This window comes from Hermetia illucens, chromosome 6 (assembly GCF_905115235.1).
Source record: "Hermetia illucens chromosome 6, iHerIll2.2.curated.20191125, whole genome shotgun sequence".
Classification (NCBI taxonomy): domain Eukaryota; kingdom Metazoa; phylum Arthropoda; class Insecta; order Diptera; family Stratiomyidae; genus Hermetia; species Hermetia illucens.
Genome location: NC_051854.1, coordinates 73,177,162 through 73,249,250, shown reverse-complemented (window position 1 = coordinate 73,249,250; position 72,089 = coordinate 73,177,162).

The following is a 72,089-nucleotide window of genomic DNA, read 5'->3' as shown; positions in this document are numbered from 1 at the left end:
CAATGGTCCAAACGGACTGGCATAAATAAATTTCGAATGTTGCTAACCCTTCTACGTCACAGTATATCCATACGAAATCTAAGCCTCAAAATGCATCCTATTCCGAGATTTGCTTAAATAAACTAATAATAGTATATTATCATATTTTAAAATATTACTCGAAAACCCCGAACCGAACCGAACCGAACCGAAAGTTTATCTTAGAAATACAAAGTACGGTTATAAGTTATAACATAATGCATAATGCATTTTGCGAAGTTATTGAAGGTCAAAACTATGGATTTCACATTAATTTATTGCATGCTAAGCCATATATCGTATGACGTCATTATCATATGAAGTGAACTCATATGAACGGCGGAGTTGGAATTTGGAAAAACATATGAACGTATGTCAAGGAATATTTTGAATTGGAAGAATGTATCAATGGGAAAAGGTGAACAGGAAATTTCTCGCAAAAGATGAACACAAAACCTTTATACATAAAGCGTCCAGCTTCCCGTAGTCCGACTTGTTTATGGGGGCGGAAAGCATGGGAAGTCGGATTGTCGAACTTTATCCTGCTGAAACCATACCTGACCACTCAGTATTCACGCGAAGGCGTCACCAGAAACTACTGCACAGGACACACAAGATATTAAAAAGTCAACTTCCCTAAAAATTGCACCCGCCAACATTAAGCATCACTTTCTGGTGTAACTGAGAACGCCTTAAACTTCACTCCTCTTGTGAGATATCCCTAAAGCTGTCTGGCGTCCTGACCCCCTGATATCCCTAAAAGCTCACTTCATTGTGAATGCAGCTGATGACTTTATCCACTTCATCCAAAACTCCCTCCGGCTCTAGTGTTTTCAGGATTGGTACTTCTACCATCAATGCAACGATCAGTGCCGATCGCGTGATTTTTCAACTGTAAACCTTAGGTAATCAAACGAATTGCGTTCTGGTTCTCTGGAAGCATCCGCGTACGCTGCGCAACAAAGTCTGTGTGACGTTAGAATTTTAAGGAAAAAAATACATACTATATATTATATTATTTCCGAGTTGCCACAATCTTGGCACATGCCGGATTTTACCTAATACTAGCACGAAGTGCCAAGCATTTGGGCTCGGACGATCCTACCTACTTAAAAACTAAAGGGGCGCTGATGGTGATGACCGATGGTAGGTTAATGGGAGAATCCGTCGAGAGCTCCCCGCAATATGGAGCACGTATGCAGAATCGTGTACTTCTGCATGGCCCTGGACATCAAGGGAAGCCGTGAGGGATGTAGGTACAATACCTGTAGCTGACAATATTATGGGAACTACAACCACCCGTTCGACACGCCAAATTTCTTTGATTTCTCGAGCCAGTGGCTAATAGTTCACCTTCGTCTCCACGTATTTCCGTTCGATGTTGCTGTTATGGGGGATAGCCACATCAATAATATACGAGGGGCGACCCGTCTTGTCAACTAACAGTACATCAGGCTTGTCATGTGGAATATGGCGAACAGTCAGAACTTGCCGGTCCCAATACATACTGTAAGCAGAACTATCAAGTACTGCTTGCAGCTCATATCGGTAAACCGGACATGTTCCCGCAATCAACCCATGCTTGTATGTAAGGTTTTGATGGATAACATCCCATACAGCATTATACCTGGTGATGTATTGGACCGGTGCCATACCAGTACAACCGGAAATGAGATGGTCCAACGTCTCTAGCGCCGAACTACACATTCTACGCTGGTCGTCCTCCACTCGTACTTTTATAGTGAGCTTTGTATAAGCTCCGATGGCGACCACGCCGTCCTGAAAGCACACATGAACCCCTCCATCTCAGCAAAGAGCTCCCCACCACACAGTCATCTGTTCGACAAATGCAAATCGGCAAATGGCTGTCAAAGATAACTCACGTGTTCACCTTTCATTGCCTTCGACTTCCATTCACCGATCCACTCCTGGTCCGACTTCACCCCACTCAGAGGAGTCAGCCCACAGTCTGCCTTATAGACAGCCGCTTTATACGTCACAGGAATTCGGACAGCACAGCATCCTTCAGATCACCAACTCCAGCATGGGTTCCTTGCAGAATTCCTAGGTACTTGTAGAAGTCTGTCTCGGTCATAGCTTGAATGTGGAGGTCACCGAAGCTATGTGCGGCATGCGGCTCGTGATCACTTTTGCGATTCGACACTTGTCTAATTCAAACTCCATCCGAAGATCACGGCTGAACATGTCTATTATTCGTAGCAGACTTCTAAGGTACTCGTCAGTACCAACATACAGCTTGATATCATCTGAATACATCAAGTGTGACAGTTCGCACTTAGCACTGGAAGATGCCCCTCTGTATACGGATGGAATCTGAGGTAGGATGGGTAGAGGGTAGATGTATGTACCCTTCCATGACTGTCGCTAAAACCTTTATTAGTTTCGGATCAATTCGATACAGATTCAGGACATCGATTAGCTAGGTATGCGGGAGGCTATCGAAAGCTTTGGTATAATCGATATAAGAGCTAAAAAGGTTTCTTTGGCCTCTGGTTTTATGTCCTACAACTACCGAGTTGATAATGAGTTACTCTTAGCAACCGACCGAATGTTGTTGGTCTCGAGATGCGCATTGACCCTTCCACTAATGATGGACGTTATGAATTTGTATCGGGTTGATAAGCAAGTAATCGGTCTTGTGTCTGCCGGGTCTTGCAGCATGTCCTTCTTAGGAATAAGGTAGGTAATTCCCGTAATGGTGGAAATTTCTCCGGCCGATTCATGACCTGATTTATACTGTGTGCCAACCGACTGTGTACGATGTAAATTTCTTATACCAGAAATTCTGCACCTGATCCAGACCTGGGCCCCTCCAGTTCTTCGAGCTGGTTATTGCTCGTCGAACTTCCTCTTCGGTAACATCCGCAAAACTCATGCCAGGCGTACTGGCATAGCGGGTGCCTTCGACGGTGATCTGCATGCTGAGTTCTCACCCCCAAGTCCAGCCCAATACTCTTTCCCTACCACCAACGAAAACCGTACTGTCTGGACGCTCTGTTGGGATTCGTTGAGTGATCTGAAAAAAACTCCGCTGATTCCGCGCGTATGTTGCATTTTAGACACGTCTAGAGTGACTTTCGCCATACCGTCGTGACCGACTGCATGTGAAAGAAGGTTTCTGCTTGAGTGTGTCCAGAATTTCAACTACGGGTGTCTCACTAGGGATGCATAGTTTCCGTAAACTCTCTGCACTTTATTTCTCACCCGTCTGCTCACATTGCCAGTGCTGATTTGGATCAGTCGAGCAATGCCCAACCTTAATGAGTCCCGCCGACGTTTCAGGCAAATTTTCCGTGGATCTCTTCGGTCACTCAAACCATTAACATGAATGGAATATTTCTGACATGTTGCACCATGCAATGCTCCTGGTCGTTGTGGGGCCTAGACGCCGAAACGCCCCACGACTGGTGGTTTCGACGCCGTGCTGTCAATTACGGGAGTTCGAGTCAGTAACTAAGTCAGATAACCCCCGCCGGTTATCCGTACCGGATTTAAAATTTCTCCTTCTTCTCACTAAATGGACTACCAGGTATGGGGATGGCTTCCTCACCAATCAATCAATCTGCGAGACTGCAAAGTTCCGGAGTTTTCCTCACCTACCCCTTGGGACGCTGCTGTGGAGTACAGCCATTCAGACTGAAGTTACCCATCTCTCCCCCCTTTCACAACCGGGCTTGGGACCGGCTACGGTGAAATAATAAAGTTCCATTATATTTATTATTTTATTATAATTCTTGGTCGACTTCCTTTGGTGGCGTCGATGAGTGCGGACGCGTTTGAGGTTGCTCGTGCCTCGTTTTGTGTAAAACAAAACTATCCGTCCGTCTTTTTTCCTTTGTAAGGAGGTTTAAATGGGGGATTTTTCCCGCTATAACCACCCCAGACTACCCTCCTGCCCCGTGCAACCATGCTCTTCACACTCACCTGAAGAACCTTATCATAAATACGGCCACAAACATATTTGGCCCCAGCCGCAAAAAGAGTCGGAATGGCTGGTTCGACGATGAATGTAAGCTAGCAACGGTACGGAAAAATGGTGCATACCGGGTAATGCTGAATTCTCAAAGGACGCAGGCACGCGCGGAGACTTATCACGAACTCCGGCGTGCCGAGAAGTGACTTCACAGGCGGAAAAAGGAAGCCTGGGAGAACCAAAAAGTCTGTGAACTCGGAAAGAACGTAAAGCAACCGCACCAGGCACAGAAGGCGGAAGTTCTACCAACAAGTCAGCAGGATGAAGCCTCACACACCTCGATGTTCATCCTGCCGAGATAAAGAGGGAAATTTGATTTCCGACAGAACGGGCATACTGAATTGCTGAGTTGAGTACTTTGATGAGCTACTGAACAACCAGAACATCGGCGAGTTGGAAGTCCCGCCAACTGAAGACGATGGAAAAATACTGCCACCACCATGTATAGAAGAACCAATCTGTGCAATTTATCAGCTTAAAAATCATAAGTCGCCAGGAGCCGAAGGAATTACAGCCGAATTGGTTAAATATGGAGGCGACTAATTACACCAAGTGGTTCATCAACTTGTGCTCAAGATATGGGACAGCGAATCAATGCCTGACGATTGGCAACGAGGCATTATCTGTCTCATACATAAAAAGGGAGATATCACCCAGTGCAACAAGGTAGAGGTATCACGTTGCTGAGTACCAACTGTAAGATATTCTCCTCTATCTTGCCAGGCCGGATAGACCGATATCCCCAGAACATCATTGGCCCATACCAAAGAAGCTTGACTCCAGGCAAGTCAGCAATAGATAAGATTTCCTCCCTGCAGCAAGCGATGGAAACACTGTTGGAATATGGACATGAGTCGCACCATCTTTAATCGACTTTAAGGCTGCCTATGATAGCATAGCCGGGGTGAATCTGTACACTGCCATGTGGGGATTCAGAACTTTGTTGAAATCGATAAGACTGACTAGGTTGACCCTGACCAATGTGCGAGGCCAGATAAAACCAGCAGGATCACTCTCTAGATCATTCGACATCAACAACGGTCTAAGACAAGGGGATGCTCTATCATGCGTCCTCTTTAACCTGGCCCTCGAGAAAGTGATCCGTGATGCTGAGGTAAATGCAAGGAGTACGATCCTCTTTAGGTCTTCCCAACTACTGGCCTATGCTGACGATATCGACATCGTGGGAAGAACGGCCCGAGACGTACAAACTGCCTTCATCCTGATCGAGCAGGCGGCCATTAAAGCCATTAAGTATTAGGTGGCAACGTCAGCACCAAAAAAGCTGACCAACCAGCAACATCAAACCGCACTGGTCAACGGGAAGAATAGAGATAGGAGATAATTTCTCCTATCTAGGGTGGAAAATTACAACCGATAACAGCTACGATGATGAAATCCGCGCACGGTTGTTAGCAGCCAACAGAGCCTATTTCAGCTTACAAAAACTGTTTCGCTCGAAACGTCTCACCATAGGGTCGAAGCTCTTACTGTACCAGACAATGATCTTGCCAGTCCTCAAGTATTCCTCGGAGACTTGGGTTCTTAGCAAGAAAAATTGAGAACACTTGGCCGCGTTCGAGAGAAGAATCCTCTGAAGAATGTTTTGCCTCCGACATGAGGATGGACGATTCCGTAGCCTACATAACGACGAAATCTATGAGCGATACCATAACCGTTCGGTTGTGGATAAAATCCGGCTCAATAGGTTATGGTGGGCGGGTCACTTAATCTCTATGGATGAGGATGATCCAGGTCGGGAAGTCCATAAGGGCAATATCTATAAAACACGAGGCAGACCCTACCTGAGATGTAGCGATGGTGTAGGTCAGGACGCCAGACAATTTTTAGGGATATCGAATTGGTGGACCTCGGCCCAAAACCGGGATGTCTGGAGTTCCTTATTAAGGCGGGCCTAGAGCGGATACCAGTTGTTGATGATGATATGTACATATATCAAGGAATATTTTGAATTGGAGGTGTGTTCAAAGGGGAAGATGTGAATACGAAATTTCTCACAGATGATGAACACAAAACCTTTATACCCGCAGCTTCCGGTATTCCGACATGTTTCAGCTTCAGCTCATCTTGATCGGTTGCGCAATTTTGTTAAGCTGAATTACAAATATGGGCATCCATAATAAAGAGGGAACGTTTGGCAGAGGAGTCACATCTTACTTCGATTTCCCGTTTCCTAACTACCAGATCACAGAAACCACAGGGGAAATCTCAGAATCGTCTACTGCGAATTAGATATTTTTAATAAAATATTTCGTGCTGACACCTCCTTAATACACTCCCTCCATTCATAAAAACGTGTGAATGGATAACAAACTTATTCTGCTCTGCCAGCGAATTTGAATGGTCACATTCATGTGTTCCTATTGTCATCTTAATATTTCCCAACAATGACGACGCCAACAGCCATAACCCAGATGTAACTTGGGGAGTATAGCTGCAGATTCTATTATAATGAGAAAACAACGTTATCCTTGATGCTTCGACGGTAATATGCAGGTCGGGGAGAGGATCTTCTATTGAGAAAAGACTTGTCGCCTTCCCAGACTGTTGTGTGAATTTCATTTGCCAACAGATTATTACTTGTATAAGTTTTCTCCGAGTCTCGTGTATCTTTAGTGCAATATCTGTGGATATTAGCCTGTTGTCCAAGTTATTAAATTTTTTATGAGCAGTTGGGGAGCAAAACGGCAAGATTTCGTTTGGAAAAATAAGATTTTTTAGAGTTTTCATGCATTTGAAAAGAGACGTAATGAGTCAATATTGTTGATGGCATATTTATTTGATTTTTCTTTTTTCAAGAAATAATTTACCAACTATTTATAGCGAAATCCAAATTTTAGATACATAAAGGAGAAATAATGGCATTGCTTGACTACTTTAAAGGTGCCTTTTCCCTCAACTATAAATTTTAACTTTTTCAACATCTGCGACCAGGGGAATGTGTATTTGATCCTGAACCTGAAAACATATCTATCTGAATTAGACACTACCCGACAAATTCATTAGCACGCATATACTATATATCTATATAGTAATTGTTATTCATATACAAATGACTAAAAAACTAAAACAAAATAATTCTTTCCGAACCCATTCATAACAACTCATTTTGTTGTGGTATTGATGAATTGATATGTGATGATGACGTCATACAGGTTGTGGAATGCACGAAATTCACAAAAGAAGGCAAAGTTTCACCCCCTCTAACTTTGTTGGATTTTTTTCAAACCTAAACAAATTGTGCAATATGTCCTTCATTACACCCACCCCAAATTATACTTCTGGGATGAACATAAGGGGGTTGCCGGGTAAATTTTTAAAATATGGAAACATACTATTATTAACTTTATTTGTGCAGATATCGGAACCGGATGTATTTTGAGGCCTAGATTTCGTAGAGATGCACTACTGTGATTTTTTTCAGATGTTTCGGTTTGACTGATTCTGAGAACGCAACCCGTTACACTTTTTGCGGGTCATATTTTGCGCCCTCACTCCCCTATGTGTCATCCAATATCAAATATGGAACCAGTTTTGAAAAGTACTAATTGAGACCTTTCATTCGATACCTCACATGGCCGCATTTTATGAAAAAAAAATCTTACTCCCTCCATTCAGATGGATGGGGAACCCCCCCTTAAACTTAGTACAAAATTGCGCCACATGTTGCATGTAAAGGGACCAGCAGATCGCACACTCTTGCCAATGTTCGCGACAATCGGTCAAGCCGTTTCCAAATAAATTAGGTGTGACAGACAGACAGACAGGCAGAAGAAATCAATCTGAATTCGTTGAGCTACACATGCAATACAAAAACGCGGGGATCCATAGGGTGGCGCCTACAGTTTGTAATGTCATCTCTGAAAGGTAAGCGCTCCCCACTGATTACCTATCCTAAATTACTACAAAACATAGGGGACACTCTCTTCCCAGAGGATGTGAACTACACAAATCTGCCTAAAGTCCATGTAAACCCCGACGAAACTCCTGTAGTGGTAGAAGAGGAAATATTTGATGCAGCAAGGAAATTCGCTGAAAATAAGACCCCAGGGCCAGATGTAATCCTAAATATCGCCCTGAAAGTGATAGCCAGGACAACACCAGGTATGTTTGCCAAAGTTTTTACGGCATGCTTTAGAGAAGGAGAATTCCCCGAGCAATGGTAGCTGCAAAAGTTGATACTTATTCCAAAGCCAGGTAAACCATTGGGTGACCCCTTCTCATATCGACCGATCTGTTTGGTCAATACCATTGGTAAACTATTTGAACGAGTATTATACAACAGGCTGCTCGATGTTGCGGAAAAGGACAAGCAAATCGGGTTTCGTAAGGGGAGATCAACCGTCGATGCAATCAACATAGTGACTGGCCGGGCTCGCGCTGAAATACAAGATGACAAATGCTGCGCAGTGGTGACACTCGATGTAAAAAATGCATTCAACACTGCAAAGTGGACGAAAATCGTAGAGGCTCTAACCAAACTATAGGCTCCGAAGTACATTGTACGAATCGTTGTTGCATTTCTTCTTGGAAGAAGATTATATTGCGACTCGGACAATGGACAGAAATTTTTCCCAATGACGTGCGGTGTACCACAAGGGTCTGACTCAGGTCCCTTATTGTGGTTAATTATGTACAATGGAGTGCTGACGCTGCGCCTTCCTAATCGCGTGACAACCATTGGCTTTGCGGAAGATATCGGGGTAACAGTAGTTGCAAAACGCTTAGACGAGATCGAAATCTACACAAATGAAGCGATGTGGGAAATCAATTCCTGGTTGGAAAAGTCCGGTTTATCACTTGCTCAACATAAAACGGAACTAGTACTACTCAGCAAAAAAGGAAGGAAGGAAGGAAGAAGGAAGACGAAAGACACGACCGTGAAAATTAAAGTTGGTGAACAAACAATTTACTCCTATCGCTTAAATATTTGGGAGTAATGATTCGCAATAAATATTAATAAAATATTTGGGAGTAATGATTAACAAAAGGCTCAACTTTAAAAAACACATTGAGTGCGTTGCAACTAAGCGTCTTCCATCGCTGTAACGATCTCGAGGATACTACCGAACATTGGTGGACCAAGACAAAGTCGACGTCGTCTTATTTCAGGAGTAGTTAGTTCCGTGCTACTCTACGCAGCTCCAGTTTGGGCAACCGTTCTGGAAAACAAATCAAACTGTGGAAGGACGTATCGACTAAGTGAGTCCGGGTATGCAGTGTTTATCGAACAACATCAGGAGGCAGGGACAATCCCATAGACATCTGGACGGATGAAGGTCGGCGTCTCTATGACAAAATGTATGCAATCCGGGAGTCTGTTGTACTTCGACGACAACTAACACGGCGGGAATCCATCGCACAATGGCAAAAGAGATGGAACGAAGTGCAAACTGGCTGGATGGAAGAAAGCAAGAAAGGGAGCGAACAACAATAAGCCGCAGTTAAGAACTGATCGAGCCCCGCGATGCAATGCCAATAGTAGTCCCGTGTGGAGATTTGAAGAAGAAGGTGGTTTTAGTGAGTAGGAGTCTCACATAACTGCATGACGGCAGCCAGCGGTAGATTTTGAACCTTTCCACCTTCCAGCAATGAAAAAAAAGACAGACGGACAAACAGACAGACAAACACCGACTCTAATAAGGCTTTGTTTCACACAAAACCTTAAAAATAATTGTTAAATGTATGGTATAATTGCGACTTTTCCAAAGGATATCTGCATCAACGGTTCATTTTTGTCAATTCGTGTGGCACTAAAGTGGGAAGAATCTTCCATTTCCTCAGAGGTCACGGACTTCGGATGGTGATAATTTCATCTATTTTTTGCGATGATACCCATAATATGGTAACCTTGCAATCTTCAATATCATTATTTGGGTGGCATAATTTGCTTGCATCCCCACGCAAGACGAAACAACAGACTTCTAGATTTGAAAGGCGACGTGTTTGTTAGGCCACATAAGAAATATCCATTGTAGCGATGTTGCTTTCAGTACTTTTATATCCGGAATACGATAACTGCATGCTCCTTCCGAGTTGCGATCTGGTATAAAACTGATGTTGGAAGCACGAACTCGTCTCTACCTCAAAGTCGATACCTCTCAATCATTGTCCGCTAACGCCGAAGCGGAGTGGATACGAAGGTATTGTCATTCTCTGCTCTCATTTCGAAACTACGCAAGCGTCCGGAAAAGGGAATTTCCTGTTAAAAACTGCTATAATATCAACCCCTTCTTTTTTCCAGTATTCTGAAAATGGGGTCTGCTTGTCTCTCGCTGGAACTGTATAGGATATGTCAGCAAATTATCATAGTTCATTCAATTTGGGACAGTTCATCTCAGTAAGTTTCGAAATTCGCGGAACGTGCCAAATTTCCATTGGAAAGAAATATCTAGGGTAATTCCGTAATTGCAGAAAAGCAAGCTACGCTCCGAGATGTTTTGTACTATATTCTCTTTGTTTACTAGATAACGCTCTCATATGAAAGCAAAAATGCCTCCCAGCGATCTACTTTTGTGGGGATACACACGCCATATATATGCATGTACATTCATATTTACCAACAACACACAACAATTGTGCTGTGTCTACTCGTTTTATAACTTCTCCCTTGGGTGGGAAACTTTATTCGCCCCATGTACATACATATTCACTTGGAACTCTTGCGGTTGCACTCGATTTTTGCCAAATACCGGATGGTTTTGGGCGTACATACATATTTGAGGGAATTTTTGCAATAATTGGGGTTCTTAGAATACTGAACGTAGGAAAGAATTTGTAATACATAAAAATGTCAGATATATTAATCTAATGAAGTGTACATTTACACATATATCTTCACACCCCCAAATATCCGTTTAGTGGATACAGGGATCACAAACTATGCTCTGCTATCGTTATCTAATAATATGGGATGTGACACTTTTATGTATCTAAAAACTAACACCTAAGAGATGAAAATCGACTTTTAAGTCATTTCAAGAGAAGAGCCTTCGTCCTCTATTTTAGGATTTTAGAAGAAGCGACATCTTCTTAGACCGAATTTCTATTGCCGTGATTTTTAGCAAAACAAAACCTTATTAAAATCTGTTCAATGTCTGTTTGTCGGTTTTTTTTTTCTTGAGGAGGTGGGAATCTTCAAAAGACACTGGCCTGGACACGCCAGCGCGTGGGATTCCTACCCACTGAAACCAACCCCCACCCCCCCAAGCCCCGTGCAACCTCGGTATGGTATTACATCACGGCCCTTCTCCGAGCGTTCCCATCGCTCTTGCCATCTATTTATGGATTTCTCCCTCTTAGACTTCTTCACCCGCGATGAGGGAGAGATTGGCTTCGCATTGTGTATGTTCGCCATCTCATCTGCCAAGATGTCAATCGGTATAATTCCATAGATGACGAATGCTGCATCATCTGAGGCAGCCCCGAAGGCAGAACATACATTCAGGGCTGCCCTCCTGTAGACGGAACTGAGTTTGGTAGCGTTCCCTGACATCCGCAATGCCTCCCTCCAAACTGGAGTTGCATAGAGCATGATGGAGGTCACCACCCTGCCTATAAGCAACCTAGAGGTATGCCGTGGCCCTCCCACGTTCGGCATCATACTTGCTAGGGCCGTACTTGCAGCTAATGATTTGCCGCAAACACACTGCACATGTTGCTTATAGCTGAGCTTCCTGTCTATCACCACCCCCAAGTATTTGATGGTCGGCTTGGAAGTGATGATATGATTCCCGATTCTAACACAGGCGTAATTTCTCTTCCGGCGCTTAGTGATGAGAACCGCTCCTGTTTTTTCCTCTGCAAGTGCTAGACCAGAGCCATTTAGCCAACTTTTAACAGCACCGATTGCCTCGCTTAAATATAACTCAGCTATGTCGTCAGCGAAAACCGCCACTGTGGCTTCCTCCGGAAGGGGAAAATTAAGTACATCGTTTTACATGATGTTCGACAGTAGTGGGCCCAATACGGAGACCTGCGGGACACCCGCGGAAACAACGTCCTGGGGTCCGTCATCAGTGTCATACCAGAGCCTCCTTTCAGTTAAATAACTGTCGATGATAGCAGCGAAATAGGCAGGAATACCAACCTTCGCTAGAGATTTCCGTATTAGATTCCAATTGGCCGAATTAAATGCATTTTTCACATCCAGGGTTACTACCACGCAATGTTCGCTGGCACTACCCTTTTGCATGAATTGCATCAATGGTTGACCTGGTTTACGCAACCCATACTGCCGATCTGAAAGGCCGCCTTGACTCTCAACAACAGCGAGTAATCTATTATATATTACCCGCTCTAACATTTTCCGCACAGTGTTCAAAAGACATGTGGGTCGGTATAAGGATGATTCACCAGGAGGTTTACCAAACTTAGGCAGAAGTACCAACTTCTGCCGCTTCCATGCCGCTGGCAATACCCCCTCGGACATGCACGCTTCAAACAATTCAGCGGTCTGGATTTCACGGCAAGCTTAAGGGCCTTATTCGATACATCGTCCAGTCCCGGCGCTTTATTGTCTCCTATTCTACCGCAGATATCCAACAGCTCGTCTCTGGTGATTGGAGAATTGCCATCACATTCAGAGGTGGTTGGAATGTGTCGGTGCTCTTGCTGGGGGAATAACCCGTGGACGATTTTCAGCAAGCGGGTAGGACACGTGATCTGCGGAGATGAACGGCCTCTAAATCGTCCCATCACGATTCTATTGGCACTCCCTCACGCGTTTACGTCCGCTTCTGAGCAGAGCTCCTTAAAGCATTTCCTCTTGCTTCGCTGGATGGCGATGGCTTGAAGGTTTTGCGGGCTGCCTTATAGGCGCGCAACCTACCGCCTTCTGAGCCGCTCTTCTGACTCGGTGGCAGGCTGATCGAAAACCAGCCAGTTCACCATTGCACCAGTAGTTTAGTCTCCTAATGGGGAATGAGCACCTATAAGGCATGGACGCGTCACATGCTTTGGCGATGCATTGGGCCACATGGACGGCGCTTTCCGTGGAGGCACCTGCTTTATCAGGTTGATCTAACCTCTGTGAAGGTCTGTTGATCCAAAGTTTTTGTAGATCAGCCTGAAATTTTTTTCGGTTTCGGGCATAATGTATCTTTGCCCTGTGGCTGGATACATATCTCACAGAAGATCGCCTGGTGATCGCTATGGGTGTAGCGTTCGCTGACGCACCAGGACATACCACGCGCCAGCACAGAGCTGATAAAGGTCAGGTCAGGAACCTCACCCCCTTTCAGAAAGGTGTTTACAGCACCTTCGTTAGCCAAAACTATGTCCACCTGCGCAAAAAAAATTTAAAAAACTGCGCCCCCTGGCATTTGATTCTCCGCTACCCCACTCAAGGGTCCAATCATTGAAATCACCACCAATCACCTTTGGACTTCGTCCCCTTGCGTTGAGAACAAGATTATCAAGCATTTCCTCGAATTTAGGCTGCGTCAGACTTGGTGAGACGTAGCAGCTGTGTACATACACACCACTTATTTCTGCCCACACAAAGCCACTGGCTGCCTGACTTGCAGAACATTGTATGACCTGTCCACCGGAAGTCCATATCGCCGCTCCACCAGCCGAATCTGTGACCCATACGCCACCGTGACGGTTTCTGTACGGCTCACTTATGATGGCGATTTCCATCTCAGTTTCGAACGTGGTCTGTTCAAGTAAATCCTGAACGACCCTGCAATGACTGAGGTATTTTTGAATAAACCTCATTTTCTTATTGCAGTGAGCGCCTTCCTGAATTCGGGACATTTACTACTTCCGGTAATATGTTATATGAAGACATTTGCACTCTCTGGCAATATGGCAATATGGCACTTCTGCATCGATCGAATCGATCAATGCTTCTGGTGCATACCTTCGCGAATTGCCCAAACATGAGGCATTTAAAGCACCTCTTAAGTGAAGTCTGTTCTCTTAAACGGCAGACAACCCATCCAACCCGAACTTATCCGGCCGCCAACAACTTCTGCGCTGCCTCCGCTGGTACTCGTATTGTGGCCGTTTGAGTACCACCAAACGCTTTTCCTAAATTCATAACAGACTCCTCGGTAAGTTCTTCCAACTTGAATTGCCCCTTCTGCTTTCGATGCTACTTCATCAAGATCCTTACATTGTATGTAGATCTCATGTTTTCGGGCACGCACTGCGGCATTCTCCTCAACCGAGTTTTTCACTTGAGTGCGAAAGTCATCAGTTTTGTCCACCCTGGATCTTTTCAGCTCGAATATGAGATCCCCTTTCTGGGTTCTTCGGATTCAGTGCACATTTCCGCTCAGATCTCTTAGGTCGGAATCAGCTTTGACCTTTCTGGGTATCTCCGCGTAGGACAGATTGCCCTTACTGAAGATAACATCTGGACAGGTTCGTATTTTTGCTTTTCCTTTCGCTCTTTTGCTCGTTAGTCCATCCATCGTTTCCGTTCATCCTGAGCTTCGCAACGCTGGTCGACTTTCCTACATTGGCTGTACGCTTTCCTCCTTCAGAGCTATTAGTGCTGGTTTTCAGAGTTTCCTGCCCGCCTTTTTTATCTCTTAGGCACCTGCTGATTATTTAAAGGATCCCCCTCTCGTACTCGTTTATTTCGCCGTGATTCGATGGTAGTACGGTTAGGTGTCACTTGGGGGCACTGTTGGTGCAGCAGGGTTCGGCGTATCCTTAGTGTTCTTTTCCTTCATCCGCGATCTACTATAGAGGACTCTAATAGCCCTCTTTATGGCTTGGTGCACGTTGTGCTTGTTTTTGATGAACACTTCAGTTCAACTATTTTTGTCCCCAAGCTGGATAAAGGGTAATTACTCCGGATCGGGACTCCGCTCCCTATAAGCCCCGACAGCTTTACTCCTTTTATACGCTACTTCACTTTTGGCGGTTATTGATCTTGCCTGTACTTTATCCTTCACCGTCTTTAGCGTTGGTGGAGATCTCAAAGTTGATGAGCTTCTTTTAAATGGATCCCTTTCTTGTTCTTGGAGCATCTCCTGCTGTCACGCATCTTGAACATATGCGGTGGGTGTTATCATGGTTTTTGTCGTCCAACGATCTGTCTTCAGTTCATCCTTGTTTGGTCTTATTACGGGGGTTCTCGTTAAGGTCGTACTTCGCTTGAACACTTCCTTCTCCAGATTCAAATCACTTGTAACACTATATGCCAAGGTGGCCAAGTTGTCCACGACCGGGAGCCCGCTTGCTTACTCCCAAAAGCCGCCGGTACTGGGATTCTGAGTCCCTGCCCCGTAAGTTTCCTCCTGCTCTTGTCTTCCATGGTGGTTTTATGCTCTAGGTATCCAAGTGCATGAACACATATTTACACATCAACAGATATGCTCCAATCCGCCAGCTGGGGTCACGCCCACCACTTATTTTTGCCCGCACAAAGCCATTGGCTGCCTGACTTGCAGAACATTGCATGACCTGTTGACCGCAAGTCCATATCGCCACGCCACCACTTGAATCTGTGACTCATACACCACCGTGACGGTTTCTGTACGGCTCACTTATGATAGCAATTTCCATCTCAGATTCGAACGTGGTCTGCTCAAGTAAATCCTGAGCGACCCTGCAACGGTTCAGGTTTATTTGAATAAACCTCATTTTCTCCTAAATTCCGGACATTTACCACTTCCGGCAATATGCCGGTTATCCTGTCCCTGTTTTACTTCGCACAGTAGGTCTGTCTGCCACACGCACTTTTCTCAAAAGCAGCTGTACCGATTGACACGAAATTTGGTGAGAAGGTGCGAACGGTGAACGCCCAGACATGCAGTCAGTGAAATCCCTCTACATTGAGATTTAAGGGGCTCATGTAAAAGGGGGTGTAAACATTTCACATATTATCATGTTGGGTATCAAATGAAAGGTATCAGTCAGTACTTTTCGAAGCCGGTCTTAGTTTTGACATTTGTTAGAAAGGTGGGGAGTGGGATGGCTGGAAAGTGATGATTTTTTTAACGGACCGATTCTCAGAAATAACACAACCGAAAAATCTGAAAAATTCATGAAGCTGCCTCTATATGGTACCCAGGCTTCAAAATACTCTCCATATCGATATCCGTTCAAATTAAGGTTATAATAGTATATTACCGTATTTTTTGGGAAATTGAGTAAAACCACCCTTAAGTTTATCCCAGAGTTATGAAGAGAGTTTGTAGTAGTATCAAATATAATGTCCGCAAGTTTGATCAAAATCATACTATTGGTAACAAAGTTATAGTAGCTCAAAGTTGACTTTACCGTGTAAATTTACTGCAACTAAATATCAATATCACATTGAAGTGGGTAGTTCTACACTCAAATATACCCACAGAAGCAGCAAACAAAACCTTTCATACCTGAAGTGCCGGCTTCCGGTGTCCCGCCTTGTTTACAAATGTGAATAGACAAGGGTGTCCAAGGAGGGGAGATTTTCCTAAATATTTATGGCTATTCTCAGCAGGATGAAGCCTTGTACACCTCGATGCTCATCCTGCCGAGACAAAGAGGAAAATTTGATTTCCGACAGAATGGGCATATTGGAGCGATGGGTTGAGTGCTTTGATGAGCTACTGAACAACCAGAACACCGGGGAGTTGGAGGTCCCGCCGACTAAAAACGACGGGCAAATACTACCACCAAGACGTTTAGGAGAAACAGTCCGTGCAATTCATCGGCTTGAAAATGATAAGTCGCCAGGAGCCGATGGAATTACAGCCGAATTGGTTAAATATGGAGGCGACCAATTACACCAAGGGTTCATCAACTTGTGCTCAAGGTATGGGACAGCGAATCAATGCCTGACGATTGGCAACGAGGCATTATCTGTCTCATACATAAAAAGGGAGATATTACACAGTGCAGCAATTATAGAGGTACCATCTATAAGATATTCTCCGCTTTCTTACTAGGCCGGATAGCCCCATACGCCCAGAACATCATTGGCCCATACCAAAGAGCCTTCACTTCAGGCAAATCAGCAACAGATCAGATTTTCTCTCTGCGTCAAGCGATGGAAAAACTGTTGGAGAATGGGTAACAGTTGCACCATCTTTTCATCGACTTTAAAGCATGATAGCATAGCCTGGGTAAAAGTGTACACGGCCATGGGAGAATTCGGTACCCCGACGAAATTGATAAAACTGACTAGGCTGACCCTGACCAATGTACGAAGCCAGATAAAAGCAGCAGGATCACTCCCAAGACCATTCGACATGAATAACGGTCTAAGACAAGGGGATGCCCTATCATGCGTCCTCTTTAACTTGGCCCTGAAAAAAGTGATCCGTGATGCTGAGATAAATGCAAGGGGTACGATCCTCTTTAAGTTCACCCAACTACTGGCCTATGCTGACGATATCGACATCATGGGAAGAACCACCCGAGACGTACAAACTGCCTTCATCCAGATCGAGCAGGCGGCGCAAGATCTTGGGCTGCACATCAATGAAAGCAAGACAAAATATATGGTGGCAACGTTAGCACCAAAAAAGCCAACCAACCAACAACATCAAACCGCACTGGTCAAACGGGAAGAATAGAGATAGGAGATAATTGCTCCTATCTAGGGTCGAAAATCACAACCGATAACAGCTACGATTATGAAATCCGTGCACGGTTGTTGTCAGCCAACAGAGCCTATTTAAGCTTACCAAGGCTGTTTCGCTCGAAACGTCTCACTATAGGGTCAAAGCTCTTACTGTACAAGACAATGATCTTGCCGGTCCTCATGTATTCCTCGGAAACTTGGGTTCTTAGCAAGAAAACTTGCGAAGTCTTGGCCGCGTTCGAGAGAAGAATCCTCCGAAGAATTTTTGGCCCCTACATGAGGATGGACGATTCCGTAGCCTACATAACGACGAAATCTATGAGCGATACCATGACCGTCCGGTTGTGGATAAAATCCGGCTCAATAGGTTACGGTGGGTGGATCACTTAATCCGTATGGATGAGGATGATCCCACCCGGAACGTCTATCAGGGCAATATCTATGGTAGAAAATGAAGACGGGGCAGACCCTGCCTAAGATGGAGCGATGGCGAAGGCCACAACGCCAGACAGCTTTTAGGGATATCGAACTGGTGGACCTCGGCGCAAAACCGGGATGTCTGGAGTTCCTTATTAAGCCAGGCCTAGATCGGATACCGGTTGTTGCGCCGTTGATGATGATGATTCTCAAAATATCCTGCCTACCTCCTATGTGTGTAGTTGAAAAAGCTAATTTATATTTAAATCTTTAGAACGTGAAATTGTTCAAACTTCGAAAATGGTTAACGTTCTGTAAGCACCAATTGGAGAGGTGTGGATGCGCTGTTGGCAATCGTGAACATAAAAGCTAAAGTTATACGCTTAAATCTGAGGGAGCAAAGGCTTAGAACACAAAGTGAGCATTCTCATTAGCCGACTGCACCTACGTAGGACTTACTACCCTTCTAATACGTTACTTCATCTCAGGTTAAAGTCAAAGAATACGTTATTGGCATATTGTGGAGAATATATCATCCCTGTGTGTGACTTGTTTCATACGGTGTGAGGAGTTAATCAACACGTGCATTTTCCCTGAAGGAATTGGTTAATTAAAAAAAGGAATATAAGCTCTAAGCATAATTCTGGGAAATATTCGTATGTTTTTGTCTGTTCTTTGATAATACAAAGTTTTCCTCGAAATTGAAGCTCGATGGGGAGAGACAAGTACAAAGGAATGATTATTTTGAATTAGCAACAGAATATGAAATTTCAAAGAGATAATTAGATAAATTGTTTACCAATTTCGGCATTCACTGCTTTGAATTCTGATAAAAGGATTATTGATATGCTTTGGAATGTTTTTGAAGTTTGCAGGAAAGTAGCTTCCCATGGTGAATTCAGATAATTTATTTTGATTGGGATTTTTCGATGAAATTGGCTGGAAATTGGGCAAAAAAAAGCGTTTCCCCTTCATGACTTTTCCGATTACCGTCAGAACTTTCAACAGGAATGGGTACATAAAATATTAGAATCAGTAGTTGAAAGGACTCAAATCAATTCGTTACACTTTAACTAATCACGTGAATGTGCATCTTTCAACTTTTGTTCATTATAACCGAACATACTCTTCAAGTAAAAGGAGCACAATATTCAGGAAAGTTAAATGGGAAGAGGAAGTGGAGGTGCAGAGAAAACATGCAGAGTGGATAACGAGGTGGAATCTCTTTTTGAGGAAAACTAGGATGTGCTTTCGCTTGCGGAGCAGTTTGAGCGCATGTTATGATCACTTTTTGGTCATACACCAACAACGAGAAAGGACTTGTCAATGACGCCTACAATCATTATCATCAACGGCGCAACAACCGGTATCCGGTCTAGGCCTGCCTTAATAAGGAACTCCAAGCATCCCGGTTTTGCGCCGAGGTCCACCAATTCGATATCCCTAAAAGCTGTCTGGCGTCTTGACCTACGCCATCGCTCCATCGTAGGCGGGGTCTGCCTCGTCTTCTTTTTCTACCATAGATATTGCCCTTATAGATTTTCGGGCTGGATTATCCTCATCCATACGGATTAAGTGACCCGCCCACCGTAACCTATTGAGCCGGATTTTATGCACAACCTGATGGTCATGTTATCGTTTACAGATTTTGTCGGTACTTAGCGAATAGGCGATCTTCGGGAATAGTACTATGGGTCTAACAAAGCTCTGAGCGCTTGAAGCTGCCGCACCCGTCAATAAACTAAACTAACTAATTAAAGGCTTTTCTGTTCCATTTAATTTTAAACACTCTTCAAAATAAATTATGAAAACGACGGGTAAATCCGGTTTAAAATTTCCAAATAGCGAAACTGCTTATTCTATGAATTCTAGCCGACTAGATTTATCTTCACCTCATAAAGTTCACACCAGTCACATTCAGTTCCGAATCGATTAATTGTTATGAGTGATTATGATATCTCGAATGTGAAATTAACGAAACAAACGAGGAGGTATTTCGTACTGGTTCCCAAAAACGCTGCTGTTGAAGTGCAAATAATCATTACAAATCCCTAATTAAATATACATATGTACATATATTTAGCTTCCTCTTTCGTTGATGAGTGTGTGTCATATCCATACCACTGACAATCAACTTCATTTATATGTAAAATTTATGTCAAAACTCGACACCCGGGGAAAATAATGACGAACGTATGGCTATCACTTCAAGGGTGGTATGTTCATTTCTCCGATATCCTCTAATTCCGCGGAGAAAGTTCAATGTTGCTAATGAGATATCGCTATCAGTCTGTCAGTCTTGAATTCCTGGTGCTGAAACTGCATCTCTCTGGGAAAAATAAAATAAGTGTGTTGAATGTATTCGCTATCCCTTCACTGGATTATGCATTCGGAATATTGCCATGGCCGAAGACCGATCTCGAAAACGTCCAGCGGCGAATACGGACAACTATGTCCAAATTCCAAATGCATCATCCAAAGTCTGCCGTGGAGCGGATGAACCTGCCTCGTGATATCGGAGGTAGGGGCATGGTTGACGTGGCGGTAAAACATCATCGCCAAGTCGACTCGCTGCGCACTTATTTTTATAGCAAAGAGCAGGCAAGTCCCTTGTGAATTGCCTTTGGCAGCCATTTGTCGATTTGCATTTGTCGAACAGATGGCTGTGTGCTGGCGAACTCTTTGCTGAAACGGAGGGGTTCATGTTTGTTATTCCGGACGGCGTGGCCACCACCCGAGCTTATAAAAAGCTCATCATGAAAGAACAGGTGGAGAACGGCCAGTACATAATGTGTGGTTTGGCGTTAGAGACGTTGGACCATCTCATTTCTGGCTGTACTGTTATGGTACCGGTGCAATAAATCACCAGGCTTAATGCTGTATGTAAGGTTATCCATCAAAACCTTGCATACAAGCATGGGCTGATCATGGGAACATGTCCGGTTCACCGATATGAGCCGGAAGTAGTACTTGATAGTTCTGCTTACAGTAGGTATTGGGACCGACAAGTTCTGACTGATCGCCATACTCTACATAACAAGCCTTATGTACTGTTTAATTGACAGGGCGAGTCGCTCCGCGTATATTATTGATGTGGCTATCCCCCATAACAGCAACATCGAACGGAAATACGTGGAGAAGAAGGTGAACTATGAACCATTGGCTCGAGAAATCAAAGAAATTTGGTGTCTCGAGCGGGTGGTTGTAGTTCCCGTAATATTGTCAGCTACAGGTATTGTATCTAAATCCTTCACGACTTGATGTCCTGGGAATTTTGCACATTCTGGTTAAAACTATGCAGAAGTACACCATTCTGCATATGTGCTTGATGTTGATGATTCTCCCATTAACCTACCACACGTCCTTCAGCTTTTAAGTAGGTAGGAACATCCGAGCCTAAATGCTGGACACTTAGTGCTAGTATTAGGTAAAATCCGGCATCTGCCGAGATTGTGACAACTCGAAAAAAATAATTAATTTGACCGAATAAACTATGTTACAAGTGTATTTGTTCATGTAAGAAAATTTGACCTACGGTTGGGCTTTTTTTATAGTAGGATATGATGGTATGTTTAAGGCCCTCCTTAATTACTGGTATGCACCACTTCCGTCAATATGTCGGTTAACTCATCCCTATGTTCCTTCCCATAACATGCTTTTGAGTGTCCTTAGCAAATATGTCCTTTCGCTCGACACTTTCTACGTGCGGAGCGAGTGCGACCGAGACAACCTATCTGCTTTCTGGTCACTGCCTTGTAGAGAACAGTTTTTTCAATTTTTAATTTCTGCCAGAATATGTTTCACTTTCCTTATTATTACTCTTAAGGTGTGTCAGTAATAAGCCTAAAACAGCGTTACAACACAAAATGGAACATAAGCATTCATGACAAACTGGAATTCGAACCCGGGGTAACGGGATCGAGAGGCGGCTGCTCAATCAACTCAGCGATCGCCGAGGAGACGTAGAACGTTTCTCAACTAAGTTGTAGGTAAACGCAGAGAAAACCCTACTGAGGATTGAAATGTGGGTGAAGTTTCATTCCTGATGCAGTGCGAATGCTCAGCCTTGCGCTTGAATGTTAGTAGATAGTTTGACAGATTGAGCACTAATAAGACCTACAGATTGAGCACTAATAAGACCTACTCCGCTAAATCTAAGTCAATAAGGAAAAGCAGGTGAGTGCCGAAATTTGCAGGTGGCTCGCCTGAATTTCTCTCTATTTCAGTTGGTTTGGATACATTCACTGCCTTAATCTCACAAAATAGGAAAATTATTGTCTTAATCAGGAAATTGCTGCCACTAACTTCTTCTCCCTGGACAATCCCTGACGCGTTTGGAAATGTCTAAACAATTATTTCTGTAGTGGTTTTCAGCTTTTCTTTGTTTAAATAGGCTTAAAGATAGTCTTGCGTTGCTGAATTACAAACATCTTCCTGTACCTTTCTTATCCCCGATTTCCAAGGAACTGTCATACAGGAAATTAACAGGCGAGACTTTACTCCATGACAATGATATGAACCACCCATAATTGCCATTGTTTCTCATTTCCGCAACGGTAACAGTGTCGACGGCAGCCACCTAACAATCGGCATAGCGTCTAAAAATTAACTATATTTGACTTCCAACCTACGTGAAACTTCAGCATCATTAGTTAACCTTGACGTCGTTGACGAGCGGCAAAGTGAACCCACAGCTCCAAGGTGATTTTCGGTCATTAATTGTATCCTGTATTTCACCTAAGGAAATCCCCTACTGGTACCATTACAGCAATACTAAGATGAATGAGTACCAATAAATTTTGTCGAGGGGTAGAAAGCGCAAAACGCTTTTTTTTCTTCATCCCCTCACATTTTTGGGTGGGTTTGAAATTTCGTCCTGAATACCATAAGATGAAATGGGAATGACGTCAGGTTTGAGGGGTGGTGATTATTTGGTTTAGCATGATGTCAAATTACACCAATTACCCTGGGTATATTTCAGGATAAATCCTAGAGTTGTATTGAGATTGAATGGGGAGGAACAATCGAAACAGGATGTGTGCATCCATGAATGTAATCATAAAAGTAGAATCTGTTTACAAAGGACCTCGATCTTAGAATGTAGACGGCGGGTGTTGAGAGTTAATTATGAAAACTGATATACTGAGTTGTGAACATATTCTACCCCTACTATTTCTACTACCGAGAAGAGTACGCTTCCAACCATTTTTCGACATTTTACACATAAAAGCTCAAGCGTTGTGCCACAGAAATTCAACAAGTCAAAATTTCAAAAATTGTCAACTAACTTCGAAATTATTTCAATTTGGTCCAGATAATAATGCACAACTCAGTTTTCTAGTTTTGGAATGGGATGAAAACTATGTTCAAGCAGAGGTAATTAGTGAACTTTCCAGTTGTGACATGGTATTGCAGTACTAATTCCTCAAAAGTTCATGACATGGTATTCTGGTCACAATTCAACTGTTGTCATCTATCAAGTTACAATAATGGGAAGCCAGTTGTCGATAAAAGACAAGATAACTTCTCAGAGTCCGTTTAATTAGCAACTTCGGCAGTATTTGCAAGTTTTCTGGCCAGGGAGTGAATGAATGTACTCAAACTGAAAGAAGTCATAAACTCCTGTGAATCGAGGAATACATGTGTTGGGGAACCATTTAGATAGAAAATAGTTTTTCATTTTGTTTTCGAAAACAAAATTCAATAGGAAGTTTTTTTTCAAACAATCTTCAGTAGAAGGAAAGTCCTATAAAAGTTAGTAAGCTTATGTGGTCCAGGAAGGGATGTTTATGGCCTTAGAGTAATTGTTATCACTACTAATTTCTACTAGCAGCTGCAGGTTTTCATTAAAAATTATCAGCAACTTGAATACCAAGCAATATTTTCAGATATTATTCTTTATTGAAGTCTATCCGGTCCTTTTGCAGTGTTATTACTTTCAATTATTTCAACTTTCCGGCAATCGCCCAGGAGTAGGACGATGGAGTTCTTCAGAGAATAAGGACCAACTCCAAATACACATTTAGGGAGTTTCCTAGCTTCGGCTCAAAATCCAATATATACTGCGAGACCTTAGACAAGGGACCAAGGCCATTTATTCGGGCTACTTTCCGAAAGAAAGTATTTCATACCGTTAACGATCTGGTACACCCAGGCATTCGGACAGCAAATCGGTTAGTCATTGCAAAATATTTCTAGCCGTCCATGAACAAGGACATTCATTTTTGGGCCGGGCAGTGCATCGCATTCCAGAAGTGCAAAACTACAAATATGTGAGGAAAGAGGTAGGAGTGTTCCTTCGGTCCACCAAGCGTTTCCACACAATCCACACCTCGTCATCTCGTTTACGAGACTCGCACGGTTTCACAATCAACGAGAGGTTCACTCGATAGCTTGAGGCAATACCTCCTGCAGACATTCCTGCACAATCTTATTTCATTTTATTATCATCGAACAAGGAATGCAGTTTGAGTCCTCCTTTTTCTGAGAGTTGGACCAACTCCTCGGTTTTAAATGCTACCGGACAACCTTTTACCATCCACAGTCCAATACTCGACCGGTGGCACAGGACGCTGAAAGCCGCTTTAATGGTTCAAGACGACCCTTCTTAGTGACAGGTAACCGCTAATCGCGAAGAATTGGCTGCAAGTTCCGCGGAGCTGGTATACAGGAAGAATCTGAGAGTCTTCAGCGACCCTGTTCGCGGCATCAGTTCAAGGCTCAACGCTACCGGTCTGTAGGGTCGGCTCAAGGACGCAATGTCAAAACTGAAGCCGCCACCGCGCTAACCCAGCATAAACCGTGACTGACGTGTCCAAAGAATTCGAATCTTGTATGCACGTCCTAATCAGGACGGACGCTCCTCGCTACAGTCATCTTATGAGGGCCCCTTCAAAGTCTTCGAACGAGGTCCACATCATTATAGCCTCAACTGTGAGGCACGGTCAAACAAATTTCCTTGGCTCAAATAAGGCCCTTCGTCCAACAAGGAAACGCGGCCAGGGCGAGAGGCGCGTGACGCCTTCGTTTTGACTTGCAGCAGCTGGGTTGAGGGAGCCGTGCATCTGGTTCCTCGATGAAACCCTCCATTGGTTTCAGCTGTGGGTGGAGTATTGAGGCGGAACGAATAGCTTGCGTGCCGCACGCAAGTGCGAATTGCGTTAGCCATCACCGGTCTATACAAGATCAAAATCCTCCTTGGCTTGTATGTGCAGCGGATGTCAGCGACAGTTAAGGAACTGTCACGAGCCCCGCATGGACAGTCCGTTCACCAGCTCATTTTTTTCTATGTTCCTATCACCGAGTACCTACCACTGCATCCCTGCACCACCCTACCCACCAGGAGAATGTCGCCAATGAGTGAATCCTCGTTTAACAGACGTTTGCCTCTCGCTGAAAATTACTATGTTACGCTTGGGGTTCGATCATGTCAAGTCATTGACAGGTTTTCAGAATTTTCCATTATCAGTACATATTCATTGTTTAATTGAAATTCCTTTTTAAGGTTTTATGTGAAACAAAAACCTTATTAAAACCTGATGCATTCATAGGCGGGTCAATCACATAGAAAATATTACGTGAATTAAGCTCCCTTATTAGAGGTTGGAACCATATCATCTTGGAGCATTTCTATTCTGAACATATGCCTAGCTAGTGAATTATAGCCAGTCAGAATACCCGTAATACTTCTGCAGGTCGTCCTTGCTGCTTTTCGACAGGATAAACTTTGCATCACGTTTGTTTGGTTTTGACTGGCAAAGTTTGGTGTGTTTAGTATCATTAGCCAACGCTACTGACACTCCAATTACTGGTTCCGGTCCGGGCGTGGGGAGAATTTAACCCTCTTTCGCTAAACCATCCGAAATTACATCCCCGTATCCGCATAAACTTGAATGTGTATTGGCAGATTTTGCAGTGCGCATAGTAGTAGTAATAGCATGTCACCTTGAAGACAGCCGTTCGTCGCTTGCGTTGGTAGGTAGCGATCAAAACCCATTTTAGCACGCAGAAGTCTCGGCGTTAGCATAGCGTAGATCCACTTAATGAAAGTTCCGTCAACACCATGCTTTCTGGTGGGATCACAGAGCTTTTGAAAGGGCGCACAGTCGAATGAAAGATTGAATGACCTACGGAACTTCCCATGTTGGAAAGCATATTGCTTTTCATTTAGTGGTTGCGACCTTAGAGCGTCCTTGTGAATGTGACGCTCAACCAGTCTCTACTCTGCCCAGTGATGATTCGATTTTCTTATGGAGATCGTGTGTCTGACTCCCCCAGGCCTAAGCTCATGGAGTAAATCGTATTTCTGCATTTGTCTTATCCTGTTCACAAAATTCCAGGAGAGAGCTGTACCTGTCTTAACCTTCCGAAAGATTTCTGCGTATGTCAGCTGGCTTGTTCTTTCTATAATCAGCGCATCTGGCCGCAATCTCTTTTGCGGTCTTCCTTTTTCCTCTACTTTAGTTCTAGTATACTTTCACTAGGTAAGATTGCTGACTGTGCCGGTAATTTTTTCCACTGCGATGTGGAGTTTGCTCTGGAGATTCTCTATTTGTATCCCTATGTCGTTTGCGGGGCTCTGGTGTTTCTTTTTCGTCCCAAAGGCAACGCACTGCTGAGTTACTACCTCTAATCTGGGTTCCTATCGGTGATATTGACTTTGAGAACGTTTGTAATGCTACTTCTGCTATTGCGTTCATTTTCTTGTAGCAGTGTAGGTCATTTCGTGTTTTTTGACATACTTACATTTTGTGTACGACGATCTCAATATTCTAGCGCGCCTCATAAAAGGATCGTTTACGTTTTTAAACGAAACGTCTTTAGTACGTTCGCTGCTAGATTTCCCGTCTACTACCGCGATACCATTCAATAAGACCTTAAGCGTAGCGGGCGAAAGTGAATACTCTGACATAATATGTGCAATTCACTACGTACTAAGTACCAATGGGCAGACTGTCCACTCAAATATTTTGATATAAACTGGTTATAATACTTAAATTTCATTCATTTATTAAATTAGACAAAATATTATAATAAAAATAATTCCTGTTAGAATGACAGGTGAAATGTCAACTTCTTTTATTCACGTTAATCAGTAATTCAACATGTTTTGAATCTCAATGTCACGTTCAACCATTATCTGGAATCGAACCTCGTAACGCCACAGCACTCCGTCCCCTGGTAATGGGATTCAGCAGCGGAGGCTGAATGATAGACATCAAAACAGATGGAGCGCTTACTCTCCCCCCCAGTGAGTTTTCCGTTGGAATAAAAGCTTCAGCTTGTCTAAGGAGACCGTCTTGGGCTTGCCCCCAACGTCCAGTCTGAACGAGCGCTCTCCACGCTTGATCCCTTTATAGGGACCCTTATATACTCGCTGCAGCCGCTACTAGATCAGCAAGGCAGTAATTTCCGTGGGTCCAGCATCCCATTGGACTGCGTATGACTGCTGGCGTTGGAAACCGAGAAGTTTTCCGAGCTCCCAAGAGCAGATTCAGGCTGCTTTCCCTGGCCGATAATAATAACGACCGGGACAATAAAAAGTGGAATCCATCTTCGACAGAGGATCTCAGCAAATGACTGCTGTAATATCCTCCAGAGGTATTGCTTCAAGCAGTTCGTCAACGGATCAATAATCGTGAGGAATAATTGTAGCTATACGAGTCTTGCAAAGAGCCTACATTGTCCAGACATTTAGGGAATACATCTACTTCTTTCTTAGTATGTTTAATGAGCTTACCATTAACGACCTTATTCATAAATGGCCAGAAATATTTGTTAGCAACTAATCGGTTCGCTATCCGAATACCGAGGTACACAAGATATAGCACTGAGCAAAATACTTCGCTAAGGAAAACTGTTTCGGGGGAAAACTCAACGGCTTCCAAGTTTGGTTTACCTTCATGTAAAGAATAGCCCCTACCGCGATTTCTGATATATTGGTGAACACGACTAGGAGGGCATCCTGTAGAGGAAATGCCAAAAGTGTTGCTGCTTGGTGGTCTCAAACGTGAATGCACTTACAAACAGAGTGTTGAGCTTCCGCAATAATACGGTGTCGGATTACCAACTTCTCACCACCCTAGCCCCAATCCCTTTGACACATTACTCCGGGCTAGCCCTCCTGGCTTCGGGAGCCCTTAAGCCCGCGAATTCCTTTCACCAACGGGAGGTGAGAGCAAGAAGGCAGCTGTTTATTCAGGGAACGTCTTGCCATCCAGTCTCTCCATCGGTTGAGGTCAATCTTCTTCGCCATAAGAGGAGTCCAAACATAATGCGCAAGACGACTCTATCAGTCAGCGCTCCCCAGCATCTCTCTCACAATGTTGCAATGTTATCTGTAGAGAGCTCCTCTGTGTATAAAACTGCAGGCGAAAGCCGTTCGACTTGTCACAAGAGAAAACGTTGTGTTCGTCGTCCTCTGCCACTCCATTGCAGAGCAAACAATCACGAGATCGTGTTTTCCCAATCTTGTACAGGTAAGAATGAAACCTCCATGCCCAGTTGGAATTTGGGTAAGAAAATAATCAATCCACCATGCGGTCAGTTCGGCCACGAGTCTAAATTGTCGATGAGCTGCGCAGTCCACCTGCCTCTTGGCTCATTTGGCCAAGAGAGTTGTCACTCGGTAAGTATGTGTTGACGCCCTTCATGGGCAGCCACCTCTCTTAAATCTTCACCATTGCCGCTGGATATAGCTGTACGTTCCTTAGCGAAAAGTTTACCAGGGATCCTTCCCGTTATCATCATGACGGCCGCTTGTGAGACAGTGTGATAAGCAGATGCCACTCGCAAACCTTGCGATCTCTGTACTTGAGCAAGGCGCTAAAGATGCATTTCCCCTGGCATCAAACCATACTTTGGCACTGTAGAGCAGAAAAGATGGCGCTGCTCCCATAAGAAGACGTCTCCTGGAAGATACAGAGCCCACACGTTCGCCATTAGCCGATTCAAGGCCGAGGCTGCAACTGCAGCCCTGTCCGTTGTTACTTTCATTTGTTCGAAAAATCTCATCTTCGAATCGAGTATTAAATCAAGGTGCAGGGTACAGGGTTAACGCTAGTTTTGACTCTACAGTCAACTCGCCAATCGATATGGAACGCAGCATCGGGTTTCTCTTTCTGATCAAGATGACTACTTCAGTTTTTTTCCAGCGCAAGCTTGAAACCAAGAGCAGTTCTTCATCCGCTTAACCGTCGCGTCAATATGCCTATTTCGCTTTGGGCTTGTTCAACAGTATGTCCGGCAATCAGTGGCGCAACGTCGTCTGCATAAGTTACGAGGCGCGACTCTTGTAGCAAGTCGAGTGTTAGCAGACTAGATGTCCGAACTTAAGATGGATCCCTATACCACTCCTGATATGATCTCCATCCTCCACTGGCCCTCTAGTGTCTCATAGAGCAGGGAGCGGATTTTCAGATAGTCCCTCAATATTCATCTTAAGAAATTGAAAAGTATTTTGACGTCAAGCGTTACGAGGATCATCACCCCTCAAGCTCGGCGGCTTTTGCCTCCACTTGATGGCCCCCTGCACTGAACCTGAACTGCCTTGGGGATAAGTCCGCGGCAGCGAGGATCGCTTCAGTGAGTCTACTCCTGATGAGATTTTTGAGCACTTTGTCGGCAGCATATAGTACACAGCGGTTTTTGCGCAGACGGCAACCCAGCATGCCTTTTACTTTGCTGATTAGCGCGAATCTCGTCTCCTTCTATTGATGGTACTCCAGTTTACCACCAGGGGAATGCCATTCTGAACGCGATGTAGTTTCATCACTTTCCGAGAAGTCTTCTAGAGTCCCCACTTGTCCACCGGCGCTGCCAGTGATTCCGACGCAAAAGTTCTGTCAAGGATGCTTCCTTGGCGTTGTCGTGTATCCGATGTTTACAACTGCGAGCCAGGTTCTCACCGCCATATCCAGGATCTGTTTACCTACGAAATCTAGCTAAGGCATTCCCCATTCAACGATCCTAACATTAAAGTTTCCGAAACGGCGTTCTCTAGAGCATCAAGCCGGCGGTGAAAGTCCAGCATCGCCTTATTCGGCCTAAGGTAAACGATAAGAAACGGTATCGTTAAACGCTGAATCTAGACAAAGCTATTCCCTCAGGGTTGGAGAAGAATGCGAAGTTGAACGCCGTCCTGAACCCAGATAGCAGCGGGACCCGATAAATCGGGATGCCATGAAACCGAATCCCCATTGCTCGCTGATTAACACTAGATCAACTTTTACCTCCGCAGCGAACTGCACTAGCACTGGTGAGTGGTTTCACTGCGGCGCATGTTAATTTGTAGGACACGTATTATGCTAGTTGTTTTCTAGTTGGGTTCTTCTTCCAATTTTGATTTTTCCGCTGTTAAGGAGTATCCTTGCATTTTGCTCGGGGACTTCCTCCACAATGAGTCGTTGGAATCGAGTATTCACAGAAGCGATACCTCTCCGGGTTTGGGTTACCTCTGGACTTTCACGCTTTAAGGCCTTGCTAGTCATCTTTGGGCCTAGTTCGACGAAGATTCCACCAACCTTCCTTTTCTATATAGAAGACACTTCTGCCCTCCCTCCTTCCTTGGTTCCATTATTGGAGCCTTATGTTCACACTGAGCCTTCTTAGGGACCTTTCTCGGTACTAGGGCTCCCTGGTTCCTACTTTCGTCGTACCATCGTTCTCCTAAGCACGGCAAGGTCAACCTCACTTACGAAGAGGATCAGACATCAGTGAGACTCCATTCGAATATAGTTAGTTACTGCGACTGCAAACTATACAATGGGATCAATTCGTATAACACTCTGAATTCGGGGGAGGATCTCCAGTCTAGATCCGTATCATTTTGCTAATAGGTAGTTCGTCTTGTACAGGAGGTGACTATCACCACTCACTATCGGTCCTGATAGATGAGAAGCTTCGCTCCAGCAGAGACAGTTAGGTTAGCTCCCAAAGAACTGTATGCCGCATTAATCTATCCTCAAGTCCACTCCTTGACCCCTTCCCTGATTTTAGCTTTTTATTTCATTGGTCTTTAATTGAGAATAGTACGCAACATTATATTGGCGGTAATCATAATGGAGAGACTGTCTGCAAAAAGCTTAATATGGGTAATATAAAAACAAAGATAACTGAAACTTCCAAACTAAAAATCACAAACTCTTGGCATTACATATATTTTGGGAACCTTCTGGGGGAATTGCAAATAATTTGAAAGCGACCTAAGCAATCAATCTAACAAATCGCGTTGATTTGTTCAGTCAATTATTCACACTTTGTATTTAATCTTAATAAACTGGGATGAAAAAGCTATAATCCAAACGGAAAGCTATTTGCAAATCCCATATCTTATACTATATCTGAATATAAAAAAAATCGAAGGAAACCTCCGAGGTCTGTGTTTGATTCTAGACGCAGCCAAGCGGCAGATTTTATGCCAACGTATCCTATCTCTAGCAGCTCAGATATGCACACAAACATAAAGCATGAAATATTTCCTTTTCCAGATACATATGTATAATTAAAAGACCATCTTGAGTCAGATCAAAAAACCACTAAAGAAGATTATGCAAAGTATCCTCCAAGCTGAGATACCAGTTTAGGTTATAAGACATCATATAAGAAAATTCCAAGCCATTTAAGACGTTCAACGAAACGTTAAGAACGTACTATGGAAGCATTAAAGTCCGTCGAAAGCAGCATCCGTTGAAGTGGAGTCGTAAAGAGACGAAATATAAATACGAAATATAAGCAACGCTATATATTAGGTCCTTTTGTCGTGGGAATAAATATGGCGGCGGCATTTCATCTCTGCATGGCTCCTTCCAGGGAGTCAACATGTCGGCGACTTTTTCATATGGCATACACTTATGACGAGAGGTACTTTCGTGAAGATGAACACATCCTGCTGGTGAGTTAGGTGCGAATCACCTCACATGAACCTCTTCGTATATATTTGCATGAGGTTTATAACTTTTATTTACGTTTAAAAACGGCGCACTTTAATATTAAAGGTAGTTTCTGGCGGTTTCTGACTAGGATTCAAAATAAAGTGGAAAAATAGCTTCAAGGATGTGCTACTTAGTAGCACATGATTCAAATTGGTATTGTGTAAGCTGGCTGAAAAGCAGATTGTCAAGGCAATCTCATTCCAACAGTTTTCTAGAGGGACAAATATATATTACTGGGTTATCTATATCCCTGACACAAATCAGCAGATTTAAAGCTGCATATAAATAGTTGGGTCACGTGGCCATAAAATAGAATTTGCTAGTCCGTAAATAATGATTATTATTATTCTGTTAAGGGAAAGTCACCCCGCATCCTTGAAGAACTATTGTGCCCCTTTTACAGGTTGTAGTGTACCTATTGATCATAGTATCTCAAGCAGGCCTATAACCAGCTTAGAGTTCACCTGGTTGGACCTAAGTGCCTTGATCGCTGTTTGGCTATCGGTGAAAATAGCTATGTTCTGTTCCCTATAGTTCCTTTGCAGATTAAAGGAGGCACATTTGCCTATGGCGTATATTTCCGCCTGGAATATGCTAGTGTACCTGCCCATTGGCTCTAAGTACATTTTCCTTGGACCAATGACACCGGCACTCGCTCCCTCTGCTGTGAGGGATCTGTCAGTGTACAAAGTAATCAGTTGCTGGTTTAAGACGTATGTCGCAGCCACGCTCTCCCAGTTTGCCTTGTTACTCCAAAGTGTTTCAAACTTCTTATCGAAGTGAAACTTCGTTGTCATGTTATCCCTTGGTATCAGTAATTCGGAATACCACCTAGAAAGAATATCGATCTTCCTTCGATTTAGGCAGCTCCCCGCCTCACTCATACTACCAGCCATCCTGAATATTGCCCTCTTTGCCTGCATCTGTACGTGCAGATGGAGAGGGGCTAATCCCAGAAGGACCTCCAGGGATGCCGTTAGGCATGTCCTCATTGCCCCACTGATACACACGCAAGCCAGCCTTTGGAGCTTATGTAATTCCGTGGCTTGTGTGCTGAGTTCCGTTCTTTCTGCCCAGATTACCGCTCCATAGGTAATCATTGGCCATTGGCAGTATATATCCAAAGTAGTATCTTCGAGCTGCAACCCCATTTTTTTCCTGCTATGGATCTGCAAGTCATCAGAGCCCTCGTGGCTTTCCTTCAAATGTTTCCGACATGTGTCTTCCAGACTAATTTTTGGTGTAGCGTAATTCCCAAATATTTGACCTCTGTTTCTCGTTTCACCTCCATATCATGTAATGTTATGGCTCTCAAGTGATCAAGCTTATGCCTCCTAGTGAATGGTACTATTGTGGTTTTGGTTGGGTTGATACCCAGTCCCACCTTCCTGCACCAGGCACTAGTAACCTTTAGTCCAGTTTGGATTCTATCACATAAAGTATCTTCATATTTGCCCTACAGATTAAAACAATGTCGTCCGCGTAACCCTGGACTTGTATTCCAGTATTTGTTAACACATCCAATAGTTCATCCACTACCATACTGCACATCAGCATCCTGTGGACAGCCTTGAGTGGTGTTCATCATAATAGAACTTGTACCTGTCGGTACTTCTATTTGGCTGCCTTCAAGCATTTTGCCTATCCAGAATACCGGGGTGTTTCCCACTACTTTGCGGATCAGGGCATCTTGTATCTCTGTGTGCGATGTGTTGTCGAATGCTCCTTCGATATAAAAAAACGCGCACAGTGCAATTTCTTTTGTTTCTATGGGATCCCGTAGTACCTCTGTCAGCTGATACAGAGCAGTTTCAGTTGACCGTCCTGCCCGGTAAGCGTGCTGACAGTGATGTAGGGGATTACGCTTAAGAGCGTGTCTATGATAGTCCAACGCATTTTTTATGCAGAGCCCGCATATTCATAAATAAGTACTGAATACCGTCTTGCAATCAAAAGCTCAAGAATCTGTACCTGTTCTGACAGAAACGGAATTAGTAGGCAGTACACAGGCTCAGATTTTAGGACTAGAAGCAGGGGCATGCTAATGATGGGAGGGTTTACAAAATTGCGACTGGGAGTTGTTACCTGTGTATAAGACTACTCTACCTTCGAAATCGAAAGGTCGGTTTTGGAATTAGAGAAAAAGGAGCAATTGAGGGAACAAATGAGTTCGCAGAAGGTTGGAGACTTATTTTGACCGGTCTTTCTTTTTGAAGGTGTTACAACAGTGACGGACGATTTTGCATTCGTGGCGCCCGAGTCGTTCCGTTTAGGATGAGGTAGAGTGGGACCAGAAAATAAAGCCAAACTTCTCTTCCTTAGGGGATTGGAAGCAACGGAGTTCATGATCACCCCGTGACAGGTGGTTGCTTTACTGGTTGAGATGCGAGTGCTGTGGATTTTGAGGAGCCAGGTAGAGATGCACCCCCCCCCCCCCCAAATCCGCCATGTTATTTGCATAATATGCTGGTCCCAAGCGCAGATAAAAGAGGAGGATTTGAGACAACGTCTTCTTCTTTTTCTTCAGCCTTTGTCCCGTTCACAAGCGGGGTCGGCTCGTCGTGATCGGCTTCGCCATTTGGCTCTATCGAATGCCTGATCTGGGTGCAATCTCGAGGCTTTCAAATCCCCATCCAGCGTATCAAGCCACCGTTGCTTAGGTCTGCCTTTTGGTCGTTTACCATCGACTTCGATGTTCAGACCAATCTTTGCAAGTGAATTCTCGTTTGCACGAATTGCGTGACCATACCATCGAAGACGCCTCTCTCGCAACTTTTCCACGATCGGTGCAACCCCATAACGAACGCGGATATCCTCATTTCGGATGTGATCAAAACGTGTGACGCCACTAGTCCAACGTAGCATCGCCGTTCATTGTCTTTTATGGTCGGCCAACATTCAGAACCATAGAGAGCGACTGGACGCACGACATTGCGGTAAATTTTAGATTTGAGACGTTCGTTGATACGTCGATCACAAAGGACACCAGTTGTGGAACGCCACTTCATCCAGGTTGCGTTAATGCGTGAAGCAATTTCATAACGCAGCTCTCCATTGGCTGATAGCGTTGACCCGAGGTATTTAAATCGCTCAGTTCTGGGCAGATCACTGCCGCTGACAGTGAATGTGCCTGTTTCATGGGGATCGGTCGTCAAAAATTCAGTTTTGTTTAAATTCAATCTGAGACCGTGTCGCATGAGGCGATCATTCCATCTTTGAACAAGTTGCTCGAGATCATTTTTGCTATCAGATGCTAGGAAAACATCATCTGCATAAAGCAGTGTGTAGGGCGCTGGACGTTGGATATCCCGTGTGACGGTGTCCATAACAAGGACAAAGAGGAGTGGTGAGAGGGCACTTCCTTGATGAACTCCAACAGAGACACGAAGCGGTCTTGATACACCCGCCATACTTCGAACTTTACTTTTCGGATCGTGATAGAGCAACTGAATCCAGCGCACACGTTGTTCTGGCACTAAGCGCTGCCGCAGAGCATACCAGATGAGTTCGTATGGTACACGGTCAAACGCTTTCTCTAGATCCAGAAAGGCAATGTAAAGAGGGCGATGCTTCTCACGGTGTTTCTCCATGAGTAACCGCGCAGCGTGTATTGCGTCAGTAGTTCCGCAGTTCTTGACAAATCCGGCTTGATTCACGGTTATTTCAACGATTTCGCGAATACGGTTGTCAAGAATGCGTTCAAAAATCTTCATGGTATGGGAAAGTAACCGGATCGGACGGTAATTTGAACATTCTGCTGGGCTACCTTTCTTTTTCCATATTGGAACAGTAGTACTTTCTTGCCAGTCAGATGGTGTTCTTCCTTCCTGAATAATCCGGTTAAAGAATTCACTGAGCCACAGTGTTGGGTCCCAGCTCTTCGCTTTCCAGAGCTCAGATGCGATGTCGTCAGGTCCTGTGGCTTTCCCCGATTTCATTTGTTTTATTGCCTCCTCGACTTCAGTTGCGCTGACTGGTGGAACTGCTCCAAATGTCGGCAATGATTGTGGAAGTGGAGGATGAGCAAATTCTTCAGTTGAAATCTGCTCGAAGTATTCTCGCCATCTATCCGTTGCGGCTCGACGGTTGGTAAGCAAAGTACCGTTCTTGTCATTAACACAACAGAAGTGTTCGATATCCTGTGTGCGTTTATCACGGCTTTTAGCAAGTCGATACAGATCTCTCTCGCCATCCCGAGTGTCCAGTTTATCGTAAAGATTCTTGAAATGGTTCGCTCGGGTGACAGCGACCGCTTTCTTTGCTTCCCGGTTGGCATTCTTATAAGTTTGCCACTTAGCAGGCGTTTTATCGTCGAGAAATTTGTGGTAGAGGCGTTTCTTTTCACGGACCTTCATTTCAACATCATCATTCCAAAGCCAAGTATCTCGGTTGATGTACCGCTTACCCGGCTTGGTGACCCCGAGGGTTGCAGAGGCCGCTTTGTGGATCGTGTCTTTCATTTGGTTCCATGATTCTTCCACATTCGTAATGATTGGCAATCGTATGAGTAAGACCGTTTCTTCATTCTTCTCACCAAATCGCCACCATTTAATGCGCGGCGGGCCAGTGCGTTCCTCACGCTGTTTTATCGGTGGCTTAATTCGCAGGACGGCAATCAACGGCCGATGTTGAGGTGCGATGGTCTCATAGGGAACGACTTTGCAATCAGTGACAGTGGTAAAATGTTGACGTCTTATGAGAATATAGTCGATTTGCGTTTTATTGTTCCCACTATAAAATGTGGGAAGATGAGACAATCGTTTGATGAACCATGTATTTATAAGTACAAGGTCATAGGTGTCCGCAAAATCGATTATACGCTCGCCACCTTCATTGCGCGCTCCGAACCCCTTTCCCCCATGGCACCTGTTACCGTCTGCCTTTTCACCCACATGACCATTAAGGTCGCCGGCAATGATTATGTAATCGTCAGCAGGCACGTGACAAGTCTTTTCATCGAGAAGTTGCCAGAAGGCATCTTTCTCGGCATCTGGTCGGCCTGTCTGTGGTGCATACGCGGTGAAGAAGTGAATAGTGCGATCAGCTGATATAATGGTGAGCTTCATCAGCCGATCATCAAATCGTTCGACTTCTTTAATGGCATCACGGAAACCCTCTGAGATGGCAATGCCAACACCATATTGAGTGTGTGGGTTACCAAAATATATAAGTTTGTAGCCATTTTTACCGCGTTCGCGTTCAATGTCGCAGCTTTTGGAACCAGACCATCGGGTTTCTTGCAGAGCGCAGATGTCAATGCACCTTTTCCGAAGGGCTCTTGCGAGTTCCTCGGTCTTTCCAGTTAGGGTACCAACATTTAGCGTGCAGACACGTATTTGTTTTGTTCGTTGTGTGCGGACTAACTTGCTTACGTCCTGACGCCGTCCTTGCGTCAAGAACCCTTGCCCATTTCTCGACAGGACCGGGGTCCGTCCTGCCGCGTCGACTGAGGTGGACGCCCTAGCATTTCTCCGAGGCCTGTGACTTAATCCGATCATCATGTTTGTAACGACATTCTATGCATTTTCTTGGTCGACCTGTCGCGGGGCCTGTCACCAAGAGAGATCAGGTAGGATTAAGCATAGTAGAATAACTCCAACTATACTCTATTTATCTCTTTCCCTGATCTCAGCATTTTATTTTTGTTTTACTAAGGATAGTACAGAGTACGTTGCCTCAAACCCTCCTCCTTTACCTGGGCTTGGGACCAGCATACTATGTTAATAGCATGGCGGAGTTAGGATTTGAGACAACGTACTTTATACTATCTTCAGTAAAACAAAAATAAAATACTAAGATCAGCGGAAGAGATAAAGTATAGTTGGAATTATTCCACTATCCTAAATCCCACCCTCCCACCCCCCACCTTGATCCCTCTTGGTGGCAGGTCTTGCGAGGTCGAACAAGAACACGCATCCTATGTAGTTAAAAACAATATGATCGGATTGAGTCACAAGCCTCGGTGAAATGCTAGGGCGGCTCCCTCAGTCGACGCAATGGGATGAGCTCTGGTCCCGTCGAGAAATGAGCAAAGATTCTTGATGCATGGATGGCGTCAGGGGGTAAGTAAGTTAATCCGAGCAAAAAAAGTATATATCGGTACGCTCAATATTTGCAACCTAACTGGAAAGACTGAGGAACTCTCAAGATCCCTTCGGATAGTCTGGTGTCAAAAGCTCTAAAATGGAACGCAAACAGGGTAAAAATGGCTATAAACTTCTTTATTTTGGTAGTTCACACACTCAATTCGGTGTTGGCACTGTCATCTCAGAGGATTTCCTTGATGCCACCGAAGAAGATGCACGATTTGATGACCGGTTGATGAAGTTCCCCATTATATTCGCTGACTGCACTATTCACTTCCTCATCGCGTACCCACCACAGACAGGTCGACCTAATGCCGACCAGGATATAGTACATTCTGGTAACTTCTCGATGCAAAGACCTGTAACGTGCCTGCTGATGACTACATCATCATTGCTAGCAACCTTAATGGTCATGTGGATGAAAAGGCAGGCGCAACATGTCTCATGGGCGAAAGGGGTTTAGAGCGCGCAATGAAGGTAGCAGGCATATAGTTACATACATGGTCCATCAAACGATTATCTCACCTTCTTACATTTTATAGTCTGAATAGCAAAATGCAAACTGACTATATTTTCATAAGACATTTTACCACCATCACTTTCTCCATGAGGAAGACATCGATATTGCACTAATACACCTTGGGTCGTAGGCGACCGAACCATCAAAGGGTTCCAAAGCAAATATTTTAATATATTCAACAGTACTGGAGGTGCTGATCATTGTCATTGTCATCATTGTCGTGGTCAAACTGGAGCAGGTGGGAGTAGAGAATGTATATATTTCCTCGGCTTACATGGCTCACTACCGATCAGCTCCACCAGAAGAACTACAACATTTGAAGAACACCGTAGTAACAAAGAAGGCCAACCGGTTGTTAAGCTGCGACACTAATGCAAGGTACACGCTTCGGGGTAGCTCGGAAATCAACGAGAGAAAGTCATTCTTTGATTTTAATATTACTTCAAACTTATCGGTGTGTAACAGCAGCACACCAACCTTCCATTTCCCCAGCTCGGAGAACTGTAATGATTTGGAAGAAGTCCATGATATCACCCTAATAACCGACAATGGGACTTTTAGGGTGGAGAACTGGAGAGTGTCTGACCAAAGGTTCTCAGATCACAGTTGGATGATTTTCAGTCTAGATCTTGCCGCAGAACTCTCCAAACCCTTCAGAGACCCCAGGAGTATCGACTGGAAAAAGCTTGGTCAAGTAGTTAAAAACAAACTGTGCGGTACGCAAATTGGCAAGATTGGCACGACAGACGAACTGGAGTCAAAATTCTGTGCTCTGAAAAACAAATTTGATACCGCCTTTAAAGTCTCGTGCGCTGGCAAATACAGGAATAAGACACTGCTGCTGTGGTGGAATAAAGATCTCTCCAGTCTCAGGAAGCTAACCAGCTTCAACATCTGGTACGGGCATAAATTTTGCCGGCCATTCAAGGACTGCTAAAAAAGTACAAGTCGGCCATCAATATCGCGAGGCTGTTTTGGTTGAACTATTGTCACAACATCGAAGGCACCAGCAAATCCGCGAGGCTCAGCAAGATTCTTATCAAGGAGCATAAGAGCCCATCCTTTCCTAAAAAGTCGGAAGGCTCCTGGACGGAATCTTCTGGTGAAACCTTGAAGCTGCAGGTTCAGACGCGCTTTCCCACCAGCGAGGAGGACTGCGAGTCAAAGAGGGTTTGCGGGCACTCCAGCCGTGAGAGAATATCAAATCAGTAATTGCCGAGGATAAGATCGGCTGAGCTATAAATATCTTTTCTTGGCCCAGATAACATAATGCCGGTCATGCTAAAGATGCAGCGGGAAAGGGTTGTGCGTGGCTTGTCGAGATTTACCGAAACTGGATCTCTTTAGGATACGTACTATCCTGAAGAGGAGCACGAGTGGTTTTTATACCGAAAGCGAGCACGCGCGAGACCGCGAAAGGCTTTCGACCAATCAGTCTCACCTCCTTTTTGCTGAAGACCCCAAAGCGGATTCTGGATATTCACTTAAGGACCATTATGGAGAGAACGCCTTTCTCTAAATCCAAGCATGCCTACCTTAAAGGAAAATTCACAGAAACCGCTCTCCACTAGGTAATTGGCACGGTTGAGCGGTAATTGCAGTACAAGCAGTATACCCTAGCGACCTTCTTGGATATAGGGAAATTTCAACACTGTTAGTATTACTATAATATCCACGCTAAGTACCAGGATAATCAAGTCGGATCTGGGGGGCAACAACCTGAACAGACTTGTAAACAGAGGTACGCCCCAGGATAGCCACCTTTCCGGTGCTCTGGTTAATAGTGATGGATGAAATTTTATGAATATTGGACAGCAGCAGGGTGACGGTAGTGGTGTATGCCGACAACTTGGTAATAATAGTGTCAGGAATGTTTCCGTCCATTATGAGCGACATCATGGAAGGAGCGTTGCGAAAGGTGTGCCGCAAGATGCCGACTCTGCATAAACCCAACCAAAACAGAGCTGATGCTATTCACCGCCAAGACAAGGATATTCGACTTTCACCTACCATGGCTGAATGAACAAATATTGATTATTTCCTTCAATGTAAAATATCTGGGTGTAATCCTGGATCCAAAGCTAAATTGGAGATTGGACATAGAACTGAGGGTTAAGAAGGTCATGCATTGAGAACCTCTGCAAATAAAGGGATTTTCGGCTGAGGATAGTTCTCTGTATACACATCGCTGTGGCGCATCCAATCCTCACGTAAGGCTCTATTGTATGGAGGCAGGCTTTGAGCAAAAAATACAATAGAACGAGTTTATTAGAATTCAAAGAACCACGTATGCGGGTGCTACCAGGGCTCTGCAGGAGTGTCCGGGGGATGTTCTCAATGTACTCCTGCATTTCCTTTCCCTAGACCCCCACATTAAATATGGTGTAACGTAGAGTGCCGTCAGCTGGAGGCTGAGCAGCGAAGTCCTACGGCCACAGTAACATCCTAGACGAAATACCTCGGGAAATTTGGGCACTCCCAGCGAACTATGCCACACGCTGAACTTCACGAGAAATTTTGCTGCGGACTTTCCAATCAGGGTAAAGTGGAAGACCGGCGGCGTGTTGCAAGGTTATGACACGGTATTCTTCACCGATGGATCATAGATGGTCTGTGGATTCGGCGCGGGGTTTTCTGGAGTGCACACAGGGTATCCGAGTTGTATGGTCTTCTAGGTTCCGTCAGTGTATAGCGTATAGTGTAGCGGAAATATTGCCGATACTGGAAGTCTGTCGATGGCTAGAGCGTGATCTGAGCCCCAAGCGTAACATAGCCATTCTGACCGACAACCAAGCGGCCATCAAAGGTTTGTACTCAGCAACGACATCCTCCAGGCTGTTGGGGTAGTGCAGAAAACTCGCTGAACAGTCTGGGCGGCACGCTCAAGTTCACCCTCCTCGGCGTTCCCGGGCATAGGAATATAGAGGAGAATGAGCGTGCTGACGGATTGACTAGGCGGAGCTCTGCTCTTGGCAGCCCTTCGGTGGTTTTAGTCGCTGTCTCACTGGTGACTGTGAGGGGCAGAGTCTCTTCGAAGTACTTAGCCGCCACGGGCCTCAGATGGCGAAGGATTACGAGCTGTGCCAAGTCAAGCTGAATTTGGCCCGCTTATAAAAAGCCCGATCATGAGAGCTCCTGTGCCAGATTCATGCAAATACATTCAAGATTACGGCGATCTGCACGGGGCACTGGCCCATAAGGGACCATGCCACCAGGCTAGGCATACCCTACAATTCCAAACCATTCTTTGGGCACCTCAGATAGATTTCTAGCTGCAGGGTGAGAGAGCTGCTTTCCTTCGTGAATGCTACGGGTTGGCTCTGAAGATCCGGACCGGCTAGACTCTGTCCCTCTGCTCCCATAACAGCAGTCACGGTCTTAGGCATTTGTGGCACCAAAACGGCGCACCACAGAGCTATTTGGGCTCCTCGGAACGGCTACTGATACCTACCTACCTACCATTAAAGAATATCTAGAAATCTTGATCGACAGAGAGCAGGCTGGTTTCCGCTCGGGATCCTTTTGCATCAATATCTTGCGGATCATTTTAGAACAGTGCATGGAATATAGTTCGTCGCTGCACCTGTTCTTCTTCGATAGCAGGAACAGAGAGTGTATCTGGGGTGCTCTATCCACGATCAGCATTCCGGAAAACTGATAGCTATTATCAAAGCCACATATGATGGCGTCTGTGTAAAATATCAGGTGCTTCATCGAGGCAAAATCTGGAGGGAATTTGAGGTCCAAAGCGGAGTCCGCCAGGATTACATCCTGTCATCGATATCATTCCTTTTTGTTATCGGTGACGTTCTTCACGCTGCTTTGTCCGGAGTACGTGGAGGAATTCAATGGACGATAACATTTTTTCGCAAACCCCTCAACTACGCTGATGACTGTTCGCTACCTCAGTTGGAGTGGAGATAGACTTCAACAAAATCAACGTTCACAGTCTGACGGGTCATCGCACTCTCTCTACCTGCATTAATGGGTAAAGCATCGAAAGAGTCGATCAATCTGTATATCTATTAAGCGCGGTTTCTCCGGACGGTGTCACCGAACTGGATGTCCCCGGCACATTAATAGCACTAGATCCGCTAAGATCAAGTTGAGACTGTTCTGTGCTTGTCTTCTCTCTGTATTGCCGTAGGTGTGGTTGACCCGCAATACTCCATGAAAGGGTGTATGACCACCATATATACTCATTTGGTTCCAACGACTATGGGAATTACCAAGTCTAGGTATCAGTGAGACTTCTTTCGAATATATCCAATTGCGAACTATAGAATAAGCAAGGTTCCCAAAACATCTTGGATTAGAGCAGATATTTTTCAGCTACCCAGTCTAAATTCTTAGGGTCTGATAGAGTCATCGCGTAAAGGGTGTCGCTGCCACAACCCACCTGGCCTTGGTAAAGGAGAGGCTTGATTTATGCCACCCGAGGGCTATATTTCGCGGCAGTCTATCCTGCGGTCGCTGATCCCTTTTTGGTGTAATTGAACTCATCTGTATTAAACCAGTTCAACTGTAATTTCATCAGCTTTTTAGGCTAATTGGGTCCTCCCAGACTTCCCTCTATCCATCTGTTCAGTAGTTTCTCTACTCGATTGCAGCTTCACTCCACCAGTTCAGATCTCCCTCCCTCTTCAGGACCGAGCAATTGCGTCACCTGCATACCTTAAATACTGATCCGTTGCCATTGCACCCTCAACTTGTTCAATTCCCAATCATAACTAAAAATAACGAATATAATGAAACTTATTCTACCATAACACGCTATCAACTGAAAGTTTAGCTTCCCTTTCTGTACACTCCCTGGCTCAATCAATGAACAACCGTAAAATGCAAACGGACACATTCAAGGATCGTAATCTGTTTTAATGAATGCGCATCGATTTTCGAAAGTTAGACATACAAAAACTCATTTCCATTCCGCTGCAAACTGAAATTGCATTGTACAAATTAGCAGAGGAGATCCTTCTTGCCTGTCGTAAACTTTTAACGACCCCGGCGCCCTATGCAGCAGCTGCTCAGCCAACGATAAAAACTTCCCCGGGGTCACGGAACGGAGGACATTGACTGTAAAAATGGGACATCCAAATGAGATATACTAAAACTCATAAAAATTATAAAGTTTAGGAAAGCCCTGCCGAATTGCATACGATGAATCCCAATGTTGAAAAGTTTCGTTGAAACAAAACAACCCCCAGTGATATATTGTCGGGAAAACAGAAGCATACATACATGAAACGGGAAGCAAATATTTCAAAAATTGTATGGAAGCATCCCGGAAAGTATTTCACCTAAGGGTATTTTACAACTTTAATCCTTTCCGCTTTAAGTTAAATTTAACTTTCGGAATTGTGTTTTGCTCTCATTGGGTCCTTTCATTCGATATGGGCGCTGTGTGCATATTTCATGTGTTCGGAGCTTATTAGAATGGCGTAGGCTTTGAAAAGTTTCATACTATGTTTGCTAGAAAGGATTTATTTTACAGAAGATGTAATGCTTATGGAATACGCACTGGAAACTGTTGAGATAAATTGGAAGTTTAGATAGTCAACCGAAGAATGAGTTAAGGGAGGAAGGAATGTCACTTGATAGGGTCGCATCCTTTTGGTCCCAGGTTAGATTATTTACGTGAAATTTCACATCACTATAGAAATGATCGTTTTCTTGCCAGGTATCCTTCCTTCGTGTCTGGATAGCTGAGTGGTTAGAGCGCAAGGCTGTCGTACGGAAGGTCGCGGTTCGAACCTCACTGGTGGCAGTGAAATTTGTATCGTGATTTGACGTTGGATACCAGTCGACTTAGCTGAGTACCTGAGTCAAATCAGGGTAATAATATCGGGCGAGCGCAATGCTGACCACATTGCCTCCTAGTGTACCGTTACGGTCTTGAATGAAGTGCTCTAACACACTTCAAGGCCCTGATCCAACATGGATTGTTGTGCCAACGATTATTTCCGAGTTATCACAATCTCGGCAGATGCCGCATTTTACCTAATACTAGCACTAAGTGCCAAGCATTTAGGCTCGGACGATCCTACCTACTTAAAAACTAAAGGGGCACTGGTGGTGGTGGCCGGTGGTAGGTCAGTGGGAGAATCCGTCGAGTACTCCCTGCAACATCTAGCACGTATGCAGAATGGTGTACTTCTGCATGGTTTGAACCAGAATGTGCGAAAGCCGTGAGGGATTTAGGTACAATACCTGTAGCTGACAATATTATGGGAACTACAACCACCCGCTCGAGACGCCAAATTTCTTTGATTTCCCGAGCCAATGGCTCATAGTTCTTCTCCACGTATTTCCGTTCAATGTTGCTATTATGGGGGATAGCAGTACGTCAGTACGTCAGGCTTGTTGTGTGCGCTATGGCGATCAGTCAGAACTTGCCGGTCCCAATACATGCTGTAAGCAGAACTATCAAGTACTGCTTGCGGCTCATATCGGTATACCGGACATGTTCCCGTGATCAGCCCATGCTTATATGCAAGGTTTTGATGGATAACGTTACATACAGCATTATGCCTGTATTGCACCGGTGCCATAACAGTACAGCCTGAAATGAGATGGTCCAACGTCTCTAACGCTGAACCACACATTCTGCACTGGTCGTTCTCCACCCGTTCTTTCTTGATGAGCTTTTTATAAGCTCGGGTGCGACCACGCCGTCCGGAATAACATACATGAAGCCCTCCGTTTCAGCAAAGAGTTCGCCAGCACACAGCCATCTGTTCGACAGATGCAAATCGACAAATGGCTGCCAAAGACAATTCACGTGTTTATCGTGCATTGCCTTCGACTTCCATTCATCGATCCGCTCTTGGTCCGACTTCACCCCACTCAGAGGATTGAAAGATCGATCCTTCAAGTTAAGTGGAGTCAGTCCACAGTCTGCCTTACAGACAGCCGCATGCAAGGGACTCGCCTGCTCTTTGCTGTAAAAATAAGCGCGCAGCGAGTCGACTTTGCGATGATGTTGTGCCGCCACGTCAACCACGTCCCTAACTCCGATGTCACGAGGCAGGTTCATCCGCTCCACGGCAGACTTTGGGTGATGCATTCGGAATTTGGACATAGTTGTCTATATCTGCGGCTGGACGTTTTCCAGATCGGTCTTCGTCCACGGCAATATTCCGAATGCATAAGCCAGTCAAGGGATAACGAATACATTCAACGGGCTCATTTTATTTTTCCCCGAGAGATGCGATTTCAGCACCAGCTTTACACGTCGCAGGAATTCGGACAGCAGAGCATCCTTCACATCACCAACTCGAGTATGGGTTCCTTGCAGAATTCCTAGGTACTTGTAGAAGTCTGTCTCGGTCATAGCTTCGATGTGGAGGTCACCAATGCTATGTCCGGCATGCGGCTCGTAATGACCTTTGCGGATGGCTTGGATTCGACACTTGTCTAATCCAAACTCCATCCGAATATCACGGCTGAACATGTCTATTATTCGCAACAGACTTCTAAGATGGTTGTCAGTACCAGCATACAGCTTGATGTCATCTAGGTACAAGTGTGTCAGTTCACACTTAGCACGTAGACCATACTTTATTGCAAAACCATGCCCTTTAGCATCATTCAGTAGCCATGAAAGAGGGTTCAGTGCCATACAAAACCAAAGGGGACTCAACGAATCCCCCTGGAAGATGCCCCTCCGTATACGGATGGGCTCTGAGGTATTAGCACCCTCAGATGTACGCACCGATAAGGTGGTATGCCACCCTTCCATGACTGTCGCCAAAAATTTTATTAGTTTCGTATCAATGCGATACAGATGTAGGATATCGATTAGCCAGGTATGCGGAACGCTATCAAAAGCCTTGGCATAATCGATATAGCAACTGAAGAGGTTTCTTTGGCCTCTAGTTGCTTGTCCTACAACTACCGAGTCGATAATAAGTTGCTCTTTGCAACTCCTTAACCCAACTCGGCAGCCCTTCTGCTCCTCGGACAGAATGTTGTTGGTCTCGAGTTGCGCATTGATCCTTCCACTAATAATGGAGGTGATGAATTTGTAGAGGGTTGGTAAGCAAGTGATCGGTCTTGTGTCTGCGGGGTTCTGCACCGTGTCCTTCTTAGGGATAAGGTAGGTAATCGCCCCAGTGAGGAAAGGTGGAAATTCCTCCGGCCGACTCATGACCTCATTTATACTGCGTGCCAACCGACTGTGTACGCTGGTCAATTTCTTATACTAGAAATTCTGCACCCGATCCAGATCTGGTCCCCTCCAGTTCTTCGAGATGTTTATGGCTCGTCGAACTTCCTCGTCGGTAACATCCGCAAAATTCATACCAGGTGTATTGGCATGGCGGGTGCCTTCGGCGGTGATCCACTCAGCATGCTCAGCATGTTGGGTAGGTAACCCCCAAAGTCCACCCCAATACTCTTTCGCTTCCGTCACCGAGAACTGTATTGTCTGGGCGCTCTGTTGGGATTCGTTGAGAGATCTGAAAAAGCTCCGCTGGTTCCTCGCGTATGTTGCATTTTGGACACGTCTGGAATAACTTTCGCCATACCGTCGTAACCGACTGCATATGACAGAAAGTTTCTGTTTTAGTGTGTCCAGAATTTCAACTACGGGTGTCTCACAGGGGATGGCATAGTTCCGGCAAACCCTCTGCACTTTATTTCTCACCCGTCGGCTGGCACTGCCAGTGCTGATCTGAATCAGTCTAGCAATGTCCTGCCTTAGTGAGTCCCGCCAACGTTCCAGACGAATTTTCCATGGTGGATTTCTTTTGTCACTCAAACCAATGACACGAAAGCGAATCTTCTGACCGTGCAATCTGATAGCCGCAACTGCACCACAATACACAAGTGATTGTAGTTGCAGCAGCGACATATCAGCACACAGTCGAGATGCAATCTCATCATTGATTTGAGATAGAATTCCCGGAGTTGCTGGAGATGCATAGAGCCGGGGAATACCTGGTCTATGCAAAGGATCCATATCCGAGAATTCTATACACGCTCTTTGGAATTCGTCCCGAACCTCAGCGGAAACCTCAGCTGGACGGTGGAGAAGAGTGCTTCGGCGAGTACTGAAACTGTTACCTGCAGTGCGGCGTGGTGTTGTTGATGCCGCCGCCTCTGCCCCCATCGACTCTCGGTCACCAGGTTCCCCGATGACTTCAAGTCGAACACGCTCCCTGATGGTGGCCGGGACAGTGTCGCTGCGAGTAATAAAGCGGTACTGGTCTGCCACTCGCTGCACAGTCACATGCGCGAATTGCGGGAAACGCTCGACGAATCTCTGGTGCAACAAGGGGCGGTAAGATGTCGTACCCGCCCCCGCCGTTATTTCGTAGTAGGAGCGGATGATGAAGAGGTTCATTTCTTCATTCCATTTCATTCGCTTCCTTCGCGAACTTGCTGAAGTTTATGGCGAAACAGCTGCAGTAGGCGGAGCTGTGCTCCTGGTCGTCGTGGCGCCTAGACGTCGAACCGCCCCACGACTAGCGGTTTCGATGCCGTGCTGTCCATTACGAGAGCCCGACCCAGTCACCAAGTCAAACGACTCCCGCCGGTTATCCGTACCGGACCTTAAATTTCTCCTTCTTCTCATTTTTGGTAGTGCATTTTATCCCTAGTTGCCAGGTGTTAAGATAGCTTCCTTAGTGAGTAAGCTGCAAGAGTGCAAAGCTCCTGCACCTTCCTCACCTACCCCCTGAGACGCTGCGGTGGCGTACAGCCATTCAGACTGAAGCTATCCATCCCTCCTCCTTTCACAACCGGGGGACCGGCTTCGGCGGAGTTATTATTATTATTATTATCCTTCCTTCCTTCCTTTAATAAATCAATTTTAATAAATACGCCTAAAACGTCCGTTCGATTTGTACATCAGTTTACTTTTCTTGAAGTATTCCTCGATAACTAATACCGCATTACTTCAAAGCATACTATCGATACCGAGCTGTCTAGTCTTTAGTTTAATGATTCTGAGACTGACAAAATTGAGATCTTGGCACTGTCGGGAGTATTTCTCCCCTGCCTGTGGCGACCTCAACGTTCGCTCTCATTACCTGGAAGCCGGTTCTGATAGCATTCTGAGTGTAAGATTTCTGAGATTTCCGGAAGAAAGGAGAGGTTGGTTTTTAGTAGCAAGTATATGTCGCCCAGGAGAGTCTTCCTAAAAGTAAAATCGTCATAGCGATGAATGGTCCTCCGCTCGTACGGGAACGAAACGTCGGCCTCTAGTTTCAGTAAAAGGTATCTCCTCCAGCAATACGAAACTATATTGGTGCACAAACGACGCATACTCTAAACAATCTTCCAAGAATATTGATGAGCATTACGCCGCAATCAAAAGTACTTTGCCTCTGGTGCGGACGATGTTGCCGGCTACGTCCGGAAAGGATGTCACAAGCCCTGATTAATTACAGAAATCTATAAGCGGATTAATGAATGTAAGAAGCTGAGAGTTCTTTTGACTGACTTATTGGAGATATGGAGTAGAGAGCACTCCAAATAGCGACGATTTCTCATCCACAATGACTTCCAGCTTAAGAAACGGACGGAGCCCATCACCATTATTCTAAACCATATAGTATCCGGTTACACCTCGTGTAGATGACGTAGCTAGTCACTATACCCTGCGGATACGGAGATGTCCTCCAAGTAGAAGAAAACTTGTTTTAGCCCTCTATGCGTTCAAATGGACTAAAGAGGTCAGTCTTCCTGGTTTCCCGAGTGAATTTCCACTTGCAGGCCCTGCAGTTAATGCATCCTTCCCTCTTTTCTAAAAATGCTGCTGATGAAGAACAGCTTGTAGAGTGATCATCATCATTAACGATGCAACAACCGGTACCGGGTCTAGGCCTGTCTTAATGAGGAACCCCAGACATTCCAGTTTTGCGCCGAGGTCCAGCAATTCGATATCCCTAAAAGCTGTATGGCGTGCTGACCTACGCCTTCAGTCCATCTCACGCAGGGCCTGTTTCGTCTTCTTTTTTTACCCTAGATATTGCCCTTATAGACTGGATGTTCCTCATCCATACAGATTAAGTGACCCGCCCATCGCAACCTGTTCAGCCGGAGTTTATCCACAATCTGACGGTCATGGTATCCCTCATAGATTTCGTCGTTATGTAGGCTACGGAATCGTCCATCCTAATGTAGGGGGCCAAAAATTCTTTGGAGGATTCTTCTCTCGAACGCGGCCAAGAGTTCACAATTTTTCTTGCTAAGAGCCCAAGTCTCCGGAGAATACATGAGGACTGGCAAGATCATAGTCTTATACAGTAAGAGCTATGACCCTATGGTGATTCGTTTCGAGCGGAACAGTTTTTGTAACTCGCCCCGCCTGCTCGATCTGGATGAAGGCAGTTTGTATATCTTGGGTCGTTCTCCAATGATGCCGGTATCGTCAGCATAGGCCAATTGTTGGGTGGACTTCTTTTTTATGGACAAGTGATATTCTGGGCGTATGGGGTCATCCAACCTAGCAAGATAGCGAAGAATATCTTATAGGTGGTACTCAGCAACGTGATACCTCTATAATTGTTGCACAGCGGAATGTCTCCTTTTTTATGTATAGGACAGATAATGCCTCGTTGTCAGTCGTCAGGCATTGATTCACTATCCCACACCTTGACCAAAAGTTGATGGACTGCTTGGGGTATTTGATCGCCTCCATATTTAACCAATTCGGTTGTAATTCTATCGGCGCCTGCCGACTTATGATTTTTAAGCCGATGTGTTGCACGGACTGTTTTTTTTATACTTGGTGGTGGCAGTTCTGGTTGTTCAGTAGTACATCAAAATACTCAACCCATCGCTCTAGTATGCCCCTTCAGTTGGAAATCAGATTCTCCTCTTTGTTTCAGCAGGATGGGCATCGAAGTGTGTAAGGCTTCTTCCTGCTGGCTTCTTGGTAAAACTTGCGCGCCTGGTGCAGCTGCTCCGTGTACTTTTCGCGTTCACAGATCTGTCGGTTCCTCCAGACTTCCTCTTTCCGTCGGTGAAGTGACTTCTCCAGTCGCCGGAGTCCGTGATAAGTCTCCGCGCGTGCCCATGTCCTTTGAGAATGCAGCGTTACTCGGCATGCACCACTTTTCCGTTCCGTTGCTACCTTACATTCATCGTCGAACCAGCCTCTACAAGTCCTTTTGCAGCTAGAGCGAAGTATGTTTGTTGCTACTTGGCTGTTAAAATCCCCAAGTATGATTTTGATATCATCGAGGGTTCGTTGTACTGCCTCGTAGAAGGTATATTTCTCCGACTCTGCAGTCTCCTCTGTAGGGGCGTGAATGCTAATGAGGCTTATATTTCCAAATTTGCCTTGTAGGCGCAGAGTGCCTAACCGTTGGCTTGTGTTTTCAAAGCCGATAACAACAAGTTTCATTTTTTGGCTAACTAAGAAATCTACTCCGAGAACGTGGTTTGTTGGATAGCCACTATTATGTATGTTGTAGTGACTTTTCTTCGAGAAACCGATCCATCGCATCTCATGCATCGCTGTTACATCAGCCGTATATTAGACAGGGCATCGGCTAGCTGCTTGGCAGGTCCACTTTTGTACACGGAGTGCACGTTCCGTGAGAATATGCTCAAATCGTTATTCCAGTTTAGTTGTCGGGTTCGTCGTTGTGTAGTCAGTCCAGTCCGACCCTGCTTTTGTTGGTTCATGGCAGGTTGTTTTCGTATAAAGTTGTCAGCCCTACCCAACCCCCAACCTGGAGGACCAATTGGTATAATCTGTCGCGGTTTTAGGAGGGGAGGGACTCGCTTTCATCTTTCTCTGTCTCCAGCTTTTCGTTAATAAGGAGCTTCCAGCGGTGCTTCCAAGTGCATACTTTGCGCAACGGATACTACCCCAGAACCTGCTGGACAATGTCCCGAAACGTGTAGGCAGTGTCCGTAGATGTCCCTAGCTTCCTCAGGTGATAATTTAGTTGACAATGACTAATGAGTATTTCCCAGTATAATTCGAAGGTACTTCTTGATAAGGTTTAAAGAGCCCTTGGTGTGCTTAGTTCATGTCCCCCCATATGCATCCTAGACTATTCCATTCCCAATTCACTCGCGGAGTATAGTTCCGGCAGCTGTTTCTCTTCATTTTTTAATGTAATAGCCATGAACCCGTCTTCTATTCTACAGAAGGATTCTGGCCCGTATAGAGGCATTACTTGTCCCTTTCTGGTAAGTTCGTTCGCTGCCCCATTGTCTTGCAACTCAATGTATCCAGGAATCCAAAGTATCTAGACTTTACTGTGCGAGCCTCTCAAGATATTCGTAAACCAGTTTAGAGTTCACCTGGTTTAACCTAAATGTCTTGATTGTCGCTTGGTGGTCGGTCAGAATAGCAATCCTATCCCCTTACAGTTCTTTTGGAGATAGAAGGAGGCACATTTTACTATGGCAGATATCTTCGCCTGGAATATGCTAGTGTGCTTACCCACTGGTTCCAAGTACATTTTCCATCATCCAAAGACCTCGGCGCCCGTTTCTTCAACTGTGAGGGATCCGCCAATGTACTAAATAATCAGGTGTTGGTATAAGCCGTATGTCACAGCCACCCTATCCCGGTTAGCTATGTGACTCCAACGTATTTCAAAGTTCCTATCGAAGTGAAACCTCGTTACCATGTTATCACTTGGCATTAATAATTCAGGGTACCGCCTAGAAATAACATCAATCCAATTAGCGGTGTGGTGCACCTTATTCATCCCACAAACTTCCAAGAAAGTGACTGCTGTTATGAAACCGAGGAAGCAGAGTCCAACCGGGTCAGATCTTCAGAGCCAGCCCGTAGAATTCACGAAGTTCTACCACCCTGCAGCTAGAAATCTCTCTGACGTTAACAAAGAATGGTTTATTTAGTGTCCATAGCAAGAGCTGAACAATCCAAAGGAAGTGCCTGAGGGTTTCCCCCTCTTCTCTGTAGCTTCGGCAATGCGAATTGTAGGATACTCCGAGTTTGACGACATGGTCCCTTTGGGCAGCTGACACAAGAACTCTCGCGATTGGGTTTTGTTATAAGTCGGACAAAATCTGCCTTGATTTGGCCCTGATGGTAAGTCTTTGCTAACTGACGTTCGCGGCTACTAAGTAGGGCGAGTAGATTCCGCCCCTGACAGTCGTTTGCCAACCGAACACAGACTGTACCCACCGGAATAGTGCCAAAAGAAAGTTCTGCCTGGCTAGTCCGTCAGCTCGTTCATTGCCTTCTGTGTTCCTATGACGAGAAATCCCGAAAAAAGTGACTTTGAGCATGCCACTCAGACTATTCAGTGCGGTTCTGCACTGAGCTGCCAGCCCGAATGATGTTATTACTGATTACAAGGCCTTAATGGCCGCTTGGCTGTCGGTCAGAATGACAATGTTACGATTGGGACGTTATCCGAGCCCCTAATATCGCCAGTACTTCCGCTTGGATTACACTGGCGAAACCTAGGAGACCATACGACTTTGTATTCGAGAAAACTCCCGGACCGACCCCACAAACCAGCTTTGATCTGTCGGTGAAAAAGAGCCTTGCAACACGCCACTGGTCTTCCACTCTGCCCTAGTTGGAAAGTCCACAGAAAAGTTTCTCGTGAAGTTCAGCTTGCCTGTGGGATAGTCCCTAGGAAATGCTCAAATTTCCCGAGGTACTTCGGTAGCACCTGCACACGCGATTCTTTGAATCCTATTAAGCTTTGTTCTACTATACTCAAAGTTTGCCACCATACAATAGAGCTGTTCAATAGGATGTGATGCACCACAACTGTGTACATGCAGGGAACCATCCTCGGCCGGAGGCACCATTTCCTTGCAAAGATTCTCTTACAAGCATAGAAGGATTACAGCCAGATATTTAATATTGGAGTAAGGACCCAATCTTCGCTTATTCAACCGCTGTAGGTAGAATTCGGGTACCCTAGGCTTAGTGGTGAATAGCATCAGTTCCGTTTTGTTTGGATTTATACCGAGTCCGCATCTTGTGGCCCACACACACACACCTTTCTTATTACTCCTTCCATGATATCATTCATAATGGAGGAAAACATTCTTGACATTAATATCACCAAGTCTTCGGCATATGCCACCACCTTCATCCCGCTCCTGTGCAATATTTCATCCATCACTATTAACCAGGGTACCGGAGAGATTAATTAGAATTAAAATTACCTCTTCACAGGTAATTATAGGCCTTACTATCTTCGGGGTGCAAAAAATTTCCTAGAGTTTCGTCTAGGTTTCTCCTTTCTTCCACACATCTTGGGGGGTAGAAGAGTACGTGCTCTTTGTCCTCCAAAACAGTTTGAACAACCGGGTGAGGTGTCCAGTTCAAACGTGTAGAAAGCGATATTCTCCAAATCCCATGAGAAACGGGGAAAAGGTAAAATGGACTTGCAATGTTCTTCCCCAAACTGGAACTGCATAGAGCAGGGTGGAACTCATCACCCTAGTATTATATTGTGGTCGTTCCACGTTTGGCATGATCTTTGCCAGGACCATACTTGCAGTGGTTGTTTTGTCGCTGGCATACTGCCGTTGCTGCTTATAACTGAGCTTCGCGTCTATCATCACTCCTAAGTATTTGATGGCCGGCTTGGCAGTGATGAGTAATCCCCATTTTGAGTGGGAGCATAATTTTTTTATGACACTTGTTGATGAACACATCTTCAGCTTGTTCCTCCGCAAGCAAAGTGTGAGCTTCCTTAACGGGACAGAATGCTTCTCATGCGCATAACTCAGTCTTCTAGAGATACGAGTACTTTGCGACTACAACCAGCGCTATGTCGTCGGCATACTCCACCACCGTGGCTTCCTCACACCAGCAGTGGGCCCAGTACAGAGACCTGTTGGACAACCCGCGGAGACAACGTACTCTATGGCTCCGTAATCGGTGTCATATCAGACACTCTGTTCTTGTAAATAGCTGTTGACAATAGCACCGAGATAGGCGAGAATACCAACCTTCCCATCTTAAGTTCAAATTGGTCGAATGGAATGCATTTCTCACGTCCAGGGTCACCACTTCTATGAATTGCATCTTCGGTCAACCTAGTAAGCAAATTGATGGCATTATTGGCTTATATGGCTTTAGGGAACCCATGGTCGACCTGGGAGGCCTCTTTGGTCCTCAACAACTGGGAGTAATCTTTATTGCAGATTAGTGGCGCTAGCATTTTCCACAAAGTATCCAGAAGACATATAGGTCGGTAGTCGGATGGCTGACTAGTTGGCCAACCTTAGGCGGTATCATCAACTTCTGCCGCTTTTATTCTGCAGGGAATATCCCTTCGGTTATGTACGCTTTGAGCTTCTCACTGAACGTATCGGGTCTGGATTCCATTCAGTATGCCACCCTTATTCAATCGCAGATTTCCACTAGCTCGTCCCCGGTGACTAACGAAATTGCTTTCACATGCAGAGGTCACTGGAAGTTGTTAGTGCCCCGCTCTTGCTGAGGAAATAACCCCTGGATGATTTTGAACAAGAGGCAGCCCATGATCTGCAGAGATGAACGCGCTCTCTTTCGTTGGCCGGCTGACCGAAGGCTGGCAAGTTCACTATTCCATCAATACTTGCTCTTTGCTTTATTTCCCTTTCCTGTGGACTACATCCCCTTACTTCGTAAACCAACTTGTCAAGTAGGATAGGTAGAACGTAGTAGATGTAGACATATACTCCATTGATTTTTGCCCACACAAAGTCACTGGCTGATTGACTCATGGTTTATTGTATGGCTTGTGGACCGCATGCTAATATTGCCGCTCCACGAGTCGGATCCCATACGCCCCTTGACGGTTTCGATACGGTTCACTTATGATTGCAGCTCCCATTTTAGATTCGCAGTTGGTCTGCCCAACCAATTACTGAACAGCCCTGCAATGAGTCAGGTTTATTTGATTAAACCTCATTTTCTCATTGTAGTCAAGGAATTTGGGAAGGAATTCCTGCTAGCAACAATGTGGCTCTTTGAGTATTACCATAGGCTTTCGTAAACTCACAACTTGCTAAGCTCCACCAAGGCGGAGCAAATTTCTTCTTTGGATATTGAGATCCAATTTATATAGGCCTCAAGTTTTTGGACCCATACTATGACATTTTCACCAAGTGGTCTCAAGTTGAGTCTGAAAGCAATTAATTTTGCCCAAACTGAATTTTTTTTAGCTCGAACATGAGGTCAGTCCTTGACATTTCCACTTAGATCTTTTAGGTCAGAGTCAGCTTTGATCTTTTTCAATATCTCCGTGCAGGACAATTCCTTCGGATTAGGGCTCTGTTCTCAATGAGTTTCTACCGTAGTCCTTCGCCTTTGACATTCAGTGACCTTCCTTCTTTCTTTGTCATTTACGACCTTTGGCATTGGCGAAATTCTCAGAGTTGCTTAGCTTTGATGGAATGTATCTTTCTCTTGGTCAAAGAGTAACTCCTCCTTCTGCCCCTGTTGAATAGGTGCGGTGGGTGCTGTTACCATTTCTGTCGTCCAGCAATCTGTTTTCAATTCATCTTTCTTTTCTTACTGATTTTTCCGGTAAATACCGGAACCTCTTCAAATCTAAGCCACTTGCGGTATTAAATACCACCACTGCGGTTTGATGTTGTTGGTTGATTCGTCTTCGGTGCTGACGTTGCCACCATATATTTCGTCTTGCCTTTATTGATGTGTAGCCCAAGATCTCGCGCCGCCTGCTCGATCTGCATGAAGGCAGTTTGTACGTCTCGGGCGGTTCTTTCCATGATGTCGATATCGTCAGCATATGCCAGTAGTTGGGTGAACTTTTCGTTAAGAAAGAGCTCCCAGCTGTCACCACGTGGAGGTGGAGATAGGGTTGGGTAGTAGAGCTGTTGGTGTTGGTTCAGCAGGCATTTCCCAGGTTTTATGCTCCATCGTGGATACCAATCCATGTTTCGCCCTGGGACCGCACTGCGGTCGAGGGATATCGACCTCCGGTCGGACCACCTGCTCCTTCAAAAAGCTACCGGTACTGAGGTTCTAAGCCACCCAGTAAGTTTCTTTCTTGTTTTGTCTTTCATGGTGGTTTTATGTTCTGGGTATCCTACCCAGAGCCATTTTGGTCCACGTTCCAGAAATGGGCAAATACTAGCCCATGCACAGTGTAAAAAGAAAGTGTATGAACATACATATGTATTTACACATCAATAGGCATGCCCCTCTCGGCCAACTGGAGTCGCGCCTAATGGGCCATCTGGCAACTCAGAAATGGCTGCCCATCAGTCACAAGCACTTTTCTAAGGCACCATTAGACCGATTAACGCGAAATTCAGTAGAGCCGCCGTGCATGTGGTGGACCACATAGCTGCACGCTGAACTTAGTGATAGGTGTGCAAAATTTTTTTCCACCGAATTTGGCAATGTAGGGTATCACATGAAAGGTCAATCGAAAATCTTTAAAAAAAATGCCGGTTAGCCTCAATTAACGTTCATAACAGTATGTTAATATATTTCGAAAATTTACTGCGAATCCCCCTTAAGTTCACCCTAGAATCGAGGAGATTGGTATAGTTTTAATGTCAAGCAACACACTGGAAAGTTTGATAGAAATTCACAAAATTATGGTAAATCAAAGTTGCCTCCTTCGCATCAGATTACTACTCCCTAAGAGATAAAATGACAGTACCCCATCTAACTGAATACCGGGTATATTCAACGTATGTACACTACGAACTAAGTATATATAAATGGAACCTGTACCCTAATATTCTCACATAAAAAATCAACAAACCCTTTTATACCAGAAGCACCGAGCTTCAGGGTTCCGACTTGTTTCTTTCCTTCGGCAAATCCAATGATGATCCAGTCATGCGGTATGTCTAACGACCAATTTGTAATTAGTCCCATCTCTTTCTCCCTTGTCTCTTGTCTGCCTGTCACACGCACTTTCTCAGGAACGGTCATACCTATTGACATGAAATTTGGTGAAAAGTCTGAAATTTACATTATTAGCTACTTACAAATGGAGTAGGTGCTTACTCAAATATTTTTCCATAAGAAATACACAAAACCTTTCATACATGAAGAGCCGATCTTCCGGCTTTCGAACTGTTTCTTTAAATTTTCCATTTAAAGCACAATCGTATATCATCCACCTTCAGACATTACATTACCTTCCCTATGCACCTACTCAGGAAGCTTCATGCTGCGAATCCCATGTGGAAATGCCTTTTCTATGTAAACTAAACCGTATCTCATCATATTTCCAATTTGCCAGTTCGATGAGCCGATCCATTTTCTAAGGACGCGTCTCTAAAGAAAGTGAAATATCTCAGACATCGGAGGCAACGGGACATATAATGCATATTACTGTCTCAGCACATTCCTGGATAAAGATGACGTTGTCTATGGTTATCCTGGAAGCGTTACTTAGATCGTTTCTGGTGCATCCTTGTAGTTGATATGCACCACATCTCTTTGATATCGGATGTCATTTATTTGTCTTTTATCTATGAACGACTGGAGCGTATTCCCAACTTATTTTATGATGCGCATTTGTGCTTGGGATTACGCGGCCATGGAAGACAACGACTGCAAGGAACAAGGAGTGATATTACCTAGATTGAGCGAGCTGATGAATGAGAAGCATCTCCGTTTGACTAATTTGAAGTCAGTAATATTAAAGATACCAACTGCATATCGATATTTACAGAAAATTTTGAAGAGCTTGGGATGTTTTATTAAATTTCAGTAGAGTTTGAATGAATGGTTTAGAGTATATATAACCAAAAAAGGGAAGTAAGCTTTATCCTTATCCATATCTGGGTTGAGAGTTTTCATTGTCAATGCAAAAGAAAGCGGACTCATATACATAAATATGTATATGGGCTCGTCCTACTTCATGAGTATATCAATATACTTATTTTTATTTGTTCGCATACGGAGGTGTAAAAATCTTAAAGGGGCATGTTCCCCCGCCCTAACTACTTTGCCATCACATCCAGATTTTTTACAATGACGGTGGGAGTCGGCCTGTTCTTTTTGTGCTTAACATCCCAAAATATAAACTTTGAAGGCTTATAATCCCTTCCAGCGCTTCGTTCATCAAATTCCCTCTCTCCATCGCGAACCTTGGGCAGTAAAACATCGCATGTTCAGGATCCTCCAATATACGCCGCACCTAGGAATTGTCTTGTCCGATCAATTATCCCGCCCAAAATGATGCATGTACGGTCTGTAGCCATCGTACGATCTGTAGCCACCACGATGAAGAACTAGGTAATGTGGTAATATGTCTCCACATATTTTCGGCCAAACCAGAATTATCCTATGGCTCCCCCGACCCTATGAAGACTTGTCACATCTGCATTGCCAGAGATTAGGCGACTCTGATCGGGTGACACTCCTAAGTTTTATACATCACTCCGTGTATCTTGGAAAATGTGAGGCCCTCTTTTCTTTCCCAAAACTGTCGACTAGGATTATAACCACAATTAGGAGCTCTACTTCCTCTAATGTAGACTGCAGTTAATACACCTGCTTCTTTTCTGGGGGAGCTTATAAACGCCTCTGCCACACAGCCGATGTGAGAAGTAAAATGGGTCGCATCATTCCGGCTAGAAGCAATCTCCATCCTTGCGACGGTATCTGCTTTCGGCACGCATCTTCTAGATGCCCCCTGAAGCTCAGTTTGGCGTCAATCAAAACGCCCAGGTATTTGATAGCCTACTTAGAGATGACCCTATATGAAATAATAAAAAACTTGTTGTTTTATTTATTCTTGCAAATACCGATATTTCGGTAACAAGTCTTGTCAGCACTGATGAAGGGAACAAGTGGTTCCCGAAATATCGGTATTTGCAAGAATAAATATCGACACCAACGAAAAAGAAAAAAAAAAGAAACAACAAGTTTTTTATTATTTCAGATATTAATCGTTGGAAACTCTAATTACACTTACTGTCCAACAACTTCAACCATGCCAGTATTCTTCCTTCTGGGGTTCATTATTAAGACTGCTTCCGTTTTCTCATCCCCTAGGACCAGGCTTGGTCTTTACCGCTGCTGTAGCTACTACAGCAAGGTCTTCTACAATCTTAGCTTCTTCTGGGATGCGAAGAACAAGCACTCCATCACACAGAGTATTCTGCAGCAGCGGACTCAGTTCCGAGCGCTATATTATACGCTGTGTAGAATCCTTCTATCCGGTACTACACAGTTCTCTCCAAGAGATAATTCCCAACCAGACCCAGCAAATATCCAAAAACACCTACTATAGCCAATATCCCTTCTATTCGGTTGCGATTGGTGTAGTTAGATTTCTTTTAGACATCCAATGACAAGCAGTCACAGTAGCAGGCAGAACTCAACGATTTTTTTTCAAGATTCACCACCAAACAAATATGATGCTCCAACGAAGCGTTGCCATTTTCATCGCCCAATTTTTTGAAAGAGCAATCGGGCAATTGTCCGTGCACCTTTGGCCAATCACCGCTAACGGATTTTACCCTAAACCTCTGGTAAAGCTTTTTTCCCTAAAAAATGTGGTTTCAAAAGTTAAGATTTCGTTGTTCCACCAGTAATTAGTTGCCTACCGCAACCCATCGCCGTCACCCATCGCATGATCTGGACGATTTTTTCTATGGCCGTATGATTTATGGATATTTCATATTCAAAGGCTTCCGGCATCCATCCGGGAAATTCGCTCGGCATTCTGCGGAAGCCTGCCTGATGTCCAAAGTGAGTATCGACTGCACTAAATTACCTAGTAACCCTTCTATTATGTCCAATTTAGATCCTGAGCTATATTTCTTTTTTGTACTTTCACAATACTCCCGAGCACCATATCTAGCTATATACTTTGAGCAGAACATGTTCTCTCACATTCATTAAACCACTGCCCTATTCAAGAGCTCACTCTTTAAAATCTCCTGTTATAATTTTCCCTACAAGTTCTATCAGTTCCAAAACTAGACCGCTCAACATCTGCTCATTTTCGACAAATGTAGAACTGGGTGGAGCATACCTTCTGCATATGCAGACTCCCCTCACTTTTACTCTAATAATCACTCCTCTGGTGGCCCATCACACCCTTGAAGCCATTATCTCCCCAAGTCCATGGCCCTGCTTGGCTCGTTACATCGTTGGCCTAAATGCCACCATTCTGGTTGATATCCAAAGTATCCAAGGCACGGTTTTAATGCCACCTGCTCCATAAAATGATATCACTCCCACAAACGATGATCACTCCCTATTCTTGATCTCTCTGCTGCCAACGGTAGGCAGATGATATTGATTTATGTCCCACCGTATGACATAACCTTTTTTACGCTGACTTTTGAAGCTCGCTAAGGTTGAACCACTATTTCATTACTTCCCCTTCTTTCACAGTGGTCTCATCTACATATGTCCCTATGAATTGTAGTGATTGATCTCCGGCCTACTAACTTCTATATCGGTTTCCTGTCACTTTCCAATGTAGCTCAAGAATCTGTCTGCCGTTACATTTTTGGATTTATTAAGCTGTAACTGGTTAACATTATCTCCCAAATTGGTGAGTTCAGAGTCTGTCATCATTCTCCTGAGAATGTCAGCATATGAACATTCATCACATTTGAAGAAGATGATAACCTTAGGTCTTATAATTCTCCGATCTCTCCTATTCCGGGGTGCCAACTTTCTCCAGGCTTTCGTAAACTTCTTCAGTCCCCTTACCTGCCCTAACTTCCTAGGAGTTGAGCTTCGGTATACATACATATAGAATATTATCTGTGGATGGTGCTCAAGGGGCTGTAAATTAGGAGACTTTGACCTACTGTGACTACTATAACCTTACTTGCAATTGTAGGATTTCCATCAAATTTTCCATTACTATGCTCTGTATTATCCTTAATGCTTAGTATGCTTTACACAGATCGCATCGATAAATATCTAAAATATTTTGTTGGGGATGCTGGGAGTCCTGAGTCTGCACCCACTTGGTGATAGATGCAATCATGGAGTTAACCGCAACCCAATTCTCTTGATGTGCTACCATTTTTGGTGCCGGTTTTCTGATACCAGCACCTCTCCTAGAGTCTCCTTTAGATTCCTTCTTTTTTGCAAAAATCTCGGACAGAGGATGAATACATGCTCTGGGTCCTCTGGGACTCCATTACAATTTGGACAATCAGGAGATGTCAGTCGGCATCATTCAGTAGATGACGAATGCTGTGTCATCTGAGACAGTGCTGAATGCAGAACAGGGCTCATGTAGACTGCACTCAGTTTGTTAGCGTTAACTGACAACCGAAACGTCTAGAAGTATACCGTGGCTCTCCCACATTCGGCATCATCCTTGCCAGGGCCATACTTGCAGTAGATGATTTGTCGCAAACATGCTACAGGTGTTGCCTATAACTGAGCTTTCTGTATATCACCATCCCCAAGTATGGTGGCTTGGATGGAATAATAAGATTTCCAATTCTAATACAGGCGTTATTTCCCGCTTCTGCTTTTTCCTCCGCAAGTGTCAAACTAGATAGAGAGCTTTTAATAGCTTTGATTGCCTCCCCTGAGTATAACTCAGCATAATTAAGATGCTTTGCGACAACAACCAGCGCTATGCCGTGAGCGAGAGGTTTACGTCCGCTTCTGAGCAAAGCTCCTTAAAGCATTTCTTCTTACTTCACTGCATGGCGAGTTTGAGGGTTTTGCGGGCTGCCTTATAGGCGCACTATTTCTGCCCTTGATCAACTATACCTACCGCTCTCTGAGCCGCACTTCTGACTTGGTGGTGGGCTGATCAAAGGCTAGCCAGTTCACCATTCCACCAATAGATTTGTCTTCTACTGAGGAATGAGCACCTCCTAAGCATGGACGCTTCACATGCTTTGGCGTTGCATTGGGTCATATAGACGGTTCTTCCCGTAGAAGTGCTTGCTTTATCAGGTTGATTTAACCACACTTCTATGAAGGTCTACTTATCCAAAGCCTTTTCAGGTCTACCTAAAATTTTTCTCGGCTTTGAACATGAAGGGTCTTTGCCCTGTGGCTCCACACATGTCTCAAAAAATATTGCCTGGTGACCGCTGTGGGTGTGGCGTACGATGACCAGCCTCTGCACCAGGATATACCACGCGCCAGCGCAGGGCTCACAAAAGTCAGGTCTACAACCCAACCTAACCGCCCTTTCTGAAAAGTTTTTGTATTTTGGCCGTTTGAGTACCGCCATAGGCTTTTCGTAAAAACGCAACAGACTCCTCGGTAAGTTCTTTCAACTTAAATTGGTCCTTCAGAGCATTACAAACTTCTCCTTTCGATGTCACTTCATCGAGATTCTTACATTGTATATAAATCTCATGTTTTCGGGCACGCAATGCGGCATTCTCCCCAAGTGAGTTTTCGACTTGAGTGCGAAAGTCATCAGTTTTGCCTGCGCTGGATCTTTTCAGGTCGAACATGAGATCCCCCTTGTGGGTTCTTCGAATTCTGTTCACATTTCCGCTCAGATCTTTTAGGTCGGGGTCAGATTGCCCTTACTGGAGATAACAATCGCATCTGGACGAGTTTGCACTTTTGGTTTTTCTCAATTATTTATTTTTATTTTTTTTTTATTTTTTTTTACATCAAATGCAGTCAATATCGGTTACCAAATAAAATTCGCATAGTACTTGCCAGTCTTAGTTTTTGACATTTTCTGGAAGGGTAGAGAGTGCGGGGGGTCGAAAGTGATTATTTATTTAACGAACCCTTTCTCAGAAACTACTACTACTACTATCTGAAACAAGTCTCCCGACGGAAGCTAGACGTTTCAGTTATGAAAGGCTTTGTGTATTTTTTTTTATAAAGCCATTTGAGTGTGCATTTGTCTCATTCGAAACTAGCACGTAATATATGCATGTATTATGAGAATATCCACTTTCGCTTGATAATGACACTCAGAGTCTTAAATTTGCACAAAACCGACAAGCTTGACCTGTTATAATTTTGTTAATGATAGTGCGAGTTCTACCAAACTCAGGATCGCGGGATCATGCTCTATATCATAGCCTACATTACTACAATTTTCGTCATGTTAGGATGAACTTAAGGGGGGATTTGCAGCCAATTACTAAAAGATATAGTATATACAATTATATATATATTTTTTTTGTGCGTACACGCAGGTGGAAAATCTTAGAAAGACACGTCCGCCGCAGCTCCGCCGCCCGAACGCCGGAACTACAGCGGGCGCGTGTGGGATTCACACCCACTAAAAACCAGCGCTAGCCCCGCGGGACCACCATTAAGGTATTACTTCGCAGGGTAGGTTTGCTCTTAGGCACTCATCCTTCTCCTATTTGCAGCTTTCCTCCTTCTTTGCTCCTTCAGCAACTCCTCCTGCATTTGGATGATTGCGGAGCCAACCGCAAGCCACTTCTCCTCGGACTCCAGCATCTCAGTAACCAAGCTCTCCGGGGTCCCGCTCCTGCCCAGCACCTGGTTTAAACTCCTTCTCTCCATCGCAAATCGTGGGCAGTGAAACATCACATGCTCTGGATCCTCCGGTATGCCATCGCATCTGGAACAGTTCGGAGAATCATCCAACCCAAAGCGGTGCAGATACTGCCTGTAGCAACCACCGTGTCCCGTGAGGAACTGGGTAATGTGGTAGTTAGTCTCCCCATGTTTTCGCTCAAGCCACACCCTAATGTTGGGAATGAGCCTGTGCATCCATCGACCTTTCGTAGACTCGTCCCATCTGCGTTGCCAGACATCAAGCAACTCTGACCTTGTCGCATTTCTACGCTGTGCATGCCCCACCATACGCCTTGCATTGTACTGGACACTCATTTCGTTGGCCAGAATGTTAACCGGGATCATGCCTGCCACCACCAATACTGCCTCATCTGATGTGGTTCTAAAAGCACTGCAAACCCTCAAAGCCATCCGCCGGTAAACCGAGTTCACTTGCTTCCGTCTCTGAGAGTTTGCAAGCGCCTCTGCCCACACAGGCGACGAGTAGAGCAGGATGGAGCGCACCACTCCGGCTAGCACCAACCTCCGGCAATGTTTCGGTCCACCAATATTTGGCAACATTTTTGCAAGTGCCGTGGTGGCACTGGCTGCCTTTTGGCATGCATACTCTAGGTGTTCCCTAAAACTCAATTTGGTGTCAATTATTACCCCCAGGTATGTAATTTTGATACGATCGTATGTCCACCGACCTCCATTTTCACAGTGTTATTTCTTCTGCGGTTCGTTATTAAGACCACTTCCGTTTTCGCGTCCGCCAAGGTCAGCCCGGCCTTTTCTAGCCAGGAATTTACTGCTCTCACTGTTTCCGTTGCGTAAACCTCCACATCTTCTGGGTGTTTTGCTGCAACAACCAGAGCTTGGTCATCGGCAAAGCCGACAATCGTAGTCCCCTCTGGGACGGGAAGAACAAGCACCCCGTTATACATGATATTCCACGACAGGGGACCAAATATCGATCCCTGTGGTACCCCGGCCGTGACAATGTACTCTTTGGGGCTCTCATCCGTCCCGTATCAGAGAGTCCTCTCTGAGAGGTAGTTTTCCACCAAATTCACTAAGTATTCGGAGAAACCTATGTCAGCCAACGCCCCTTTAATTCTATTCCAGTTGGCCGAGTTGAATGCGTTTTTCACATCCAACGCCACCACGGCACAGCAGCCGCCAGAATCAGTGCACCTTTTGCCAGGTTTACCACCATGCCAATTGCGTCCACCGTAGAGTGGGCACGTCGGAAACCAAACTGGCGTTCCGACAAACCATTTCTGGCTTCGACGATGGGCAGGAGTCTGTTGTAGATGACTCTCTCCATCATCATCCCCATTGTATCCAAAAGGCAGATAGGACGATACGACGCTAGGTTTCCAGGTGGCTTGCCAGGCTTCGGAAGCAACACCGACTTTTGCTGTTTCCACTGGGCAGGGAATATTCCTTCTTTTAGGCACGCCTCGAAGGTGTTGGCGAAAAGGTCGGGTCTAGTCTTCACTGCCAGTTTCAAAGCTCGGTTGGGGATGCCATCCAAACCTGAAGCCTTGTTGTTACCGAATCTACCACATATTTCCCGCAGCTCCTCCACAGTTACAAGCGGTATTATGCCGTCATTTAGCTGGACAAAAATTTGCATTCCCCTATTTTCGTGGTGAGGGAACAAAGTGGTAACAATCTGCTTCAGGAGGCGCGGACAGGTCACCTGGGGTGATTTCCGCAGCCTTTTCATCGGCACTCTACAAGCCTCGCCCCAAGGGTTTATGGGTCGGCATGGTCGCACAGCTGTTTGAAGCAGTCCTTTTTCCTCTTCCGAATGGCTTCCTTTAGGCGGCCACGCAATTGCTTGTATGCCTCCTCTCGACCGTCCCCACCAGGTTTTCCCCTGAGCCTCTGGCAAAGCCTCCTTGCCCGAAAACATGCGGCTTGCAAACTTGCGATTTCGTTGTTCCACCAGTAGTTGGGTTGCCTACTGGGGAGCAATCGCTTTCTGGGCATAGTAGCATCGCATGCTTCCGTCACCCATCATGTGATCTGGGTGGCTTTGTCTCCAGCCGAACCATTCAGGGATATGTCGGAATTGAGCACCGCGGAGAACGTGTACCCCTCGAAAGCTTTTACTGTCCAGCCAAGCATACCACTCGGCATTCTGCGAAAACTCTTTTTCGAGCTCGATCCGTCCTTGATCTCTATGCAGATTACCTGGTGGTCGCTGTGAGTATAGTCCTCACTGATATGCCAAGCGATTCTACTGGCTAAAGTGGCACTCACGTATGTCAGGTCCACTATAGACCCCAGGACCCTTCCCCGGAAAGTGTACGAAGACCCAACATTCGCCAGTACCACGTCCAGCTCCGCGAGTGCTTCGAGGAGAACACGTCCCCTGACATTAGTTATCCGGCTACCCCATTCAAGAGCCCACGCATTGAAATCGCCTCCTATTATGATCGGCCAACGTCCTCTTGCGTTCAAAACAAGAGCGACAAGCATCCGCTCATACTCGACGAGTGTAGCGCTGGGTGGAGCATAGCAGCTGTAGATGTGGATGCCCTTCACCTTCGCTCTGATGAAGCCCTCCTCCGGGTGCTCCATTATTTCCTCGAAAGGTTGTTCTCCACAAGTCCACAGCGCTGCTTAGCCCGTTTGGTCTTTGACCCAAACGCTACCACCGTGGTTTCGGTATGGTTCACTTAGTATGGCCACATCGATGTTTTTCTCGCGGATGGTTTGCGCGAGTAGATCCTGCGCCGCCTCGCAGTGGTTGAGGTTGATTTGTATCAACCTCATCTGGATTTGTGCTAAGGGCTCTCCTGTATTCCAGGCATCTGCTGCTGCCTGCAGTGCGCCGATGGTCCACACCCCCCTTTCCTTTGCGCAGTAGACAATTTGGGTCAGCTCCGCAGTCCTTGCTGATATGGCCTTCCACTCTGCATCTCCTGCATTGCTTTGACCTGTCATTTGGGCTAGTGCAGGCCTTCGCAATGTGACCAAAGCCAAGGCATCTAACGCACCGTATTAACGCCACCTGTTCCCTAAGGCGAGACATAACCCAGCCTATTCTCACTCTCCCTGCTACTAACAGTTTGAGTGCATTCTCCACTGGTAGGCTGAAGATGGCGGTTTGTGTTCCCCATAGGCTTTCCTTAGGGTTTTCATCACTGACTTTTGTAGTCCAGTGAGATCGAACTGTTTCTTCAACGCTTCGCGGACCTCCTCCTTCATCGTTATTTCATCTATATCTTTGCAGATTATAGTGATCTCGGGCCTACTAGCTCTTATGTCGGCTTCCTGCCCTAAAGTCTTCCCGATTTGGCTTAAGAATTTGTCCGCGGTTACATCCTTAGATTTCTTAAGCTCCAACATAAGATCTCCCTTCTGGGACCGTCTAATGCGGCTGAGGTTGTCTCCCAAATACGTGATTTCGGGGTCTACCTTCACTATTATATATATACGAATAGTCCCTTAATCGAGATCATTCCTTGTGGCGCAAGGCGCGAAAGCAAACGGGAGCATACCGGAATGGCGTTCGTTACACTCGGGGAACGAATAAATGAACTGTGCAAGTTCATCAAGGAGAGGCGGAATATCCACAAAAATATTCGAGCCTTGATAAGAGGCATTAAATTGTCTTATATCAAGGCACTCGAAGAAAAGAATTCCCAAGCGTTAGTTGGCAAGGTCACAAGGGAAACGCAGGTGACACCTCCCCGTGATAAAGCAGGCGTGAAGGCAGGAAAACGGGCTAGAGACGGTACCAGCCAGCCTCTTGGACCACAGCAAGTCCCGAAGAAGAAAAAAGCCTCTTCACCAAAGAAGGCGGAGCCGGCGAGAGTACCCGCGAAACTCGGTAATCTCACGATTGCAGCCACAACACCTACAAAAGTGGAAGAAACCAACGCCCGGAGGCCCGAACAATGGACTAAGGTGAGCAACAAGAGGAAAAAGGACAAAAAGAAGCTCCGCCCGGATATAATAATTATTTCCAAGAAGGGAAATATGTCCTATGCCGACATCCTCCGAAAGGTGAAGTCAGACCCGGAATTGAAGGATTTGGGGGATAGTGTGAGCCGTATCAGGCGAACACAGAGAGGGGATCTGATGCTGGAGTTAAGTAAATCCGCCGACAAGTCGGTCGATAACTTCCACGGGAAGGTGGAAAGTGTACTTGGAGAGGAAGCTGAGGTAAGAGCTCGGAAACAGGAGATAGTGGTCGAATGCAAGGACCTAGATGAAGTCACCTCACGGGAGGACATCTGTGCTGCGCTGAAGCAACAGTTCAACCTTGGTGATATAGACCAGAGTGCCATAAGAAGGATGAAGAAGGCATATGGTGGCACACAGACCGCTATTATTAGTTTGCCGGCGGAATCAGCTATTAAGTTAATTACCGCGGGCAAGGTAGGAGTAGGTTGGGTCGTGTGCAGGCTCAGGGAGCAAATCTCTCTAAAGAGATGCTTCAGATGCCTCGATTTCGGCCATTTTGCGGCGGCATGCACTAGCCAGCATGATAGGTCGAGGAGTTGCAGGAAGTGTGGGGAAGAGGGCCACCTCATCAAAGATTGCACCGGAGATCCACGGTGTATGTTATGTAGTGGGAAAGAGGGCGTGGACGGCCGGCATATTGCGGGAAGCAGCAGATGTCCGGTATATAGGAGGGAGCTGAACCGCACAGGCAAATGAGATTGATATAAATCAATCTCAATCACTGTGAGGCAGCTCAGGACCTGCTCTCGCAAACCATTCGAGAGTCGAATGTCGATGTCGCGGTTATTTGCGAACCGTACAGAAACTACGGCGGTGCGACTTGGGCGGTGGATGCGTCTGGCAACGCCGCAATCTGGGAGTGCGGAAGACATGCCATTCAGGAAGTCATGGCCCCCCCGGCGGCCGGTTTTATAAGGACGAAGGTCAACGGTGTCCATATTTACAGCTGCTACGCTCCTCCTAGTGCAACCTTAGCACAATATGAGGAGATGTTAGACAGTCTGGTGTTGGATGCTAGAGACCGCAGCCCTAAAATCATTGCGGGCGATTTCAACGCGTGGGCCCTGGAGTGGGGAAGCCGATCGACGAACACCAGAGGTCAAATTCTGTTGGAGTCATTTGCGGAGCTGGACATCGTGCTGGCCAACGTTGGATGCGTGCCCACCTTTCGAGGAAGAGGGTCGGGTTCGATCGTTGACCTGACATTTGTTAGCACTTCACTGGTGAGGGGGATGGCTTGGCAAGTGAGTGAGCACTACACCCACAGTGACCACCAGGCCATCTTCCTCTGCATTGGGAACCGGGGAAGCAGTCAACGATGCTCTGGAGGTGGAAAGGCTAAGGCGGTTTGCTGGTCTATCGGAGCTTTCGACGAGGAGACATTCCTGGCCGCATTGGAGGGAGCCCATGATCCGGATGGAACAGCGGTGGAAAGGGTCACACAGCTGTCTCAGTGTGTAACCGAAGCATGCGACGCTACGATGCCACCACGACGTTTGCACCACGGCAAGAGGCCAAACTACTGGTGGAACACGGAGATCGCTGCCTTGAGATCCTCTTGTCTCCGAGCGAGGAGACTTTCCCACAGGACAAGGGGAAGGCCGGAGCACCAGGACCGTGAGGAGGAATACAGGGACCTGCGAAGCAACCTTAAGAAGGCCATTCGGAGAAGCAAGCGGGAATGCTACCAGAAGCTCTGCATGGAGGCTAATACGAATCCGTGGGGTACAGCCTACCAAGTTGTAATGAAGAAGATCCGCGGGCGAAAATCACCTCAGGTGACATGCCTACGGCTCTTGTTGCAAATAATTGCAACTTTTTTCCCGCAGCAGGAGCAGGACGAAAGAGAACCCCAACTGGCAGCTCAGCAGGACGTTTTCTCGATCCCTGATGTTACCGAAGAGGAACTGTGGGAAATCTGCAGACGGATTGGGGACAGCAAGGCTCCGGGATTGGACGGAATTCCGAACAGGGCTCTAAAGTTGGCGATCAAAGCCAGACCAAGGTGGTTCGCAAGCACATTCGAATCTTAGACACCATGGGGAAGATGTTGGAGAGGGTGATATACAACAGGGTGCTCCCGTTCATCGTGCTTGCGGGTGGCCTTTCAGAGCGGCAATATGGGTTTCGGCGAGCCCGTTCTACGGTCGATGCAGTAGCAAAGGTCGTGGAATTGGCTCGAAATGCAATGGCCATGGGCAAATGCTGTGCTCTGGTGACGCTGGACGTCAAAAATGCTTTTAACTCAGCCAACTGGGGCTGGATTAAGGGCTCTTTGGCCAAACTGGGTGTTCCTAGCTACTTGGCTCGGCTCATCGAGAGTTACTTTTCGGACAGACTTCTCTGGTACGAGACGGACGACGGGCCGAAGGAGTACATTGTGACAGCAGGTGTGCCTCAAGGTTCTGTATTGGGACCGCTGCTGTGGAACATAATGTACGACGGAGTGCTTGGCCTTCGCGTGCCGGAGGAGACAACGCTGATTGGTTTTGCGGACGACTTGGTGGTAATTGCAATTGCAAAGCATCCCGAGGACGTGGAGCTTTATGCAAATGAAGCCATTCATACCATCAAGTCATGGTTACGAATGGCCAAGCTGGACCTGGCGGACGAAAAGACGGAGGCGGTCCTCATTACCAACCGTAGGAAGAACAACACGGTTACCATCCAGGTTGGTAATCGTGAGGTCGTCTCAAAATCGGTTGTCAAATACCTGGGGGTGATGATCGATGCCAAGCTGAGTTTCAAGGGACACTTGGATTATGCGCGAGAGAAGGCAGTAAATGCCAGCTCATCCCTTGCAAGGATGATGCTTAACGTGGGAGGGCCGAAGTATAGTCGCAGGCTGCTCATCGCGGGAGTGGTGAGGTCGATCCTGCTATACGCGGCCCCTGTCTGGGCGGGAGCGTTGAACCACGCGGTCAACCGGAGGAAGATATGTTCGACATACCGGCCAATTGCGCTAAGGGTGTGCAGCGCATTTAGGACGGCGTCAACGGAGGCAGGGTGTGTTATCGCAGGAATGATCCCTATTGATCTTCTAGCGAGCGAGGCACACTGGCTCTACGAAAAACGGAAGGCAAATCCAGCCAAGGTGAATGCGGATTTTCGAAAAGCCATCAGGAGAGAGTTGTGTGGCAAGTGGCAACAACGATGGGATAACTCCGACAAGGGCAGGTGGACCCATACATTGATCGAGAAATGGGTCAACCGAAAGCACGGAGAATTGAATTACCACCTGACACAGTTCCTTACGGGACACGGTGGCTATAGGAAGTACTTGCATCGCTTCGAGTTGGACTAGTCTCCCAACTGTCCTGAATGCGGTGCTACACTCGAGGACCCGGAGCACGTTATGTTCCATTGTCCCAGATTTCTGCGGCAGAAAAGGAGGTTGAACAGCATCTTAGGGGCGGACATCGAGCCCTCCAACCTGGTGGAAGAGATGTTGCAGTCGGAGGAAAACTGGATGGCGGTAAATGAGGCAGTAGCCGTGGTGCAGACAAAACTCCTGGAGTTGGATCGAGCTCGGAAGGCGGCGCGACGGAGACGTGACATGGACGAGCTGGTATAGCGAACCAGAGCCTCCCCCGCGAAGTAATACTTCACGGTTGTCCCGCGGGGAGGGGCGGAAGAGTGGGGGTGGTTTTAGTGGGTGTGAATCCCACACACTGCTGCAACCTGGCGCAGCAGCGTCTTTCTAAGATTTCCACCTCCATCCATAAAAAAAAAATATATATATAGTATATACTATTGTATATATACTATACTATATAAAAGATATAGTATATACTCTATATAATATATACTATTATCAACTTGATTTGAAATGATATCGGTATGTAGGGTATATGCACTATAAAATGGCAGCCTTGGGAATTTTCCAAATTATTCGATTGGGTATTTTCTGACAATGGGTCCGCTAAATAAATGATCACTTTCGACCCTCCGCACTCTCCATCTTTCCAATAAATGTCAAAACTAATATCGGCTTCGGAAAGTACTAATCGCGACCTTTCATTTGATACCCAATATGACTATATTTGGTGAAAAAAAGTACATCACCCTTCTGCATGTAGGGGGACCCCCCTTAAACTCGACGTAGGATGCGTGAGCATTTACAATTCCTACCTTTCTACCAAATTTGGCGTTAATCGCCATAACCGTCTCCGAGAAAAATGCGTGTGACAGACAGACAGACACACAGAC